We start from the raw sequence: 71,620 nt of genomic DNA, 5'->3' as shown, positions 1-71,620 counted from the left end.
CAGCGGCTGAGCCCGGCACGAGCCCCACCTTCGGCGGACCCTCAAGGGACAGGAAGCCGAGCAGCCGGCGCAGGTAAGGCGTTCTGGGATACCCCGCCCCACTCCCTAGAAGGGCACCCTGCGAGCGCGCCTGGCCAGGATCGGGCTCGCGCCAAGAAGGGGCTGGGGGGGGGGGGGAGGCATCCGCTTCTCTTCCAGGCATGGGGGGGGGGGCGTGTGCGTGCTCAGGGGTGTGCTTCTTTTTCTTCAGTGACACTGTCGATCCCAAGCAAGCGTTCCTTCTGCCCCTCTCCATTCCGTCTGGGTGCGGGCATTAAAGGGTTAAAATGATCTCTGGCAGTGGGATCAAAATGCCAGGTTGTCATTCTCCCCCACCCCACCCCACGCGACCCTTCTCCCCCTCTCCATTCCGTCTGGGTGCGGGCATTAAAAGGGTTAAAATGATCTCCGGCAGTGGGATCAAAATGCCAGGTTGCCATTCTCCCCACCACCACCACCACCCACCACGCACCCCCACCCCACCCCCATCCCCGGAGTAGCTGCAAGAGGTGAGAAAGATGCAGAGCTCTCTGGTGGAGGTGTAGACCCCGCACCGGAATCCTTCCTTGTCTTCTCAGGCAGAATGGAAGGATCAGACCCCGAGAATGAAATCTACACGCAATGAGCACAGGGTCCTTCCTTCCTTCCTCCTTCCTTCCCTCAAATTAGCGGATGGTGACTCATAAAAAGCATCCAAAGCGTTAAATCCCTCTGGCATAAGTGGTGCCGTTGTTATCACTGGTGTCGATTTCGTTTTCAGTCCCATTCTTTTCCAAACCCCTGCATTTGGGACTGAAAGAGAATTTCACCCCTCTCCCTTCTTCACTCTGCTTGTGTGCATTTGTGATCACACAATCTCTGAGTAGTAACCCTTGCATGGAATCCAGATTGCCTTGTGTGTTGATAAAAAAAAGGGGGGCAGGTGTTGTTTTTTATGTTCAAAGGTGACATATCTATTTCTGGAGATCTCTCTCTCTCTCTCTCTCTCACACACACACGCACGCACACACACACACACACACACACACAGCTACAATAATAAGTGGCCTCCCACCTCCAATTTTTTCATTTCACCCAAGTAGCAGATTTTCCCTATTATGGGTTGCAGAGATATTAATCCACAATCACTGTGTTAGCATTGATTAAGTTGAGACAGTCAGACAGAGAGAGAGAGAGAGAGAGAGAGAGAGATCTGGGCTGAATCGTATGGTTCAGTTATTCAATACAAAACTCTCTTTTTTAAAAAAAGAAGAAGCTTACTTGTGAATGAAAGATGTGTGATTATGATAAAGCGACAAGGCCGGCATTGTGGATGCATTGGATTGAGACCAGCAAGCTGTAGCAAGTGTTAACTCGTGTATTTATATTGCTAACTGGAGGGTTTGAGGGCTACCTTGAAATGTGAAATGAACCAGGCAAGAGAGCCAAAGGTGGGGTGTCCAGATATTCACACACACTCCCCCCCCCCTCGCCCCTCGCGCGCTTTCACACCACATTATTTGATTTCATTAAAACCTGCTGTCTGGCATGTTTACATTCTGCTGTGTATTTATGAAAGAAAGAACCGATTTTTCCAAAGGAAATTTGCTTTGTAAAAGAAAAAGGAAATCACCTTCTAGTAAAGCTCGCTGTTTTGGTTTTAGGAGACACCATGCTCATATTCTTCCAGAAACTGCTAGTTTTACTATGCCGTTTATGTAATGCTAGGTGCTGTAAAGTATACAAAAGGGACAGGGTCCTAGTGGCTTACAGTTAACCATGTGCAAAACCCTGCTGGTGGAATTCCTTTGGGCAGTTTCCTTGCCCGATCCAGAGGAGTAGATTTCTGTGGCAAACTCAGCTGCCGGTTCAAATTTCAGAGGATTTGCTTATGAATCCAGTCAACGTTGTCTGAAAGTGTCTACAACAGGGGTGGGCAGAAAGTAGATCTCCAGATGTTTTGGAATTAGCTCCCAGCATCCCAAAGTCAAAAACATCTGCAGAGCTACCATCTGCCCACTCCTGGTCTACAATATTCACACTTTTTTCCCATCGCACTTGCACTGCACCATGGAGTTTATACTTTCGAGACTTCGTTAACACTCTTTCTTGGACAGGTGTATTTTCAGTCATTGATGTGAATGTCACTTGGCTCAAAAGCATTAACAAACGGGAGGTGTCAGGCACTACAGTATTTGCATACATGCATTTTTGCTCACTCCAAAGGCAACGATTTGGTGCAAAAAGGAATTAAGTATTGCAAGGATTCATTTCATGGGAATGCAAGAATGAAGTTGTTGAATGTTGTTCATTCATGTAAACATGACCTTTAAGAAGATTTGTTGAATAGCTACTGGTATTTAGACTAGAGTCTAGAAAGTAATGGAATTAGGACCTTTTTTAAAAAAAAAACACCACACGGTAAATGTTAAATTATTATTATTGCTCCATTATACATGGTAAGTTGTTACTGTGCCCATTTTGCAGATACAGAACTGAGGCTGACAGACAGTGATTTATCCAAAGCTGCCTATTCAGTCAGTAGCTGAACCAGAGTTTCCACAAGCGGCTTTGGGTTGTCTGCCATGTTGGTTCTACTTAGAGTAGACCCATTGAAATGAATGGGGCTTAAGTTAGACAAATAAATTGTGTTTTGTGTATAATTGTGCGTTTTAAAAAGTGTATGGGTTGGATCCAGGCTTAGAGCCCTACTGGAAGGAGACTCATTGAAATCAATGGGACTTAAGTATGCGATAAGGAAGACAACATTGTCTCCTTTTTTTGCAAATGCATATAATGAATCTCTTAAAATGTGGAAGCTGGAGAGGATATAGGAATGTGGAACATTTTGAAATGAACTTCAAGTTAAAGCTTTGAAATTTGGATATTGACTTTAAAACGTGGTACACAATCCTATCAAACGTTGATGCATGCCCGGCAACCTCTCGGCTAAATAAATGATGGAAGTCAACAATTTAGGTAGCTGCTTCCTGACGGGTTTCCGAATCTCACCACCCTGTTTTGTCTATCGAAGGCTGCGATCCCATTCAAAAAAGTGCTTGAGAATAAGTCCTATGGAACACAGTGGGGCTTATTTCTGAGTAGACATACATAGGATTGCACCATAAAAGAGGCTGTAAGACCTCTGGAGAGGAACCATTTGGCCATGCTGTTTGGGGATGATGGAAGTTGCAGTCCAACACATCTAGAGGACTGCGGATTGGAGAGGTCTGATCTATTGTATTTTGCTGTCTGCTCTCACGAAGAGGAAGCAGGTATACGTGTTTGTCCTTCCTCTTTGCCATCACATTCATGACAAGCTGCATATAGTCCCTGACAACTTAAGAAGTAACTTTCTCACACTTTCCTAATATTTCGCACCTCCGATCAGAAGGTGCCTTGCCTCAAATTCTTCCCCATCACACCAGCTGCACGTTTGCACTTTAAAAAGAAGAATTTTCGCACATTGTGAAATTACAACTTGTAATATTAACCTTTTCAGCGCAGAATGACATTCGGGGAGAGCCTATCCTAGTTTTGCACATTTGACTACGATGAGGCACCTTGCGAATGGAGTAGGTCAGTGGGTCGTTCTAATTTGCTGCATTTCTTTTCCCCACTAAGCTAGACGTTTTGAGCAGAAGGCGGTTGGGGGCTGGGAATGGTCCTTGCATGGGACACCCTGAAAGAACAGCATCCTAAGATGTAGAGCAGATGTTTAGTGTAACTGCTGCCAGTCCAAATGTAAAGCGAGTGCTTTCCCTCTTCCCTTATAGCACAATTCTAGACAGGTCTTCTCAGGAAGAAGCCCTATAGTTTTCAATGGGACTTACTCCCAGGTAAGCGTGTATAGGATTGCACCTTAGACCCTTTCCTGGGAGCAAATCCCACTGAATACAATGAGGCTTACTTCTGAGTAGCATGCATAGAGTTGTGCTGTGGGTGTCTCATCTTCCATCTCTGTTTTTCTAGGGTGACCATATGAAAAGGGTGGATTCCTGCATTGAGCAGGGGGTTGGACTCGATGGCCTTGTAGGCCCCTTTCAACTCTGCTATTCTATAATTCTATGAAAAGGAGGACAGGGCTCCTGTATCTTTAACAGTTGCATAGAAAAGGGAATTTCAGCAGGTATCATTTGTATATATGGTGAACCTGGTGAAATCCCCTCTTCATCACAGTAGTTAAAGCTGCAGCAGTTATACTAGAGTGACCAGATTTTAAAGATGGCAGGGCACCTGCAGCATTAACTGTTGTGATGAAGAGGACATTTCACCAGGTGAAGCAGCAGTTTCTGCAGCCGAAACTCTCCCCACGGCCTGAGTTCAATCCCAGCGGAAGCTGGTTTCAGGCAGCTGGCTCAGGTCGACTCAGCCCTCCATCCTCCCGAGATCAGTAAAATGAGTACCCAGTTAGCTGGGGGAAAGGTAATAATGGCCGGGGAAGGCAACGGCAAACCACCCCGCTATAAGGCCTGCCAAGAAAACGTCAGCGAAAGCTGGTGTCCCTCCAAGAGTCAGCAATGACTCAGTGCTTGCTTGAGAGGTTCCTTTCCTTTCCTTTCCTTCCCCAAATATACAAATGACACCTGCTGAAATTTCCTTTTCAATACAACTGTTAAAGATACAGGAACCCTGTCCTCCTTTTCATACGGTCACCCTAGTTTTTCTGATGTTTCCATTTCTTACATTCCTGATGAGCTTTGGTGTGGGGTGAATCTAGCTAGCTGACAGTCGGGAGGGGTTGTTTTCCTACTGAGTAGCACCAGATTCATTGTTCAAGTAAAGCAAACGTAAAATGAATGTCTGTCGGGGATGCATGAAAGTGTATTTACTCTGCGTATTGGGAAAGGAAGAATGGGAATCTTTCAACGTATCCATTTACAGTATGAGAAAGACTGTAAAGCAGAAATGTTTAAATACTTGCTCTCTGGGAACCACTACTATGGAAAAAAAGACTGAGTTCCTGTATCTTTAACAGTTGCATAGAAAAGGGAATTTCAGCCGGTGTCATTGGTATGCATGCACCACCTGGGGTGTTGGACTCGATGGCCTTATAGGCCCCTTCCAACTCTACTATTCTATGATTCTATGAAATTCCCTCTTCATCACAGCAGTTAAAGCTGCAGGAGCCCTGCCTTCTTGAGCAGATACAAAAGAGGTTAGGGCTCCTGCAGCTTTAACTGCTGTGATGAAGAGGGAATTTCACCAGGTTCTGCATGCATAACAATGATACCGGCTGAAATTCCTTTCTCTATGCAACTGTTAAAGATACAGGAGCCCTGTCCTCCTTTCCATAGGGTCACCCTACTGATACCCAAAAATAAGGTATCAAATACTGATAAGGCAACCAAAGTAGGGCATCCCCATGGCAGCTAAGCACAGACAACTATTTAGAAAGCTTCCTTATACCAGCCTGTGTGGTATAGTGGCTAGAGCCTTGGATTGGGACTCCAGAGATCCGGGTTCTAGTCCCCACTCGGCCATGGAAACCCACTGGGTGACTTTGGGCCAGTCACTGACTCTCAGCCTAAACTCTACCTCACAGGGTTGTTGTGAGAGTAAAATGTCGAGGGCAGGGGGTGACCACGTAAACCGCCTTGGGTTCCTTAGGAGAGGTAAAAAGACAGAATATTAAGGTAATAATGAATAAAGAAATATTAAGTGAGACTACATGTTCATCTCCCTTAGTATTGTCAGTTCTAACTGGCAGTGGCTTTTCTCAAGGCAAGAAGGGTCTTTTCTATCAGTCCTTTTAACTGGAGATGCCGGATGGAAACTGGGAACTCCCACATGCAACTCGTGGGGTTCTGCCGCTAAACTGGGCTTCCACATCATTTACGCTCCATTGCTTTCAATGGGAATGAGCACGGCATCTGCTTAACTCCCATCGCAATCCATGGCACTGACAGCCAAGCTAGGTCTTCTACCCAGGTGTGCATATCATTGCCCCCATATTCCTCTGTAATAGGGTGACCCTATGAAAAGGAGGACAGGGCTCCTGTGTCTTTAACAGTTGCCTAGAAAAGGGAATTTCTGCAGGTGTTATTGGTATGCATGCAGCACCTGGTGAAATTCCCTCTACATCACAACAGTTAAAGCTGCAGGAGCTATAGTAGAGTGACCAGATTTAAAAGAGGGCAGGGCAGCTGCAGCTTTAACTGGTGTGATGAAGAGGGAATTTCACCAGGTTCTCCATATATACAAATGACACCTTCTGAAATTCCCTTTTCAATGCAACTGTTAAAGATACAGGAGCCCTGCCCTCCTTTCCATATGGCCACCCTACTCTGTAAACTGGAAGCCGTGCGACCAGCGAGGCGACTGGGACTGCAAGCAGTAGAGGTCCCAAGCCAGTTCGATCCCCAGTCAAAAGAATGCGTTGGCCCAGGGGTGCAGAACCTGAATTCTCAGGGGCTGCATTCCAGTGGTGGGTGGAGCTAAAGGCAAAATGGGGCGGGGCCAAAATGCCCATAAATGCCAACATATTACATCTTAAATCTCTTCTTGCCGGTAACCAAGCCTTAGGGGAGGCATGTCAACCTTTGAGGATAGGAGGATAAAAGCATGCAAAAACTAGGAAACCAAACTATTGGCGGTCAGAGGAAAGGGGTGGAGCCAGGTAGAAGGGGTGGAGCTATCTGGGGAACTCAGGCAGGCTGGCTTTGGACACCAGGTGAGACAGATTTAGCCCACGGGCCTCTGGTTCTACAGCCCTGGACTAGACAGACCAGCGGTCTGACTCAATGGAAGACAGGGTTGTGTGTCCTTCTATATGTCCATCGGAGACGTAGTGATGGATACTTAACCCTTTCCTTGCTGGCTGTGTCCTTGCGGGCTGGGGCAATGTGCTTCTGTGCAGAGAGCTCATAGAGTAGGGTGACCATATGAAAAGGAGGACAGGGCTCCTGTATCTTTAACAATTGCATAGAAAAAGGGAATTTCAGCAGGTGTCATTTGTATATAAGGAGAACATGGTGGAATTTCCTCTTCATCACAACAGTTAAAGCTGCAGCAGCTATACTAGAGTGACCAGATACAAAAGAGGACAGGGCTCCTGCAGCTTTAACTGTTGTGATGAGCAGGGAATTTCACCAGGTGCTGCATGTATCCAAATGGCACCTGCTGAAATTCCATTTTCCATACAGCTGTTAAAGATACAGGAGCCCTGTCCTCCTTTTCATATGGTCACCCTAACATAGAAGAACTTTGCACACAGACTCACACATACCTAGGTCTCTGCAAGGTACAGGTCCTCATGCCATGCACGCACACACACACACACACACACACACACACACACACTCACATCTGCCAGAATGATGTGTGTAGATAGTGAACCAACGGGCAGGTGCATGTTTCCTTGTGACAACATAGGAAAGGATTTCTCTAGGTCAGCTTCCCCCAACTCGGTGGCTCCCAAGGGTGTTGAACTACAACTCCCATCATCCCCAGCAAGCCTTGCATACTGCTGCTCTCCATGACTCACCTTCCACTTTCTGCCTCTGCCTGCTGCTGCTCAATACAATTTCCATGACAACCTCTTTTACCTGCTGTTTTCTGCCAGTCAGAAAAAAAATATCTAGCCCTTCTGCAAACCCAGGAGCAAGAGTAACCATAGCACCTGCTTTGCAAGCAAAAGGTTCATTCCCCAGCGCCTCGAAGCAGAGCTGGATAAGACCCCCTCCTTGAAGCCCTGGAGAGCCTCTGTCAGTCGACGCAGACCGTGCGTTGCTGGCTGGGCTGAGGGTCTGCCTTGCCGTAATGTAGCAGCTTCAGCAAACGCCCCCCATCCCCATGCAGCCTGCCAATTGCTTCCAAAGATGAACCTCTGGTTCCTGTCACCTCTGGCTCTTCTGTATGACCATGGACAGGGTGACCCTATGGAAAGGAGGACAGGGCTCCTGTACCTTTAACAGTTGTACTGAAAAGGGAATTTCAGCCGGTGTCATTTTCAGGCACGCAGCACGTGGTGAAACTCCCTCTTCGTCACAACAGTTGTTCTCCTTTTCATATGATCACCCTAGCATGGAGGGCTGCATGGAGCGTGCAGCAGATGGATGAGAGCCTTCAGGCTGGTGCACCAAGTGTGGCTGAAATCCACCTTTGGGGCAAGAGGGTCTGCGTGAAATTAGCATCTGAAGCAGTAAACAGAGCCTGGCCTGAATGTAATTCTCAGTGCAGGCATTCATGTTTTTTCCCCCAAAATCTGAAGCTGGGGATGGTTCTGGAAAGGATGCTGTAACAATTTGGCTTTCTAGCTGGGTCTCCCAAGAGATTTGCCTTCTCTGAGCATGTATATCTTACAACAGTCATGGGCAACACGTAGGGCACACGAGGCCCTCGTTCATCCACCTTGCGGCCTGCAGACCCTAGGGTGACCATACAGAAAGGAGGACTGGGCTCCTGTATCTTTAACAGTTGTATAGAAAGGGGAATTTCAACAGGTGTCCTTTGTATGTATGCAGCAGCACCTGGTGAAATTCCTTCTTTATCACAACCGTTAAAGCTGTAGGTGCCCTGCCCTCTTTTGTATCTGGTCACTCTAGTATAGGTCTGCAGCTTTAACTGTTGTGATGAAGAGGGAACTTCACCAGGTGCTGCATGTATACAAAGGACACCTGCTGAAATTCCCTTTTCTATACCACTGTTAAAGACGGAGGAGCCCAGTCCTCCTTTTCATAGGGTCATCCTAGCAGAGCCTCCATGGTGCCCCACCCACCTTTACTCACCATCTAGCTGATTAACCATCAACTGGGGCCTGGGAACAGATCACTTCCAGCGTCACCCTGTGATGAGCCCTAAGAAAAGTGAACCTGACCAGAATTAGGGAGGGAGGGTGTGTAGGGTGACCATATGAAAAGGAGGACAGGGCTCCTGTATCTTTAACAGTTGCATAGAAAGGGGAATTTCAGCAGGTGTCATTTGTATATATGGAGAACCTGGTGAAATTTACTCTTCATCACAACAGTTAAAGCTGCAGCTGCCCTGCCCTCTTTTAAATCTGGTCACTCTAGTATAGCTCCTGCACCTTTAACTCTTGTGATGAAGAAGGAATTTCACCAGGTTCTCAATATATACCAATGACGCCTGCTGAAATTCCCTTTTCTGTGCAACTGTTAAAGAGACAGGAGCCCTGTCCTCCTTTTCATAGGGTCACCCTAGATTAGTCTACCTGCCAGTCAAAAAGCAGCTCTTTTGCAACACCTGAAGGAGGATGCAGGTGTGTTTTTCATAGTGGATAGGCAGACTGAGCAGTCAATATGCACCGGGGTCCACCACCGATGTACCTATGATGGAAAGTGTGTTTGCACTGCCCTTTGTATCTCCCCAAGGATATATTCTGAAATGTCGCTGATACACAATGGATATAGCAGGGCTGTCATAATTACTCTCCATATATTTTTATTTTTACTTGTATACGACTTAATAAAGTAGAATCTGTAAATGATTTACATACAAACCATGTCACTCCATGCACCAAATGTTTCATAATGATCCCTTGTAGAATTCCCTCCTAGACAGCCTTCTACCATCCGATATCCTCCAGCTGTTTTGGACTGCAATTTCCATCATCCCCGATCATTGTCCTTGTTAGCTGGGGCTGATTGGAGGTGTAATCCAAAACACCAGAGGGCAGCCGGTTGGGGAAGGCGGCAAGAGAAGCCCACCCGGCCATTGCAGAAGGCCTTTAGGGTTATAGTGAGGGGGCTGGGATGGTTTGCGCTGTGCTTCATGTTACGAATCACCTTTTGCTGAATTTGGGCTGTTTTATTCCTTTTTGGATTGTGTTAAAACTTTAGGCAGCAAAATGTCTCAGAACAACACTGCAGGAATACTTCTTCAAATACTTAAAAGGTTGTCACACAGGGGAGGGCCAGGATCTCTTCTCGATCCTCCCAGAGTCCAGGACACGGAATAACGGGCTCAAATTAAAGGAAGCCAGATTCCAGCTGGACATCAGGAAAAACTTCTTGACTGTTAGAGCTGTATGACAATGGAATCAGTTACCTAGGGAGGTTGTGGGCTCTCCCACACTAGAGGCATTCAAGAGGCAGCTGGACAACCATCTGTCAGGGATGCTTTAGGGTGGATTCCTGCATTGAGCAGGAGGTTGGACTTGATGGCTTTGTAGGCCCCTTCCAACTCTGCTATTCTATGATTCTATGATCTAAGAGCCAGCCTGAAGCCTTGGTTTTGGGAGGAGCACATTGGAAAACCTAATGGCAGTTGTGAATATGAATGTAGGGTGACTGTATGAAAAGGACGACAGGGCTCCTGTATCTTTAACAGTTGCATAGAAAAAGGAATTTCAGCAGGTGTCATTGGTATGCATGCAGCACCTGGTGAAATTCCCTCTTCATCACAACAGTTAAAGCTGCAGGAGTTCTGCCCCTTTTGTATCCGGTCAAGAGGGCATGAAGAGTAGGGCTGTGCATGGCCCCCCCTCTTGTATAGCTCCTGCAGCTTTAACGGTTGTGATGAAGAGGGAATTTCACCAGGTGCTGCATGCATACAAATGACACCTGCTGAAATTTCATTTTCTATGCAACTGTTAAAGATACAGGAGCCCTGTCCTCTTTTCTATAGGGTCACCCTAGTATATGGGATATTGTGGAGGATGCAAAATGGGGAACAGGCTGCCAACACAATTGATGTTGTTGCCACTTGGTAGTGCAACACACGCAACCCAAAACCCTTATAAAAAAGAAAAAAAGAAAGAAGCTGTTCTACAATCCTTGCAAATGGTGATGCCTGCTGGTGAGAAATTGTTGGAGAATTTCTCCTGCCCCAGGAGAAATTCGGTGAAAATGTCCCTCCAATTCCTCTACCTGCAAACAGGGTGTAGAATTTTGAGAGGCCATTTGTGCACAGCTCTAATTTAAAGTGCTTCGTTTCTTTGTCATTATCTACAGTGTGATTAGTAATAACATGGAAAAATAGGGCCTGTAGCCATGTTATGTCTGCTTGCTCACCAATGCATCAGGAATCAAGGATGCTTATTCACAACAATAAAAGCAGAGAGTTCACACATCACTACCTATTAGTATGCTGATGGTAACCAAGGAGTTCGGAGACGGAGAAGTGACTTCTTCCCTTAGTACGGTCTGGCAGACCAGCTGCTAACTACAAGCCTTTAGCTTTCGGGATTCAATTCAATTCAATGTGATGGCTTCAACCTACAAAGCACAAAGAGAGAAATGTCTGAGAGTCTGTAAGGAGCTGAAAATGTGAAATTGTTGATTTTCTGACAAAAATATGCAACTTGGCACGCAAACCTTCCTACCAGAAAATTGGAAGGTAGCCAACATAATGCCGATTTTTAAAAAGGGATCTAGAATGTAGAAAGGAATTACAGACCCATTAGCCTAACATCTGACCTGGAGAGAAATCGAAAGCATTAAAGTAAGAAATATGAAATATATAGAAGAACAGGCCTTGCTGAGGAAGAATCAGCATGGCTTCAACAAGGGGGGGGGGGGCGGGCGTGGCTAGTGAACATGGTTCTGCTCCCCCATCATACATTTATGGAATACATGGGGATGGCTTATTTTCATAGGACTAACATTTTGTATGAAAGGCTCCTGAGTAAATTTAGCTGTTATGGAACAAAAAGACAATGCAACTGGTTAAGCAAAAGAAGCTGAGAGCAAGAGTCAATGGATAGTTCTTACAATGCAGGTAAGGAAGTCATGGGATACCACAAGGACCTGTATTGAGACCAGTGCTCTTTCATTGATTATGAAATGACCCAGAGTTAGGGCCAAGTGATGTTGCTAAGTTTGAAGAGGAGGGCACCAAATGATTCAAGGCGGTGAAAAACCTAAGCCAAGAGAACCAAATGGGACCTTAGCTAGACCTAAGGTTTATCCTGGGGTTGTCCCTGCCTGCTCCCGGGATATCCTAGTGTGTCAATTACTTGAAGAGGGATGACCCTCTTCATCCCTGATAGCTGATTCCAGTGGAATCAGCTACCTAGGGAGGTTGTGGGCTCTCCCACACTAGAGGCATTCAAGAGGCAGCTGGACAACCATCTGTCAGGGATGCTTTAGGGTGGATTCCTGTATTGAGCAGGGGGTTGGACTCGATGGCCTTGTAGGCCCCTTCCAACTCTGCTATTCTATGTTTCTATGATTCTATGACCCCAGGAAGATCCCGGGATAAACATTAGGTCTAGCTAAGGCCTGGGTCTCTCCAAATTGTGTAAATGGAATGTGAATCAATGTGTGATGCAATGTCTGTAGAAGCGAAAATATTCTAATGTCATACACAGCATTAGACAATATTCTAATGTCATACACAGCATTGATAGAAACTGAACTAGTTGTGACTATCCAGTAACAAGAGTCATAGCTCAGGGCCAAAGAAAATGTGATGATAAATGCATTCACTGAAAGCTGTCACTATAGTTTGTTTGTTTACTCTACCCAGTGGGATTAGGGCTAGATCTGCAACAGAGCTTTATAGTGCACTGATAGCAGTTGGGGCACATTACACATTCCATATACCGCCAGGATGATGGCAACCAGGATGATCAGGGGTCTGGAAACAAAGCCCTATGAAGAGGGGCTGAAAGAACTGGGCATGTTTAGCCTGGAGAAGAGAAGATGGAGGGGAGACATGATAGCACTCTTCAAATACTAGAAAGGTTGTCACACAGAGGAGGGCCAGGATCTCTTCTCGATCCTCCCAGAGTGCAGGACACGGAATAACGGGCTCAAGTGACAGGAAGCCAGATTCCAGCTGGACATCAGGAAAAACTTCCTGACTGTTAGAGCGGTATGACAATGGAACCCATGACGTAGGGAGGTGGTGGGCTCTCCCACTCTGGAGGCATTCAAGAGGCAGCTGGACAACCCTCTGTCAAGGATGCTTTAGGGTGGATTCCTGCATTGAGCAGGGGGTTGGACTCGATGGCCTTGTAGGCCCCTTCCAACCATGCTATTCTATGATTCTATTTTCTTCTGTTGCCCCTGGATTGTGGAATGGCCTGCCGGATGAGATTTGTAAATTAATTCTCTGTGTGATTTTAATGCAGCTTTGAAGACTAGCCTTTTCCAGCAGGCCTACCCAGACAATGTAAAATCAAGAGTTTTTTAAGTTGTGTTGATTCCTGTACTAATGTTGTTCCCTGCCTTGATCCAAAGGGAGAGGCGGGTAAGAAATTATTATTATTATTATTATTATTATTATTATTATTATTATTATTTGATTCCTAGTGTTATTTCCTGCTTTTATTCCACATTATCCAAAATACTGCAACAAGTGTCATTGTGTGTCCTACGAGGTATAAATCCGCAAGAGAATGTAGCGTTACAATGATGGGATTGTAATGATTTGACACAATGCATTGATGATATTATTATTATTATTATTATTATTATTATTATTATTATTATTATTATTATTATTATTTGCATTTATATCCCGCCTCTTTTCCTGCAAGGAACCCAAGGCAGCGTACATAATCCTCCTCTCCACTTTATCCTCACAACAACAACCCTGTGAGGCGGGTTGGGTTGAGAGTCTGAGACTGGCCCAAAGTCACCCAGTGGGTTTCCATGGCCGAGCAGGGATTCGAACTCAGATCTCCTGACTCCCAGTCCGACACTCTAGCCACTAAGCCACACTGGCCCAGGACTGTGGCAAGTAGCGTTGAACCATTTCCCCCTGTCCCATGAAGCCAATAAAAATCCCCAGCAACCTTCTCTTTGGTTTAAGAGGGATGCTTCCATTGGCTAAACTGAAAGCTTCCTCCCACAGCAAAGACCACTTTAGGGGCAGGAGAGATTTTCATCAGGGTTGTGGGGGAGGGAGGGTGAACCCCAGGGCCACCCCAAGGCTTTTTGCTGCCAGAGGCAAAGGAGAAGATGGCGGCCACTTCCATTCCATGGACTGGCAGTTGAATCTTACTTCTGCACTGACAGTGGGACCACACATCTCCCACTGTACCTGAAGGCAACAGGCTAGCTTAGGGGGGCCCAGGCCAGGCTGCATGTCACACAGGTCTCTCCTCTAGGACCTTGCTGCCATCTCCCCTACATCTGCCACTTGAAGCAGCCATCTCAGTCTGCCTAATGGTAGGACTGGCTCTGGTTGACCCTTCTTCCCACAACATGCTGCATTCTGGATTATGAAAAGCGCAACTTAAATGATGAAGGGGCTGGAGCATCTCCCCTATGAGGGAAGGTTACAACAGCTGGGATTGTTTAGCTTGGAGAAGAGGAGGCTAAGGGAAGACATGATGGAGGTGTCTGAAATTATGCATGGTGTAGAGAATGTGGATAGGGAGACATTTTTCTCCCTTTCCCATACTACTAGAACCCAGGATCATCCCGTGAAGATGATTGGTGGGAGATCCAGAACAAATGAAAAGAAGTACTTCTTCACACAGGGCAGAGTTAAATGATGGGATTCACTGCCACAAGATGTCGTGATGGCCACCAATTTGGATGGCTTTCAAAGGGGGTTGGATAAATTCCTGGAGGAGAAGGCTGTCCATGGCTACTAGCCCTGATGGTTGTGTGGTACCTCCAGTATCCGAGGCAGTAAGCCTGTGTGCCCCAGTTGCTGGGGAACATGGATAGGAGGGTGCTGTTGCACCATGTCCTGCTTGTTCATCCCTGGCCGATGGCTGGTGGGCCACTGTGTGAACAGAGCGCTGGACTAGATGGACCCTTGGTCTGATCCAGCAGGGCTCTTCTGAGGTTCTTATGATCACCCCCTCCCTCCAGTGGCTGTATAGATGGGAGAGGGAGGGAGAAAGAGCTGCCAGAACGCATTTAGCATCACATCTAGTTTGACCCTCAGTGAAAATGTCAACCCATTGTGAAATTGCAATAAAAAGCCAAATGCCACATTTTTACGAAAAGGACTGAAAATCAAAGAGTGGGTATTGCACCCTTTTAAATATTTGTATTCGGTTTTATATTTTGAACGGCTTCTATGGCATTTTAGTCTTCTGTCTGTTTGCAATCCTGCCATAGTTTTATTGGGCGAGTTAGGAATGTAACTAATAAATAATATATGATAAAGGCCTTGTCGAAAATAAAAACAAGGTCAAGCACAATGCAGTTTGTTACCCTGACCAAAATAGATCACATCCAGAACACTCAGAGTTAGGCGGAACCTGTGAAGATGGAGGGATGGATACCGTTGAGATATACAAGGGATGTAGAAATCCTCGCCCAGGGGCTGAACTTCTGAGGATCCTAATTGAGCCCTCCGGGGATCCCAGAGGCCACGTTTCATTCCCCTGGGCCCATCCCCTTTCTCCCAATATGATCCCTCGGAGATCTTCTGACTTCTGTACAGTTTCCCCCCCCCCCTTTCTAACTGGTTGAAATACCCTACTAAAGCTAGGGTGACCCTATGGAAAGGAGGACAGGGCTCCTGTATCTTTAACAGTTGTATAGAAAAGAGAATTTCAGCTGGTGTCATTTGTATGCATGTAGCACCTGGTGAAATCCCCTCTTCATGAATCATTGAATCATAGAATAGTAGAGTTGGAAGGGGCCTATAAGGCCATTGAGTCCAACCCCCTGCTCAATGCAGGAATCCACCCTAAAGCATACCTGACAGAGGGTTGTCCAGCTGTCTCTGGAAGGCCTCTAGTGTGAGAGAGCCCACCACCTCCCTAGGTAACTGGTTCCATTGTCGTACTGCTCTAACAGTCAGGAAGTTTTTCCTGGTGTTCAGCTGGAATCTGGCTTCCTGTAACTTGAGACCTTTATTCCATGTCCTGCACTCTGGGTGGTTCGAGAAGAGTGGCAACAGTTAAAGCTGAAGGAGGATGGCTAGCATGACCAGATACAAGAGAAGACAGGGCTCCTGCAGCTTTAACTATTGATGATGAGGGGATTTCATCAGGTGCTGCATGCATACCAATGACCATAAGTGTGCAGGGTGTGCCGGGCACCCCCTTATGTATGGTGACCATATGAAAAGGAGGACAGGGCTCCTGTATCTTTAACTGATGAACAGAAAAGGGAATTTCAGCAGGTGTCATTTGTATGCATATCGCACATGGTGAAATGTCCACTTCATCACAACAGTTAAAGCTGCAGGAGCTATACTGCAGCTATACTGTGAACAGATTTAAAATAGGGCAGGGCTCCTGCAGCTTTAACTGTTGCGATGAAGAGGGAATTTCACCAGGTTCACCATATATAGAAATGACACCTGCTGAAATTCCCTTTTCAATACAACTGTTAAAGATACAGGAGCCCTGTCCTCCTTTTCATAGGGTCACCCTAATTAATGTCTACAGCGTTTAATAAATAAATGAATAAAAATAATGTTCTTTATGACTGAATATTCAATTAATGTTTGCCTTTAAAGAAAAAAATCCCTGAGTGCACACCCTAGTGAAATGTGCTGTGCACACCTATGCAAATGACACCTGCTGAAATTCCCTTTTCTATACAACTGTTAAAGATACAGAAGAGCCTTGTGTGGTGCAGAGCGGTAAAGCAGCAGTTTCTGCAGCTGAAACTCTCCCCACGGCCTGAGTTCGATCCCAGCGGAAACTGGTTTCAGGCAGCCAGCTCGGGTCGACTCAGCCTTCCATTGTCCCAAGTTCGGTAAAATGAATACCCAGTTAGCTGGGGGAAAGGTAATCACGGCCGGGGAAGGCAACGGCAAACCACCCCGCTATAAGGCCTGCCAAGAAAACGTCAGTGAAAGCTGGTGTCCCTCCAAGGGTCAGTAATGACTCAGTGCTTGCACGAGAGGTTCCTTTCCTTTTCCTAAAGATACAGGAGCCCATATGGTCACTCCAGCTAAAGCTTAATTAGTGATACTCAGAGCTTTAAGCTGAAATAAGCTGGTATTTTTAGTCCCACCCTTTTGGCCCCGCACACCTCTGGAATACATCTCAAGCGAGTTTCTCCTGAAATGGCATTCAGGTTCCAGCCCTCTAGGAAGCTGCCCAATATCGGGTCAGACCATTTGTCCACCCAGCTCAGTCTCGTCGGCTCAGTCTGGCAGCATTGCTCCAGGGTCTGGGGCAGCAGAGGGGAGGGGGAGGTAAGGCTTTCCCGGCCCCACAAAATATTTTCAGAGTCACAGGTTTTCTGGAAAGCCCGACAGACACCCAGGCTGCCCACACCCTTGAGGTGGCCTGTTATTTTCTGGGGTTTTCAAAAGACCGTCAAACAAGCAGGAAGAAGGATGGATGAAAGAGGAGCACAAGGTGTGCACGTGGCATGTTTACGTGGCGGGGACTATACCGCCTCTGCTCTGCAAGGCCGGGAAAAGCAAGGCGTGGCACCTTTCCATCCATCTCCTTCCCCGGTGCCTCAGGGTACCTCTTTGCCATTCCGGTCAGGTCCCACGGCTCACAGGTCCGTGTTGATGCACTATGTCTTCCTCCGGTTTGACATGAATCGGGAGAGGACTCTGGCTCAACACCCCACACTGTTGAGCTTTCTATTTACTTAGGGTGACCCTATGAAAAGGAGGACAGGGCTCCTGTATCTTTAACAGTTGTATTGAAAAGGGAATTTCAGCAGGTGTCATTTGCATGCATACAGCACCTGGTGAAATTCCCTCTTCATCGCAACCGTTAAAGCTCCAGGTGCCCTGCCCTCTTTTAAATCTGGTCACTCTAGTATAGCTCCTTCAGCTTTAACTGTTGTGATGAATAGGAAATTTCATCAGGTTCCCCATATATACAAATGACACCTGCTGAAATTCCCTTTTCAATGCAGCTGTTAAAGATACAGGAGCCCTGTCCTCCTTTTCATAGGGTCACCCTAATTTACTCCTTTGGCCTCTCATAACTGCCTTGCAATTTAAAGTAGGAGGAGGTGTGCAAGATAAAAACAAGACAAAATGATGCAAAAACAAATAGGGGGAAAAACATCCCCAAACAACAAAACTTGCAGCCCAACAGATTATGTTAAGGCCAATGAAAACAGGTGGGTCCTCAGAGCCTTCCAGGAGAGCAGCAAAGAAGGGGCCGGATGAAGCCCTAAAACAGCCTTCCTCAACCTGGGGCGCTCCAGATGTGTTGGACTACACCTCCCAGAATGCCCCAGCCAGCTGGCTGGGGCATTCTGGGAGGTGCAGTCCAACACATCTGGAGCGCCCCAGGTTGAGGAAGGCTACCCTAAAGGGAGCTGATGCCAAAAGTGTGGGGCCACCACTGACTAGCCCTTGTACTCGCCAGGACGACCCCGCCTTGGTGACAGGCAGGTGAGAAGGGCCTCCGTTGATGACCTTAGCCTGCAGGCAAGCAGGTACAGAAGAAGGCAGTCCTTCAAGTAAGCTGGACCCAAACCATTTACAATCATTTAGGGTGCAATCCTGAGCACGTTTGGACAGGAAAAAAGTCCTACAACTCTCAGTATGCCCCAGCCAGCATAGGATTGTGCCCTTAAGGATTTAAAGGTTTGGGGGGTGTTTAAAGAATGGGGGGATTTAAAGGATGGGGGGTGTTCTACCGGTTCTGGATGGGGTTGCACTCACCCTGAAGGAGCAGGTTCGTAGCTTGGGGTTTCTTTTAGATCCATCATGGTCACTTGAGGCTCAGGTGACCTCAGTGGCACGGAGTGCCTTCTACAAACTCCAGTTGGTGGCCCAGCTGCGCCCCTATCTGGACAGGGATAACCTGGCTTCAGTTGTCCATGCTCTGGTAACCTCCAAGTTAGATTACTGTAATGCACTCTATGTAGGGCTGCCTTTGAAGACGGTTCGGAAGCTGCAGCTCGTGCAAAATGCAGCGGCCAGATTGATTCCGGGAACCAGAAGATTCGACCATATGACACCTGCTCTGGTCCGCTTGCACTGGCTGCCTGTATGTTTCCGAGCCCAATTCAAGTTGCTGGTTTTGACCTATAAAGCCTTACATGGCTTGGGACCACAATACCTGACGGAACGCCTCTCCCGACGTGAATATACCCGGTCACTACATTCAACATCTAAGGCCCTCCTCCGGGTGCCTAGTCCGAGAGAGGCTCGGAGTGTGGCAACGAGGGACAAGGCCTTTTCGGTGGTGGCCCCCAGACTATGGAACGATCTCCCTGACGAGGCTCGCCTGGCACCAACGCTGCTATCTTTCCGGCGCCAGGTTAAGACTTTCCTCTTTGCCCAGGCATATGGTGGCACATCTTAATCACCCACATGTTTATTTTAACGGTTCTTAATGCTTTATGTGTGTATGCTCTGTGTTTTAGAATTTTAAATTTTGTATACTCGTTTTTATCTCAATTTTAGAATTTCTGTAAACCGCCCAGAGATCTCTGGCTATGGGGGCGGTATATAAATGTAATCAATCAATCAATCAATAAAGGTTTCAATGGGGTTAAAATCCACCATAGAGGTGCTTTTAGCAAGAAGGCTAGAGGGGCCAAGGTTTAGGGAAACGGTGATCCCAGAAGAAATGGGAAAGATGAGGAGAGGGCAAAAGTTGCCAAGGAAATGCTGACCCGCTTCTCTCTTGCAGTGCCACCGACTCTGCCCGATGCTGACCAGGCCTCCTGCAGTCTCTCCAGGTTGGCGGCTGGGATTTGCCACCTCCACACCTTTGCCGGCCAGCCCCTAACCAGCAATGAGCTTGTGGAACTGGTCTCCTACCCCACGGTGCCCCTTCCCCCCCTTCTCCTCCACCGGTCCCGCTCCATCAACCGCCCACGCGCCTGCACCATGACAGGGGCCCGGCAGCCGGTTTCCTGCGGAGGAGGAGGGCTGCACGGCAGGCGGTGTGGCTCCGGCTGAGGGATGGCCTCTCTGGACCTGCCGTACCGCTGTCCGCGCTGCGGGGAACACAAGCGTTTCCGGAGCCTGTCTTCGCTGCGGGCCCATCTGGAGTACAACCACACGTACGAGACTCTCTATGTCCTCTCCAAGACCAACAGCATCTGCGATGCCACCGTCTTCCCCCTGGCACCGGACGCCACCCTCCTGACGCCAGCCACCCGCCGGGACGTCTTCGAGAGCACTTCCTTCCAGGGCAAGGAGCAGCGCTACACCTGTGACCTCATCGCCACGGACGAGCTGGAGCCGTCTTCCTCCACAGTGTCGTCCCGCTACGTCCACGAGATCGAGATCCCGCTGACCGAGATCTTCACCCGGAAGGCCATGACTTCGGCCACCACACCTCCCGCGGCCGCGGCCGCCGCGGTGGCCGCCGTAGACGCAGCTTATGAGGAAGGCCTCACCCGTCTCAAGATCCGGGCTTTTGAGAAGCTAGAGGTGGACAAGCGCCTGGAGAAACTGACAGAAGAAGTCGAACAGAAGATCGCCTCCCAAGTCGGCCGGCTCCAAGTGGAGTTAGACCGGAAGAGCTCGGAGCTGGAGAAGGCCAAGCAAGAGAGCCTCCGGCTCAGCCGGGAGAAGCAAGAGCTGGAGGACCGGGCGGTGGAACTCTCCCGCCAGGTGGACGTGAGCGTAGAGATGTTGGCTTCCCTCAAGCAAGACCTGGTGCAGAAAGAGCAGGAGCTGACACGGAAGCAGCAGTGAGTCCCGATTTCTCTGGTCTCGGGGTCACGGAAGCATGCCTTGGGCGGGGGAGGGGGTGGATTCGGCTAGGCTGTGGATTTCGTTTCAGTTCATTTTTTTAATATGAGAATTTACCAACGTTCTCAAAATTCTCCAGGATCAGGACCAAAAGAACTTGAGGTTTAAGAAATTCAAATGGGAGAGAAATCTAAACTGACAGATACTTCCAACAAATCCCAGAGAGTTGAGGGCGTATCTCTTAAAAGTCTGGCGTTAAATTTAGGGTGACCCTATGAAAAGGAGGACAGGGCTGCTGTATCTTTAACAGTTGTACTGAAAAGGGAATTTCAGCAGGTGTCATTTGTATATATGAAGAACCTGGTGAAATTTCCTCTTCATCACCACAGTTAAAGCTGCAGGTGCCCTGCCCTCTTTTAAATCTGGTCACTCCAGTATAGCTGCAGTATAGCTCCTGCAGCTTTAACTGGTGATGAAGAAGGAATTTCACCAGGTGCGACATGCATACAGATGACACCTGCTGAAATTCCCTTTTCTATGCAACTGTTAAAAACACAGGAGCCCTGTCCTCCTTTTCATATGGTCACCCTAGTTAAATCCCTGTGGATTCAGCCATGTTTGTGGTACTGAATTAGGGTTGCCACCTCTTTTTTAGAACAGGCTCCTCACTTTGAACAAGTATATAGCACTGCAGGCAGGTACAACATTGTCCTCTCCAGGTGCCTTTATTGAATTTGGCCACTGCAGATGGATGAGAATGTCCATTTGATTCCTTTTTTAGAAGAAGGTATTTATTTATTTATTTTCTTACATTTCTTACCCGCTGGCAGGTTACAAACAGTTACAAAATTAAAATGCCATGGAACAGTTAATAATATGACATATAATACAAACATTTAGAAGAATAAAATACAACAGAATACAAAATAATAAACACCATGGGAATCATTAAAACAGCCATAGAAGTCTGGAAGTAGGTCTCCCGGCCTGGAGAAAAGAATGTCTGGCAATGAAAAGAATGACAGTGCCAGGCAAAACTCTTTGGGGGGGGGGTTCATTCCATACACGTGGTGCCACAGCTGAGAAGGCCCTTTCTCTTGAAGCCACCTGTCTAGCTTCCTTCATTGGGGGACACCCAGAGGAGGGGCTCCAAAGATGACCTAAGGGTCTGAGCAAGGACATGTAGGAGGAGACGTTCCATTAGGTAATTGGGTCCTAACCTGTTTAGGGCTTTAAAGGTCAATATGAACTTCATATCTGGTCAAGAGGGCAGGGCTCCTGCAGCTTTAACTGTTGTGATGAAGAGAGCATTTCACCAGGTGCTGCATGCATACAAATGACACCCGCTGAACTTCCCTTTTTGATTCAACTGTTAAAGATACAAGAGCACTGTCCTTCCTTCCATAAGGTCAGCCTAATTTAGAGGTTCCCGGAGAGCAAGCATTTAAGCATCTCTGCTTTACAGTCTTTCTCATACACACCATTTTATTATTATTATTATTATTATTATTTATTTATTTATTCATATAGCACCATCAATGTACATGGTGCTGTACAGAGTAAAACAGTGAATAGCAAGACTCTGCCGCATAGGCTTACAATCTAATAAAACCATAATAAAACAATAAGGAGGGGAAGAGAATGCAAACAGGCACTGGGTAGGGTAATGAAGGGGATTATCCATGAAGGGGATCCATGTACAGCATCCTGTTCATAAAATAATTAAATTGTACACCTATTTATTCTGTTTCAATTCTGTATTCAGAAATCACACACATTTTAAAGAATTCATACAAAATAAATTAACACAAATCAAAAAAATATATAAATCTTGTAAAAAGTATCTAGTCTGAAAAAGACAAGTTTCGTAGTTACATATTTAAAACTCAAAGTGATATATTAATATTTAAAACTTCTTATGTACTTCATCCACATTCTATGGACTTCCTTGAGTATTTCCTCTTTTCCTTGGTTAAGGATACCAAGGATCCTTGGTATCCTTAATTTGGGCCTAAGCCTTCCTTTACCCTTTCAGGTTCTTCCACCTTCTTCTTTTGTCTTCACATTGACTCTCCGTTCAGTATCATCTGTGGATTTCAGCCATCTGACATCTGCACCCTTTTCTGCATTGCTTGAAAAGCAGACATTAAATAAGACCCGACGTAACATCCCTGTTCTCCCCCCCACCCCTAATTTTATCGTTCTACCACCATCCCCCACTAAATACATCCCAGCCTCTTTGTTTATGGTCTGTCGGCGCATTTCTTGCCCAGGCAACAGCATGTGCATCCCCAGAGGCTTAAACTAATTTTTCAAGTTGGATTTCATGTGCCATTTTCCTGAAAATCAAAAAAGATTACATTGACTGTCTCCAACCGCCCCCCCCTCCATCGCCTGGATGCCAATTTCCATCTCTTTGGAGCCCCTTCCTCCTAAATAGCACATCATTTTCAGGGCCGACTGCCACTTAAGCAATTAAATAATTAGGTTTACCCATAAGCAACGGCAAAATCCATCGTGCTGTTCGCATGCAAAATATGAAGGAAAATACGAAGTTATCCCAGGCGTCACAAGTCGCAGATAGTTATCAGTAGCCGTTGGGGGACTGTGTAAGAATGCTAACCAGTGAAAGAACTTATTAAAAGTATTATAATAATGTTCTGTCTGAAAAGGCGGGGCCTGAAAATACGGGGGAAACAAAATTATGGAGCTGTGTGGGGAAAATATGGCAATCTTTGTTCCCGATGCATTTTAGGATGTCCTCTTTTTCTAGGGATGTGAACTTCATCACGGCCAAAGAACCGGGTTGTTTGTTCTGCCCCACCTCCGCCCCACTCTCTGATCAGCCATCTCTTGTCTCAGCTCCCTGTCTCATTTACTCTTCTCCGCAAGCCTTTTTCATAGAATCATAGAATAGCAGAGTTGGAAGGGGCCTACAAGGCCATCGAGTCCAACCCCCTATTCAATGCAGGAATCCCCCCTAAAGCATCCCTGACAGATGGTTGTCCAGCTGCCTCTTGAAGGCCTCTAGTGTGGGAGAGCCCACCACCTCACCAGGCATCTGATTCCATTGTCGTACTGCTCTAACAGTCAGGAAGTTTTTCCTGATGTCTAGCCGGAATCTGGCTTCCTTTAACTTGAGCCCGTTATTCCGTGTCCTGCACTCTGGGAGGATCGAGAAGAGATCCTGGCCCTCCTCTGTGTGACAACCTTTTAAGTATTTGAAGAGTGCTCTCATGTCTCCCCTCAATCTTCTCTTCTCCAGGCTAAACATGTCCAGTTCTTTCAGTCTCTCTTCATAGGGCTTTGTTTCCAGACCCCTGATCATCCTGGTTGCCCTCCTCTGAACACGCTCCAGCTTTTCTGTGTCCTTCTTGAATTGTGGAGCCCAGAACTGGACGCAATACTCTAGATGAGGCCCAACCATCACTAACCCTTCCCTATTCTCATTCCATTGTCTATTCCTCATCCTTCTTTCAGCCACCGTGTGATCACCTGCCAAGGTTTGCTTTCCAGTGTTCAGCGAGGCCCTCAATGCTACAGCCCCCTATGTTCCTTCTGAGCTATCAGTCTCAGCCAAAGTGACCATTTCTTCTTCCCTCGCAGAAACTGGGCTGCAATCATTCCAGTTCCATTGTTCACTGAGCGTTTGGAATGTTCATGAACATTCCGTGTGCCATCACAACAGCTCAGCCTCTCGATGGCAGACATTTCACTGCTGCAAGCATAGTACAATATATAGATGTGGCTGATTTATCTGATTACCCACTCGGTAAATAAGGAACAGGAGATTTCTTTGATAAGTATTCTCAGTTCAGCTATGCCATTTATGTCCTGGCCATCCAGTGACACAAATCTCCAGCCATGTTTTGATTTATTCCCTCTCCCTATACACATAGAAACAGACACAGAAAGAGAGAAAGAGAGAGAGAGAAACACAGAGTCACAAAGAGCCACAGGCTAGATCTACATACTGCTTTATAGTGGTATTGAAGTGCACTGATAACTGTTGGGGCACAGGACACATTCCATATACTTCTTTCATAGTGTTACATCCTGCTTTTTATTTCACATTCATAATGATTTGAAACAAAGGCCTAATCTACACCAGGCAGGATATTGCACTATGAAAGCGGTATATAAAAGGCAAGAGCCACACTACTGCTTTATAGCGGTATTGAAGTGAACTGACAACTGTTGGGGCCCATTGACACATACCATAGACCGCTTTCATAGCGCTATATCCTGCTTGGTGTAGATTAGGCCATAGAGACACTCACGGAAAGAAACACACACACACACACACACACACACATCTGGGTGAATTCTGTATGGGTGGGGTTGCTGAAGAAGCATAGTGTCTGGAGTCACCTGCAGAATTTGGCGTGCAGAGGTGCCTAGGCCACTGCAACAGATGCCTGTCCTGTGTCACCGCCCAGGTGGCCTGTTCCGGATGGGCTCCTTCCCACAACAGCAGTGCTCCTGCCTCTCCAACTCCCCCCCGCCGCCGCCCCGGCCATTGCTTTTCTGAGAAGGTTTAGACAACTTCATGGAAGACAGGGCTATGGAGAGATATTAGCCATGACAAAGCCCCCATGACCAGAGGCAGTGTCCCTCGGGATGCTGGGAGGAAGCAACAGGGCCTGGCTGTGACCTCGTAAGTCATGCCTGTCAGCCACCCAAAGGATCTGGCTGACCACTGTTGGAGACAGTATGGCGGACTAGACGGACGTTTGATTTAATACCACATCAGACCAAAGCTGAACCCATCGCAGCCAGAAGGCCTCATCACCACCACACCTGGCCTTGCCCTGCAGCAAGCAGTGTGTTTCTTGCATCATCCTGGTGGGTGGGACGGGAAGGCAGCATTCGAACTGGCTCCCAGGCAACCGGCAAGGTTCTTCTTGTGTTCTAATGCAGGGGTGGGAAAGCTTATGCTTGCAAGGAGGGGCAAATTTGGCCCTCCTAGGTTCACCAGGCGTCCACGCCCTACCCCTGGCTCCAACCCTTTCTCCCAACCTCCCACGGCTGTGTGGTTTCTCAGCTCCTGTGCAGTTTCCCCCCTCTTCTCAAAAGTGGAAATACCGTTAGGATCTAATGTGAGACACAGCCACAGGCAATGGCTCCTCCCACATGTTCTGTGGGCTCCCGGGGACACATAGAATCATAGAATCGTAGAATTGTTGAGCTGGAAGGGGCCTATAAGGCCATCTAGTCCAACCCCCCGCTCAGTGCAGGAATCCGCATTAAAGCATGCCACAAAGGTGACATTCAAAACTTCCCCGTTTGCACAAAAGTACAGCTTGACTCACTGCCTTGAGTCATCTGGAGGTGATTCAGTGGCCCTCTTGGTTTACCGCTGCCTTCTGTGTGCGATTCAAAGAATTCCGGATTACGCCTGTTATGCCCTCTTGACTTGGGGATAGCGGAGGTGCTTTTAAAATGGCTTAGATCAGCCTTCCTCAACCTGGGGCGCGCCAAATGTGTTGGACTGCTCAGGTTGAGGAAGGCTGGCTTAGATAGATTCATGGGGGAGACTGATAGGTTTATCAAGGTCTGTCAGCCATATTAGCTAATTGCAACCTGAGTTCAGGGACAGCATATGACAGGAGGACAAACAGAGGCAGGGGCAAAGTGGATTTGTAGCTCCGGGACTATTCTCAGAGTAGGAGCAATGACACTATCTTTTGCAGTAATTGACAAACCACCCTTGAGCCAGCACGTTAATGAGGTGATAACAAGGCTTTCAAGTTTGAGTATTGTTTGTGACATAAAGAAGTCAGAAAGCGAGGGAAGTAATGATTGCAGGGCTGGATACTTCTTTTCTTTTCTTTGATGGAGTTCCTCCTTCATGCTAGCAGTTTAAATAATAACACTTCTTTGGGAGATAGTTTCCCTTTCTAATTAAAAGCTAACGGCCGGCCAAAGGTCTTCTGTTAAAAGCTCCAGGGTGCTTTTTACAAGTTGAGGCGGTGCAGTCAGGAATGAGCGCCACTGAGTTCAACTGAGCTGACGCCCAGATAATTATGCAAAGGATGGCAGCCAAGCTCCATAAACTTAATTGTGAGATTTCATTAGTGATTTGTTCATTAGTTTGCTTTGGACGTCTGCGTTTTATGACGGCGTTTTTTAAGCAGAGCGCTCACTCCTTTGGGTATAAATAATAGGAAAACACAGTAGGCGTTATGGGGGTGCGGCTATAGGTTCTCCGTTGCTGAGGTTGCCATGATGGGCTCCATCCCTTCTGACATTACCACTCCCCCAGTGACAGTGGGGGTGGGGGTCTCTTGCCTTCATGCCATCTTGGGGTGCTTCCCAGAAACACCCGGCTGGCCTTGGTGGAAAAACAATGTTTATTTATTTATTTATTTATTTATTACATTTTTATACCGCCCAATAGCCGAAGCTCTCTGGGCGGTTCACAAAAATTAAAATCATCATAAAACAACCAACAAGTTAAAAATACAAATACAAAATACAATATAAAAAGCACAACCAGGATAAAACCACGCAGCAAAATTGATATAAGGTTAAAATACAGAGTTAAAACAGTATAATTTAAATTTAAGTTAAAATTAAGTGTTAAAATACTGAGTGAATAAAAAGGTCTTCAGCTGGCGACGAAAGGAGTACAGTGTAGGCGCCAGGCGGACCTCTCTGGGGAGCTCATTCCACAACCGGGGTGCCACAGCGGAGAAAGCCCTCCTCCTAGTAGCCACCTGCCTCACTTCCTTTGGCAGGGGCTCACGGAGAAGGGCCCCTGTAGATGATCTTAAGGTCCGGGTAGGTACATATGGGAGGAGGCGTTCCTTCAAATAACCTGGCCCCAAACCGTTTAGGGCTTTAAATGTCAATACCAGCACTTTGAATCGGGCCCGGACCTGGACTGGCAGCCAATGAAGTTGTAAAAGGACTGGCGTAATGTGATCTCGCCAGCCAGTCCCTGTTAGTAAACGGGCTGCCCTGTTTTGTACCAGCTGAAGCTTCCGGACCGTTTTCAAAGGCAGCCCCATGTATAACGCATTGCAGTAATCCAAACGAGAGGTTATCAGAGCATGGATAACTGTAGCTAGGCTATCACTGTCCAGATAAGGGCGCAGTTGGTATATCAGCCTAAGCTGATAAAAGGTGCTCTTTGCCACTGAGTTCACCTGTGCCTCAAGTGACAGTTCTGGATCGAAGAGCACCCCCAAACTACGGACCCGATCCTTTAGAGAGAGTGCAACCCCGTCCAGGACAGGGCAAACATCACCTCGCCGGACAAATGAACCACCCGCTAACAGTACCTCCGTCTTGTCTGGATTGAGTCTCAGTTTGTTAGCCCTCATCCAGTCCATTACCGTGCCCGTGTTGAGTCTTTGCCCTGATTCATGCCCCTTTCAGTCCTGCAATCTCTCTCCCCCACCCCCACCCCCAATGAATATTCATTTGCTGTTCATTTTTGGAATGTCAAAGCTCAGGATATACTAACATCAAAGCAAAAAAAGCTGACATTCTACCAGTGGAGGCTGGTGCATCCACTGTCAGTGGGGTGCTGAATCTGCTCTGGGAACTCTAAAGGAGCTGTCCATGGCACCTCCACTGCATTCTACCTTCTGAAATATCAGTGGGGAATCTTTACCCTGCAGGTCCTAATCTGTCCCAACGAGGTTCCCCATTCAGCCCCCCAAAGTCAATCCCTGCTCCCTGGCCTCGGGACTACCAGGAGCTTGGGGAAGAGGTGGAAAGAGGAATTCCCTTGTTATCTCCAATCACAAATTGGAGATAACAAGAGCATTGCCATTCTTCGCTCACCACTCCTCTTCCCAACTGGGAGGGCGAGTAGCATGGAGGGAAATTACCTTACAGGGGGGACACCCCCACCCCCTGCAGTTTGGATGGGGAAGAGTGCACTAAGTGTTTCACTCACTTTGTATCCTTCCTAATGGGGGAAAAGTTTGGGGTAGACAAAGCTGGTCCCCGAGTGAAGCGGGTCCTAACCAGAAAACTGTGGTCTCCATGCTACTGCTCAGCGTGAGACTTATTACTATTGCATTTATTACATTTATATCCCACCTTTTTTCCTCCAAGGAACCCAAGGCGGCATACATAATCTTCCTCCTCCTCCTCCTCTCCATTTTATCCTCACAACAACAACCCTGTGAGGTGGGTTGGGCTGAGAGTCTGTGACTGGCCCAAATTCACCTAGTGAGTTTCCATGGCCGAGCGGGGACTAGAACCCAGATCTCCCGACTCCCAGTCCAACACTTTAGCCACTATACCACACTGGGTCTCTACCTCTCTTGCATGTATCAGACTGTCTAGTTTCCTCCTCTCAAGTAGGATTGAGTGAAACGTCCAAAGTATTTCCTTGGATACATCTACCTTTCCAAACAACAGTGTTGCATGCTAGAAACACTGGATGTTGTCATCTTCCAAAAGCCTATATGCACATTTCCCCAAGGGTATTTTCATCATTTCCAAAGCATGGCTGTGCATTAGGTGTGCAGTTGGCTCTGGCTGTTGGCGGTAGAGAAACATAATTAAAAAATAGCGCACTGTCACCCCTCTTGAAAATGACACTCTCCCAACCGATCGCGTGCAGATCTGGGTCACTGTCCTGCAGTTGACTTAATTGTGCATGATGTTCCCCATTGGGAAACAGAGGTTTCTGAGCAGTACGATGAAAACCGGAGGCTGCAAACCGATACATACACTTACCTGGGAGCAAGTCCCATTGAGCTTAGTGAGATTTGCTTCTGAGTAGGCGTGATGGAGGGCTACGCTGGGAATCATCCTTCTGCACTGCACATGCAATTGGTGGGACTGTGCAACAGCTTTGAGAGTTAGGACCCTAACAACATCAGGAACGTTCACAACTCCACTGACCCTATTCCGCCACAGCGAAGACGTGGTTTTCCCACCAAGAGAAATCCTAGTTGTCCGTGGCATCTTTATCCACAAGAGACGGCTTTTTCTTCTCCCACTCTCACCTGCAGCTCTTGTGCTGCAACGGCTGCAAAGGAACCTGACCATATACTGTGTTGGCAGCAGACTGGGAAGGAGCGAGCCTCAAGGGAAGGCAAGCGGAATATTAAAGAGCATGGCGGCGGCTTGAGAGCGTTATTCCTTTTTAGAAACAGCTCCCTCTGGTAGCTCCCACCTCCCTGATCTTTATTTAAAACGGGCATTTGCATGGAGATGGAATCTGCACCTCGTTTTCAATTACATTCACGCTACAGAACCAGGCAGTTTCCCACACAGGTGTCACGGGGATGTCATGGCTAGGACTGCAACAAATATTCACCCATGGAAATATTTATTTATTTATTATATACTGCTCCCCATTGAAAATGTCAGAGCGGTGTACAAGATAAAATGAAAATAAAAACAGAATAAAACACTTAAAACAGATCTTAAAAGAAGCAAATACGGAGACTCCTGGCTGGACATTAAGGAAAGGCTTCCTGGAATAAAGATGTTTTCAGGAGGTGCCGAAAGGAGTACAAAGTTGGCGCCTGCCTGACCTCCAGAGGCAGGGAATTCCACAGGAGGGGGGCCACCACGCTGAAGGCTCTTCCCCTGGTGGACTCCAATCGGAGGATGGATCTAGGTGGAACCACCAAAAGCAGACCCTCAGATGACCTCAGCGACCGGGCAGGTTGGTAGGGGAGACGGCACTCTTTCAGGTACCCTGGTCCCAAGTTGTTTAGGGCTTTGTACACAAGTACCAGAACCTTAAACCTGGCCCGGTAGCGAATAGGCAGCCAGTGCAGTTCCCTCAGCAGAGGAGTCACATGCTGGAAAGGGGCAGCTCCAGACAATAGCCGAGCTGCAGCATTCTCTTCAAAATGTTCAGGCTGAAATGGGTGCTTGGAGGGGGGAGGGCTTTCTCATAGAATCATATAATAGCAGAGTTGGAAGGGGCCTACAAGGCCATCTAGTCCAACCCCCTGCTCAATGCAGGAATCCACCCTAAAGCATCCCTGACAGATGCTTGTCCAGCTGCCTCTTGAAGGCCTCTAGTGTGGGAGAAAAGGCCACTCTGGTGGCCTTTTCATTTTCTTTCACTGTGTGCAGTACTTGTTTCTCCTTTCTGCTGCTGCTTCTCTACCATTTCCCCCCACACACACACTTGGCTCTCCTCCTCCACCTCCTCCCTGAATGATCCTAGCCAATCAGGGATCACACGCTAAATGGGTTGCCATCACAGTGCCACCTAGACAATCGGATTTGGCAATGTGGTAACTTTATGAAGCCAGTTCTGACCGAGGGCAGGAGGCTTCGCCTTCACTCTGAATGACTCTCAGAATGTGAGCCATGGCGTGAAGGTTTTTTTGCACGTTGAATTTTTTTAAAAGCAAAGCAAAACAACAACAACAAAACCACAAAGTCAAAGGGATGCATTTTGCAAGGGATACAAATGTTCATGGAATGTGCCCCATCTGTTTGGGACCAGCACTTATTGCGCTATGAGAATTTCACCCCATATAATCTTTTGCTCTTGCTCGGTGGTTTGATCACCTTCTCTATCACCCTCTGAACTGGTAGAACTCTATCACCCATTAGGCCAATGGACAACTGGCTAGTAGACAACTCAGTAGAAAATGATTTATCCCTTATTGACAGTGGATGGAAATAAACAGTGAGGATTTGGTCTCCATGGTTTTCACATGAACTTGAACTGGCAATCTCAGTTCTCTCTCTCTCTCTCTCTCTCTCTCTCACACACACACACACACACACACAGAGTAGTGGTGGGAACTGCATGTTCTCATTGACAGAAATTTATATGGAGTTTAATTTCAACAAGGACAAAGCTTTTTTCCAGTGCAAAAGCTAACGCCTGGAACATGTGCAAAGCAAAACCTTTGACCCTTTCACACAACCACGGGTCACAACTGGGACAGAAACGTAGAGGAAGTGGAATTAACAGGATCGTTAACTAGGGGTGGTGGTGTCTACACCCTATAGAGTAATTCCAAACTCTGTGTATCTGCATTGGGACCCCCTTGACATTTCTGCCTGTAGATCCTGGCATTAGATAATGATATTATTGTTGAACCACAGCCTTGGAGGCTGAGACTTTGCTGCTGCTTTTACACCATGAACAGGCCCCCAATACACACACACACACACACACACAGAGAGAGAGAGAGAGAGAGAGAGAGAGAGAGAGAGAGAGAACTTGCATTGACAAATTCTACCTTAAATGTGTTTGTTTTCATCCATCATTTTCTGTCCTGAGTTTTGAGGATTGTCCACACTACAAAGCTAATGAACACTTCCTGTTAAATAGGGAGGTAAGGCTGTGCAATGTGGATGTATTGCCCTGGGTTAGCCAGACCCAGATTTTGTTTGGCACACCAAGCAAAAGGTTCAAAGGTTTGCCCAGCACTGCTCAGCAGTTATCGGGATTCATAGGACCAGATCTAGACAGCCAAGGAGGCGTTGGGTATTTCAGCACCAAGGAGAGTTCCCAGACAAGACAGGAAGACATGAGCACGGGTGTTGCTGGACAGCCTCCTACGGGCGTCTCTTCTTCTGAGAGAGCAAGGGACCACAAGTGGTGGAGCTGTAGATTTGGGTTCTCCTCTCGAGGAGCCCAGTCTTCTTGGATAAAGGGAAAGAGTCATGCACAGCTGTGCTCTTGTCGCAAATGGCCTCCAGTCTCTGCTTTCCCTCTGACCAAGCATTGGGTCTGCAGGATTCCTGCATTCAACTCACATGAATATATAGGAACAGTGCAGGTCTTTCTGTGCCCTCCAAAAGTTTTGAACGATGTTTCTCAGCATTCCAGCACCCTGGCCATGCTGGCTGGGGGTGTTGGTTCAAAACATCTGGAGGGCACCAGGTTGGGGAAAGCTGATAGAGCATCCAATTCATTTGCACTCCCTGAAGCTTTTCTTCTTATTTTGCTACTGTAAGGGAGAATCTAATTTTCATAGAAATCTCTCATTCTGTAAAACTCCCTTTGCTTCCATTTTGCATATTGCTCTTGTGGATCTGTGGAAGGAAATTTTGGGTGCAAGAAGAACGGAGGCAATGGGGATATTTCCAGAATTACTCCTCCCACACACACTTTTTAAAAGTCGCATATAAAAGGGGGGTCGTTTACCCATTTCAAATCTCTTTTATTTTTCCCTCCAAATGTAATTTCTTCACTAAATAATGTAATTTGCACATTCACTGCCCCACTGGCATTGGAGCCACCAGGCTCCACTGTATCGAGCCTTAGCTATAAATAGCTACATGATACATGGCACAGATTACCTTTTGGGATCACCAACCCACCCCTTTCCTTTAAATTCTGCCTTGTGGGCTACCTGTTGCTCAATTTCCCACCACTCTTGGTGACTCTCCAAGCCTGGCTACCAAGAACCTCAGAAGATGCTGGATCAGACCAAGGGTCCACCCAGGCCAGCATTCTGTTCACATAGTGGCCAACCAGCTGCCTTTAGGGAACTCACAAGCAGGACATGAGTGCAAGAGCACCTTGCTCATCTTCCCTGGAAACGTATTCAGAAGCATACGATGTGTTCTTTCTAAAATCCACGTGTCTCCCAAATTTGCAACCACACTAAGCCAATATGCCTATTTCAGAATCTGAGAGGTCCTAGATTTGCCTTCAGTTCCAACTTCTTCTGCTTAACTGGAGATTGTGCATTGGGCTACTTGGAGACTAAAATGTTCTTGGTGTGCGCAAAGGGATGGGATGGACAGGTAGAAATTAAGGAGGAGGGAAAGATCTCCACCAACCTCAAAGGCTGCTGTTCTTTTTCGATAGTACTGAATCCAATTATGCGGAACAAAACCACTGATCACTACAGAAACGCCCTGAACGTCTTCTTGCGTGAATCCAGCTGCCATTCCAGAATGTCATCTCCCCAATATGCCCTGGTTTCTTGTTGACCTGGCTTCAATCCCGCAATGCATCTGACCCAGATTCCATGCCAAAGATACCATGACCTTTTCAGAAAAGCCCTGCAGGTTTCTAGCAACTGCTTCGAATCCCTGGGAAGAAGGGGGAGGGGGGGTTGAGAGAGGGAGGGGCAATGAGGGAAGGGAGAAACAGGAATGAGGGGCCAATTCGCATAGCCAAATGGGAGAAAGAGAAGTCTGTCTTCCTCCTGGCAGAACTTGGCACATGTTGGGACTGTTGTGAGATTGCTCTGCAGTGTCCAGCTCAAATCACAGAACCTCAGTTTGGGAAGGGAGTTTGGCCCCTACCTAGTCCAGGCCCAGGCTCACTGTTAATTATTACCATATATTCTTTTGTTAGCTTATAATTTCCATTGCTTTGTAAGTGTAGATCCTTCTCCTCCCAGGTTTCTTTTAATAAATCTTATTTGAAAAAGAAAAGAGAGAAATTGTTTGTGTGCATGGTTTGGGTTTATTGTATATTTTTTAAAAATATATATACTAAAATGTATGTGCCATCTTTTCAGCCAAAATTCCCACTCAGAAGTGTGTGTGTGTGTGTGTGTGTGTGTGTGTGTGTGTGTGCGCAAACAAATATATGCACAGAAATGAGGACATCTTACTCCATGCGAGGTTTGCATGCTGATGTTATCTCATGTCAAGCAATGCATTCATTTCAGCTTCAGGCCCGTTCCATCCCTGAGCTTTATTGAAATGAATATTCAACGAAATCAGACTGAGGCTGCAATGGTATAACCACTTACCTGGGAATAAGCCCAATGAAGCACAATAGGTCTTACATCAATAAGGCCAGGATCTCTTCTCGATCCTGCCAGAGTGCAGGAGATGGAATAACGGGCTCAAGTTACAGGAAGCCAGATTCCAGCTGGACATCAGGAAAAAACTTCCTGACTGTTAGAGCAGTACGACAATGGAATCAGTTACCTAGGGAGGTGGTGGGCTCTCCCACACTAGAGGCATTCAAGAGGCAGCTGGACAGCCATCTGTTAGGGATGCTTTAGGGTGGATTCCTGCCTTGAGCAGGGGGTTGGACTTGATGGCCTTAGAGGCCCCTTCCAGCTCTGCTATTCCATGATTCTGTGATCTGGGTAGACAAGTATAGGTTTGCATTGTAAAGCACCAAATGCTAATATTCCATCCCTTTAATCATCTTTGGATCAGGGTACATTCTATGCCACATGACCCTGATTGGCAACCATGATTATCAAAGGCTGTTCTTGGGATCCTCTCATCTTCAGAAATGAGATGGGTTTTAGTATGAAGAAAAGGCCTGTGCTTAGAATCCCCTCCGGAGGGAAAGGCAATAAAGAGTTTTGAGATGGCCTAAACAGATCCATCATGACCTAAGCTAGTTGGCCCCAACACAATGCCCTGTATATGTTTTCAACTACAGCTCTCATCATCCCCAATGAGGAGAGCTGATTATCAGTGGCGATGTGAGTTGTCGTCCAAAGCATCTGGAGGGCACCAGGTTGGGGAAGGCTGTCGTGGGCTGGAGTCCATCACTTACACAAACTGTTATCCTGACTTGGCAGCTACAGGGGCACATGGGTGCAGAGAATAAACTGTAAGCAATGAGATCAGAGGGAAATAAAGCACAGAACATTGCAGACTGTGGCAATTACATAAATGTTTCAATGTATGTCAACTAAGCACAGTGAACCCTAGGGAGGCATACTTGTCGCTTTTACTATTAGTATTTAAGCATCAGGCTACATCCATTCTTTTCACCTGGGCTTTTAATTAACATCAGAGGTTTTATCTCGCTGTTGCTGGTTTTCCCCCCTGCATGACTGATTTTATAACATTGCAGCAACCGCTTTATTTCAGTTGGGTTGTTCGCAAGTTTCCATTATTGCGATTTTTCGCTTGTGTTGCAAAGCTCCATGGAGACTTTTTATGGTCATTCATTTACAGTGCCATCCTTTGCATGCCCGCTCAGAAGTAAAGTGCCATTGTGTTCCATGGGGTTTACTCATAGTTTAGTGTGCCACGGATTGCAAGAGTCACTCAGCTTTGATTGTTTCCACCGTGACTCACAACAGAAATAAAAGAATTATCATTACAACAAAATCAAATACTCGCAATACTAATAAGACATCCAGATCCGTTATTATACTGCTGAGAAAATAGAAAACTGCTGGGCATTTTGGAAGCTGCCCAGAGGAAAGCCAGAGCTTTCCCCAAAAAGCCAGCAGAAACCTTTTATAGTACAGAGAAAGAGAGAGTGAAAGTTGCTCTTTGCTTTTTTTCAGTCATTCACTCCTTCATCAAAACTCAGGCCTGGCCGTTGAAAGCCAAGCCATTTACGAAAACGCCTTGCGATGCTTTTGAAAACTTCACCATTATTTATTTCCATTTGCATTTATTTCCATTTCCTAGGGTGACCATAGGAAAAGGAGGACAGGGCTCCTGTATCTTTAACAGTTGCATAGAAAAGGGAATTTCTGCCGGTGTCCTTTGTATAGATGGAGAACCTGGTGAAACTCCCTCTTCATCACCACTGTTAAAGCTGCAGGAGCTATACTAGAGTGACCAGATTTAAAAGAGGGCAGGGCTCCTGCAGCTTTAACTGGTGTGATGAAGAGGGAATTTCACCAGGTTCCCCATATATAGAAATGACACCTGCTGAAACTTCCTTTTCAATACAACTGTTAAAGATGCAGGAGCCCTGTCCTCCTTTTCCTATGGTCACCCTACATTTCCATTCTCATCTGCCCATGGGTGAGAGAAATTAGGTGGGTGCCTACACAGGAGAGGGCCTTCTCAGCAGTGTCCCCATATCTGTGGAACGAACTTCCACCAGCGGTCCGCCATGCAGCATCCTTGCAGGCTTTTAAGAAGGCCTTTAAAAGATTTTATTTTGCCGTGGCCTTCTCATAAATGAGTAGTGTTTTGCTGCTATTGGCCTTGTTGTTCTTGATCAGCCTTCCTCAACCTGGGGCGCTCCAGATGTGTTGGACTGCATCTCCCAGAATGCCCCAGCCAGCGCTGGCTGGGGCATTCTGGGAGTTGTAGTCCAACACATCTGGAGCGCCCCAGGTTGAAGAAGGCTGTTCTTGATGATCTTATTGTTAGTTTTTACTGTTAGCTTTTATCGTTTTTAACTGTGTTTTTTTTTTACTGCGTATGTTTTTATCGCTTTTAATGTTTATACTGTTTTTATGCATGGCTGTAAGCCGCCGTGGGAGGGCTTCTGCCCTGAAAGGTGGCCAAGAAATGTTTTAGGTAAATAAAAATTGCAACTTGCCATGCGATAGGTCCAATTCTCATCTGCTAGTCCAATTTTCGTCTGCTCCCGCAGGGAGGTGATCCAGATCGACCAGTTCCTGAAGGAGACGGCTGCCCGCGAAGCCAACGCCAAAATGCGGCTCCAGCAGTTCATCGAGGAACTTCTGGACCGAGCAGACCGAGCAGAGAAGCAGCTGCAAATCATCAGCAGCAGTTGCGGGACCACGCCGAACTGCAGCCTTGGGAGGTGCAGCGTACCAGGAACCAAAAGCAGCGGCAGACCGGTACCCAGTGATGCCATTCCCCCAACCCAGGCGTGCAGAAACTCAGGCCCCGTGGCCATATCCAGCCTGCCTGAGCTTCCGGTCTGGCTAGGGTGACCCTGTGGAAAAGAGGACCAGCCTCCTGTATCTTTAACAGCTGGTCTTCGCCAGCTGAAGACCTTTTTATTTTCTCAGTATTTCAACACCTAATTTAACTTAAATTTAAACTTTGCTGTTTTAATTCTGTATTTTAACCTATATCCATTTCTGCTGTGTGGTTTTATCCTGGTCGTGCTTTTTATATTGTATTTTGTATATGTGTTTGTTTTTGTTGTTGTTGTGCTTTTCGTGGTTTTAATTTTTGCGAAACGCCCAGAGAGCTTCAGCTATTGGGCGGTATAAAAATGTAATAAATAAATAAATAAATTCCAGCAGGCGTCATTTGTATGCATGCAGCCCCTGATGAAATTCCCCCTTCATCGCAACCATTAAAGCTGCAGGAGCCCTGCCCTCTTTTGTATCTGGTCAAGAGGGCAGGGCTCCTGCAACTTGAACTGTTGCCATGAGGAGGGAATTTCACCAGGGGCTGCATGCATACAAATGATGCCTGCTGGAATTCCCTTTTCTATGCAACTGTTAAAGATACAGGAGCCCTGTCCTCCTTTCCATAGGGTCAACCTAAGTCTGGCTGTTTAGGGTGCCCTAGATGGGCCCACCCTCTTTCCTCGAGGTGGCCCAAAACTTCAGAGCCAATTGGCTTCGGCTGCGGGCCGCCTCGGCCTTAGCCCAAACCGCCTTGCATCCGGTTTGGAAGGGTCCGAATCACCCTGTTCCACTTCAGATTCGGGGTTCGGATCTGAGACAGTGCACAGCCCTATTGCAAATCAGTGGTCAGGCTGGGGTGATTTGCAGGGAAGTGGCAGTATGATTTTCAAGGGCGTCTTGCAGGGAGATTTGCAGGGAAGATTTGCAGGAACTTATTCAACTATTTCCTTTGTCCACTCTGCAGCATCCCTTTTCCCATGATAGCTTTCCTGGGGATCCCTATCTGGGAGCAAAGCAAGTAATGGGGGTGGGATTGCAGAGGAAAGTGGAGAATGGGAGAAGGATCGTCGTCCCCACTCTCTGCTGCCACTTCCCCACTGCAAAGTAATGTCAAAGCAGGCCTCTATTCCATCTGTTCTGAGTCCAAAAGACCGAACCAAGCTTGGTCTTGTGTAGACATTTTAAATTTCTAATTTCTCTCCCCAAAACATTAAACTGAAAGGAAGAAAGATCCGTATCTCTAATTTCTTCAGAAAATCGATCTTATTATGGCCCAACTCGATGAGACGGCAGGGATCTGTAATTGGATCTCCTGTCCTTTGACATTTTAGCAAATAGGGTGGAATTTGGATCAGGACCACAGTGATGAGAGGGAGGCCCATTTTTCCCAGTGCCCTTTTCCTGGTGAAAACCATTTCCCTGGGGCTCTCTGCCCCTTTGGGGGGAAATTACCTGTACACCGGCTGTATACATGATAAGTTCCTCCTAAAAGAGTAATTAGCAGCTAGAGGTGGGGTGGGAAAATGTTCCTCAAGAAAATATCACTGGGGGTGGGGGGGAAATAACGGCCCCTTCCCAATAGTCCTCATCCTGAATGGAGAAATTCTATGTTTATTATTGATCCAATATAACATTGATGTCTGCATCATACTGGATATATCGTTTTAATTTGCAACAAGATGCAACAGAATAGTAATTTAAAAACTGCTGCTATTTGCTAATGCTTCAAAAGGTAGGAGATTGAGTCATGGATCTCCTCCACTGACTCATCTATTGAGGCCCGTAGTCACATGGGTTTCTAAGTCGGAGGAAATTGTTTAGCTCAAGTGTTGTGGCATATCCAATGGGTACGAAGGAGTCTTCTGATCCCCAGTCCTTTGTCTCCGCAGAGAGACAGGCACTCAGTCCCTGGAGCAACGGCACACAATTCCTATGCTGTTTCCAACCAAAGGTCATCTTCCAGCACTGGGTAAGGAACCGCCTTACGCGTTCTCCTTACATTTCTAGCTGGTTCCTTAGGAATGCACAAAGATACACACAGACCTGATGAGCTCTCAGAAGGTACAGGGGTGTGTGGGTGTGGGTGGGTGTGGGTGTGTTTTCAGGATTTCTAGTGCCAGGGAATGTGATTTCAGATGATGATGATGATGATGATGATGATGATAGAATCATAGAATAGCAGAGTAGGAAGGGGCCTACAAGGCCATCGAGTCCAACCCCCTGCTCAATGCAGGAATCCACCCTAAAGCATCCCCGACAGATGCTTGTCCAGCTGCCTCTTGAAGGCCTCCAGGGTGGGAGAGCCCACAACCTCCCTAGGTAACTGATTCCATTGTCAAACTGCTCTAACAGTCAGGAAGTTTTTCCTGATGTTCAGCTGGAATCTGGCTTCCTTTAACTTGAGTCCATTATTCTGTGTCCTGCACTCTGGGATGATCAAGAAGAGATCCTGGCCCTCATCATCCATCATGATGATAATGATGATAATATTTCTTACCCGCCTCTCCATTTTGATCGAGGCGGGGAACAACAGTAAACAGTAAAATACATAAAACTGAATTAAAACATAATATACGTCGTTGAAACATCCTAAAAAACATCCTAAAAGCATTCTAAAAACATCTTCAAGTTCCACTGGATCGTCCTGCCAGAAGAGATCAGTCTTTGCAGCTTTCTTAAATGCTAAAAGTCTGTCAAGCTGACGAGTCTCCTCCGGCAGGCCATTCCACAGTCTGGGAGCAGCGGAAGAGAAGGTCCTCTGGGTAATGGTTGTCAGCCTTGTTTTCGTTGAGTGGAGTAAATTCTTCCCAGAGGACCTGAGTGTGCGGGGTGGATTGTATGGGAGAAGGCGATCCCGCAGGTAGCCTGGACCCAAACCATGTAGGGCTTTAAAGGTGATAACCAACACTTTATACTTCGCCCCGAAACTAATTAGCAGCCAGTGAAGAGATTTTAAAACTGTGTTGAATATCTCTTTGCCATGCACAATTACTCATGGAATAACTTGTGCAACCAATGTGTTTACCACATGAAACACAAGACTGCTGCTTTGCGCTTCAGGGCAAAATGGGAGGTGGGGCGTGGGGCACAGCTTCTCCAGTCTTGTGGCGAGGGGACAGACTACATGGCCTTTGGGTGCCTGCCTCTTCCAGCTCTTTGCTTCCGTGATTCCAGGGCCTCTAGCCGTGCCAAAGCAGTCTCCCAGAGCTCAGGCTGCTATGACAGCGACAGCCCTGAACTCTACCACGGGGACGAGAACGCGGACGGACAGCCCTACCAGGGCGGGCAGAACCGAGGCTCGGACAGTGGTGCGGAGAGGTCTGGAGGGGCCCGGGGCCCAGGCCTGCGAAGGCAGGCGATCCAGAACTGGCACCGCAGGCCATATCGCAACAGCACTGAAGGAGAAGAAGGAGACATCTCCGACGTCGGCTCCAGAACCACTGAGTCGGAAGCCGAGATGTGGGAGACAGAGCCCAGGGTCTCCTCTGAGGTCCAGCAGGCAAACTTCTCCAGACCTGGAAACAGCTCCCGGCTGCCAGGTGAGTCTCCTCCCTGAGAAGAGCAGGGAGAGGGAATTCTGGGATGTATTTCGAGAGAGAGGCTCCCTCCAGACCAGGGTCTATCATAGCCTCCGCTCCCTGTTAAGTCCCTCTCCTTGTCCGTAGGGAGTTTGCCAAGGCTGGCGCCCAGCGTGGGCTCAGTTGGACATGTCCCGAGGGCTCTCACCCCTGCGGGGGCCCTGATAACCCCCCACTGGAATTGCTTCCCCTGTTCACCATTGCAATCTGCTTGTGCGTTTCCCGTGGCCAGCTGGCTGGCCACTGCGTGAACAGAGTGCTGGACTAGATGGGCCCTTGGTGTGGTCCAGCATCAGGGCTCTTCTGATGCTCTTATCTTCACCTGTCTCTCACTCTGGTGGTGATGAGGAGGAGATTCCACGGCCTACTTGCTCGCCGGCTCCCTGCATGTCAAGCAAACAAGTGAGAGCAATTCTGAGAAAGAATTGCAGGAGGAGCTGGTGACCCTGGCGGTGAGAGGGTAGACTCACTGAGGGAGGCCCCCCACTGAGGATGTCTTGCAGGTGCTGGCGTTGACATCTCCTGCCTGTTGATGGGGCAGAGATGCTTCCCCCATCAGAGGGAAATGAAAGGGATCATGGAGACTGCCTGCCTGGGCAGGTCAGCTTAGGAGAGGTCTTTTGCAGGCAGGGAGAACCTTTGGGGAGGGGGGAAATCTCCACTCCTGCTTTAAAGCACTTTAAAGCATTTTGAAAACATTTTGAAAACTGTCTATGGAGTGTGTCCTGGGCCCCAACAGTTGTCAAAACTGTTATAAAGCGCTTTAAGCTAGGGTGACCATACGAAAAGGAGGACAGGGCTCCCGTATCTTCAACAGTTGTATTGAAAAGGGAATTTCAGCAGACACCACTTTGATGGCTGAAAGCGAGGAGGAGCTGAGGAGCCTTATGACAAAGGTGAAAGAAGAAAGTGCAAAAGCTGGGTTGCAGTTAAACCTAAAAAAAAACCAAGATTACGGCAACCAGCTTGATTGATAACTGGCAAATAGAGGGAGAAAACGTGGAGGCAGTGACAGACTTTGTATTTCTTGGTGAAAAGATTACTGCAGACGCTGACTGCAGCCAGGAAATCAGAAGACGTTGACTTCTTGGGAGGAGAGCAATGACAAATCTTGAGAAAATAGTTAAGAGCAGAGACACCACACTGACAACAAAGGTCCGCATAGTTAAAGCAATGGTATTCCCCGTAGTAACCTATGGCTGCGAGAGCTGGACCATAAGGAAAGCTGAGCGAAGGAAGATAGATGCTTTTGAACTGTGGTGTTGGAGGAGAATTCTGAGAGTGCCGTGGACTGCAAGAAGATCAAACCAGTCCCTACTCCAGGAAATAAAGCCAGACTGCTCACTTGAGGGAATGGTATTAAAGGCAAAACTGAAGTACTTTGGCCACATAATGAGAAGACAGGACACCGTGGAGAAGAGGCTGATGCTAGGGAAAGTGGAAAGCAAAAGGAAGAGGGGCCGACCAAGGGCAAGATGGATGGATGATATTCTGGAGGTGACAGACTTGACCTTGGGAGAGCTAGGGGTGGCGACAGCCAACAGAAAGCTCTGGCGTGGGCTGGTCCATGAAGTCACGAAGAGTTGGAAGCGACTGAACGAATAAACAACAACAATATTTGTATATATGGGGAACCTGGTGAAATTCCCTCTTCATCACAACAGTTAAAACTGCAGGTGCCCTCTTTTGTATCTAGCGGTGGAAGAAAGAGATACAAACTCTGGTGCCATGTATAGATAAACAATGAACTTTTTATTTTTGTAACGATGTGAAAATGCTCGAAGTTTCGGATTCAGAGGAATCCTTCCTGAGGAGCTGTAATAAGAAAAAAGGACGGACAAGCTGCAGAACTGCAAACACAGTTCGCTTGATTAAGAAGCCTCAGCGTTTGTTGTGTGTCCTGCTATCAGAACTCACAAATTTTCTGGGTTGTGTGAGCTGATAGCAGGACACACAACAAGGCTTCTTAATCAAGCGAACTGTGTTTGCAGTTTTGCAGCTTGTCCGTCCTTTTCTCTTATTACAGCTCCTGAGGAAGGATTCTTCTGAATCCGAAACGTCGAGCGTTTTACATCGTTACAAAAATAAAGCGTTCATTGTTCGTTTACACACAGCACCAGAGTTTATCTCTCTTTCTTCCACCTCCTTAGCAGTGCCAATTCCCTTCACCTTCCAGTCACTCTAGTATAGCTCCTGCACCTTTAACCGCTGTGATGAAGAGGGAGTTTCACCAGGTGCTGCATGCATACAAATGACACCTGATGAAATTCCCTTTTCTACGCAATTGTTAAAGATACAGGAGCTCTGTCCTCCTTTTCATAGGGTCACCCTATTTAAGCGCTTTAAAGCAGTAGTGTAGATCCTACCAAAATAGGGTCACTGGATTTCAGTCCCTTAACAATCTCCAACAAAACTCTGGGCCTTGAACCCAGAGCTTTCTGGCCTGTGTCTCAAGCCTTGGGAGGCATTGCTTCAGCCACACCTTCCAATTGTATTTCCCCCCAAATGATTTGTGGCTTTTATTTGACCTCTTTAAATTTGACCCTCTTAAAAATTTGCTTTCTTCTTAACAAGCCTCTTCTCTACCAAGCAAAGGCTTTTCGCAGGCTGTTCCTATGCCTGTTTACTTAGAAGCAAATCCCATTGCTCTTCATGGGGCTTACTCCCAGGTAAGTATGCATATGCTTGCAGCCTGAGGCTGCAGTTCTAGACTCCCCTTACCTGGGAGTAAGCCCCGTGGAACTCAGTGGGACTTGCTTCTGAGTAGACATGTGTATAGGATCGCACTGTTCAATCTCCCAAGTGTGCAAGTTTCTGATCCGTTCAGTGCTGAGAGGCTATGGAAAGGAATACCCCATGTTGGTTGTTTATGTCACAGCCAGGTCTGATGGAGGGAAGGCCGGCAGGCCGGAGAGGGGCAGCCCGTCCCGCTCCAACGAGGTCATCAGCCCCGAGATCCTCAAGATGCGTGCCGCGCTCTTCTGCATCTTCACATACCTCGACACCAAGACCTTGCTAAGGGCGGCCGAGGTTTGCAAGGACTGGAAATTCGTGGCCAGGCACCCTGCCGTCTGGACCCGGGTGCTGCTGGAAAACGCCAGGGTCTCCTCAAAGGTAACAACAGACCCCCAAGCATGCAAGGTCCTGTGTATGTGTGTGGTGGATTTTCATAAATGGACCTCTGGAACAGCCATTATTATTATTATTATTTATTGCATTTTGATACCGCCCAATAGCTGAAGCTCCCTGGGCGGCACTAAGTGTGCAATCCCATGCATGTGTAGACAGAAAAAGTCCTACGACTGCCAACATGGCTAGCCGGTGCACGTTGGGAGTCACCGCCCTTATTTCTGTCAAAACATGCATCGGATTGCACCTTCAAGCTGGAATTTGTTGGCGTTTGGGGTATTTATTTATTTATTGGTCCCTTTTGCTTTCAGCCCTACCCATCCATGGGGAATTGGGTCCCCAAGCGCTTTTCCAAAACTGAATCTGGCCTTTGGGCTGGAAACGACTCAACACCACCACCCTTGGTGAGGGCAGAGAGCAAGACAAAAATTCCTCTCTGTTCACTGCCGAGCAGAAGTCTTCCTGTTTCCTAAAGGCTGATCTCCCGTTTCCTTCCGCAGTTCCTGGTCATGCTGTCGCAGTGGTGCACCCAAACGCACTCCCTCACCCTCCAGAATCTCAAGCCCCGGCAACGGGGGAAGAAAGAGACCAAGGAGGATTATATGAAAAGCACACGGTGAGTAAGCGCCGCCGACCTGCACCGAGAGTCCCAATCCATCCCTCCGGCATGCCTTTCCTCACTCCAAAGAGAAGCTGACTAGAGCAATGTCTAGCTCAGCCGTCTCCAACCAGGCCCCCTTTGGGTGTGTTGGAGTACAACTCCCATCATCCCCAACCAGCATTCTGGAAGGCTGCATTCAAACCATCACTTAAGGCTATGTGAGTGAGCATTCAGTTGGTGTGTTTCCCGGCTCCTTCTTCCAGGGCAGCCACAAGGGGGAGTTTGCAAGCAACCACTTCCTGCTTTCAACTAACCACAGTTTGTTGTCTTGTATTTTAACCATGGTTTGCTCAAACAAGCCAGGATCATCAGCTGCAGTTGCAGATCTGGATGTGTTGGACTACAACTCCCATCATTCCAGCCAGCCTGTCAGTGGTTCGCTAAAAGTGATGAGAGTTGTAGTCACGCACATTTGGAGGATGTCAGAGGAGCGGGGAGGTGAGGAATTTAGTATCAGGTCTGTTTCAACTGTCCTGGCCTCTTCTCAACCAAAGAATCCTGGAAAACACTTCTTCCGAAAAGGGAATGACAAAGAATTCTCCAGGCTTCCACAAACAACCTCATTTTCTGGTGGAAGCCAGTCAGTAAAAGCTGTTTTCAAACTGGATGAAACCCGTGACCTAGAAGAGACACTTAATTTCAAACTGTTATATCTGTTTGAACAGAAATCCTCAGTTCAATGTTCGCAGAGTCTCTGGGTGGGCTTTAGGCACTGCTGCCTCAGCCTCCACAATAGTAATTCTGTCCCACCTTACAGGGCTGTTGTAAAGGGTTAAGGAGATAACATGCGTGAAGCATTCTGCATGCAGTTCAAGGAATAGAAACAACCAAAGTGGTTCTTTCCCGTCACCTCCTACTTCTTTTTAACTGGAGATGACACAGATCAGACCTGGATCCTTCTGTGTGCAAAGCCTGGGCCCAGCCAACGAAATATAGCCAGGCACTGTGAATATGTCGGGAGAAAGCTCCTTGCTGCCTGTTGTACCAGCAAGGCTTAGAATACTGTGTACAGTTCTGGTCACCGCACCTAAAAAAGGATATTATAGAGCTGGGAAAAGTGCAGAAAAAAGCAACTGAAATGATCAAGGGGCTGTGGAGCATCTCCCTTGTGAGGGAAGGTTACAGCAGCTGGGATTGTTTCGCTTGGGAAAAAGGAGGCTAAGGGGAGACCTGATAGAGGTGTACAAAATTGTGTTTGGTGTGGAGAATGTGGATAGGGAGACATTTTTCTCCCTCTCTCAAAATACTAGAACCCAGGGTCGTAGAATCATAGAATCATAGAATAGCAGAGTTGGAAGGTGCCTACAAGGCCATCAAGTCCAACCCCCTGCTCAATGCAGGAATCCACCCTAAAGCATCCTTGACAGATGGTTGTCCAGCTGCCTCTTGAATGACTCCAGTGTGGGAGAGCCCACACCCTCCCTAGTTAACTGGTTCCATTGTCGTACTGCTCTAACAGTCAGGAAGTTTTTCCTGACGTCCAGCTGGAATCTGGCTTCCTGTAACTTCAGCCCGTTATTCCGTGTCCTGCACTCTGGGAGGATTAAGAAGAGATCCTGGCCCTCCTCTGTGTGACAACCTTTCAAGTATTTGAAGAGTGCTATCATGTCTCCCCTCAATCTTCTCTTCTCCGGGCTAAACATGCCCAGTTCTTTCAGTCTCTCTTCATAGGGCTTTGTTTCCAGACCCCTGATCATCCTGGTTGCCCTCCTCTGAACACGCTCCCATGAAAGTCATCCCATGAAGCTGATGGGTGGGAGATCCAGGACAAATAAAAGGAAGGACTTCGTCACACAGCGCAGAGTTGAATTATGGAACTCACTACCACAAGATGTAGTGATGGCCACCAATCTGTATGGCTTCAAAAGGGGGTTAGATAAATTCCTGGAGGCGAAGGCTGTCCATTGCTACTAGCCCTGATGGTTGTGTGTTATCTCCAGTATCAGAGGCAGGAAGCCTGTGTGCACCAGTTGCTGGGGAACATGGGTGGGAGGGTGCTGTTGCACCATGTCCTGCTTGTTCATCCCTGGCCGATGGCTGGTTGGCCACTGTGTGAACAGAGTGCTGGACGAGATGGACCCTTGGTCTGATGCAGCATCAGGGCACTTCTGATGTTCGTAAGGCTGGGAGTTGTGCAGTAAGGCAAAGGGCAGGTGTTGAAGGTGTGCTGCTGAGACTGTAGGACGTCTGTCCAGCCTCAGAGTCAGGACAGAGCACAAGGAGCTGGGCAGAGGAGGAGGATGCACTCTTGGACAGGCAGGGACTGAGAGTTAGACATCTGGTCCTGCTTCCCCCATTCCTTTGTAGAGCATCAGCAGGGCCCTGGTCCAGAGTATGTGTCAGTTCTTGCCCCCTCCTCTGAAGTGGGGCTCCGAGATGGATGGCCTCGTGCTGCTAGCCCTGTTCTATGCCTTCAGCTGAGGTTCATCACCGTCTCTGGTCCTGTGGGGATGGGAACATCTGCAATTGGGATGGCTGCCCAAATGGGGTGATCAGCTTCCCTGGCCATAGGTGTTTGGGGATGTCCGCCATCAAGACATTTTGACCGTTCTTGCTGTCAGTACTTGCTGCAACCAATGTGCCTTCCTCTTCTGAGGAGGCCTTCTCCAGTTCTGGACACAGGTTGGTCCTGACGTGGTTGGAGAGGTTGATGGGGCAGCGAGAAATGCTTCCAGGGCTTGCTCCTATCAATAGCATGGCTATGCCCATGTGTAACTTTCCCCCAGGTGGATGAAAGCCTCCAGAACAGAGTGTCTTGTCCAGTTCGGCTCAAGGTTCCTAGGGTAACCAGTCTGAAGCAGTTACATTTACTGCACTTACTTGCAGCGTCATGCAGCAAGAGCTTTCAGGACCCTGGACAGATCTATGCTGGGTGGATCTCAATCAGGCAGTTGTCTCAGCAACCTGCAGAGGCCTTCTGCAGCCTCATGAAGGCTGGCAGATCTCGACCTGCTGTTAACTCCACCTGCTCTGAGGAGTTGTCTGCTGCTTAAGAGTTTCTGCAGCCATTGGCCCCAGTAGCATGGAGGAGGTGATGGCTGCATCCGGGTGCATCGTCCGAATCTGGTAAAGCCATGTCCTCTGGCCTGAAGGCACAGGAGTAGCAGATGATGGGCTATTGGATGATGGCTCCTCCCCCTGTGAGTTCTCCTCCGGGCCAGAGGAAGGAACTGAGGCCATGGAACAGGACACAGAATGGATGGGCCAGGAAGCAAGACATCCTTATTCCTACTTCTTCCCAAGGGATCCCTTATGTTGTTGTTTTTCTCCTCCTGGTTCCTCAGACATTGCAAAAGTCAAAACATGTCCTTTAGGGCTGTAATTCTGAAGAACAAACATGAAATTTGGATAGCATCTTTCCTGAAAGCCTGAAGATTTTACCTAAATGGTAAAAATGCAATTAATCCCAGCCCCAGGGCCCCAGAGTCGAAGCAATCCGAGCATGCGTCAGAAACTTGTCTCCACCCTCTTCTGAACTCAGAAAAACCGAAACGAAATATGCTCTTTGCATTTATTTGCTTTTATTCCATTTAAATGGTATGTGTGTATGTGACAGAGGGGAAAGAGGCCAGAGTGAAAGGGCAAGAGGAGACCTCCACAGTCTTCTAATGAATCATGATGGCTAGTAATTTCCCTTTTTTAAAAAGAAAGCTGAGTTTCTTAGAGCATTTGCAAGCCTGCAGGCGTAAGTATAAATGCCACTATGCGAGATGAATGCTGCAGATTCAAACTGGTTAGATACAGCCATTCCCTCTCCCTGCAGGAACCTCTGAGCTGTTGTATGGGGTGATGGAAGGCAAGAGGTTTAACCGAGAATTCTCCGTCCCCTCACTGAGTTTTTCTCCAAAGGAAGCCGTGCGTGGCAGTTAAAGAGGTCTAAATCCTGACAGGTTCGTGACGTGAATGTGTCTTGACGTTCCTTTCTTTCGCAGGGGCTGCCTCGAGGCCGGACTTGAGTCCTTATTAAAGGCCACCGGGAGTAACCTCTTGATTCTCCGAATTTCTCACTGCCCCAACATCTTGACGGATCGTTCCCTCTGGCTGGCCAGCTGCTACTGCCGAGCGCTCCAAGCTGTCACCTACCGGTAAGCGGACGGGGCGGGGCCTCCCCCAACACCGTTTTAGGTTAGCAGTACCGAACCCACGAAAGCACAGTCTGTCAAAGACCCCCTCCGGGTGGGAGGCTCCTCAATAAGTATCTGGGCAAAAATGACTGCATTCCTGCAATTTGTGCAAGCGGTTTGTAGGCTTCCGTTTTCCCTAGGCACAAATTGTCCTTGCCTCGGTGCAGAACTCTGCACTGAAAAGCATAGGCAACGTTCAAAAAGCTACCCCTGGTACAGGCAGCAATGCCACCTTCAATAGCCGCTGGAAACATAGTACATAAACAGATAGATGCTTTTCCTAGCATGGAGAGAAGGGGCATAGCAGGGAGCACCCATTTCTCCCCAGAATGATGCAACACCTGAGGCGCTCTGGAGGAGGAGGGATGGAGTCTGACAATGTGAGCTGCATTGCCACAGTTGGAGAAGGGTTGGAGACAGTGTGGTGTAGTGGCTAGAGTGTTGGGCTGGGAGTCGGGAGATCTGGGTTCTAGTCCCCACTCAACCATGGAAGCTCACTGGGTAACTTTGGGCCGGTCAAAGACTCTCAGCCCAGCCTACACTGCAGGGTGGTTGTTGTGAGGATAGAAATGGAGAGGTGTAGAGTTATGTAGATCACCTTGAGTTCCTTGGAGGAAAGAAGGCAGGATAGAAATGCAATCAATCAGTCAATCCATCATCATGAATGGTACAAAAGAGTACCGAAGAGGTATAAATGTGAGTAATGAATAACATACCCATTTGTTACTCTGTGGTCTAATATACACCATCTTGTAACTGTGCATTCAATGAAACATTGCACTTAATGGGGCCCGTTTGGTTCAGTCTGCCTCTGTTCGGACACAGAGGCACAGGCCTCATCTATACCAAATAGGATATTGCACTATGAAAGCTGTATGAAAGTGATATATAAAAGGTAGGAGCCACACCAAGCAGGATATAGCAGGATATGCCCTGTGTCAATGGGCCCCAACAGTTGTCATTGCACTTCAATACTGCTATAAAGCAGTAGTGTGGCTCCTGCCTTTTATATACCGCTTTCATAGTGCAATATCCTGCTTGGTGTAGATGAGGCCTGTGCCTTTGTGTCAGAACAGAGGCAGACTGAACCAAACGGGCCCCAATAAGTGCAATGTTTCATTGAATGCACAGTTAAAAGATGGGGGATACTTATTTTATTTATTTATTTATTTATTTATTTATTACATTTCTATACCGCCCAATAACTGGAGCTCTCTGGGCGGTTCACAAAAAACTTGGCTCAGCAATACTACAAACGAGAAGGATCTTGGAACTGTTGTAGATCGCAAGCTGAATAGGAGCCAACAGTGCGATATGGCTGCAAGAAAGGCAAATGCTATTTTGGGCTGCATTAATAGAAGTATAACTTCCAAATCACGTGAGGTACTGGTTCCTCTCTATTCGGCCCTAGTTAGGCCTCATCTAGAGTATTGCGTCCAGTTCTGGGCTCCACAATTCAAGAAGGACGCAGACAAGCTGGAGCGTGTTCAGAGGGCAACCAGGATGATCAGGGGTCTGGAAACAAAGCCCTATGAAGAGAGACTGAAAGAACTGGGCATGTGTAGCCTGGAGAAGAGAAGATTGAGGGGAGACATGAGAGCACTCTTCAAATACTTAAAAGGTTGTCACACAGAGGAGGGCCAGGATCTCTTCTCGGTCCTCCCAGAGTGCAGGACACGGAATAACGGGCTCAAGTTAAAGGAAGCCAGATTCCAGCTCAACATCAGGAAAAACTTCCTGACTGTTAGAGCAGCACAACAATGGAACCAGTTACGTAGGGGGGTTGTGGGCTCTCCCACCCTAGAGGCCTTCAAGAGGCAGCTGGACAACCATCTGTCAGGGATGCTTTAGGGTGGATTCCTGCATTGAGCAGGGGGTTGGACTCGATGGCCTTGTAGGCCCCTTCCAAGTCTGCTATTCTATGATTCTATCATTCTACTGCTTTATAGAGGTATTGAAGTGCACTGACAACCATTGGGGCCCATTGACGCCTATCGTATACTGCTTTCATACCGCTATATCCTGCTTAGTGTGGCTCCTGACTTTTATATACCACTTTCATACAGCTTTCATACTGCAATATCCTGCTTGGTGTAGATGAGGCCTGTGCCTTTGTGTCAGAACAGAGGCAGACTGAACCAAACGGGCCCCATTAAGTGCAATGTTTCATTTGTTTCAAAACCAACCATACAGCACTTGTTTGAAGTGTCCCGACCCAGGGCGAGTGTCCCGGGCAGAACGAGGCCTCTGTGCTGCATTGAGACTGTCAGCCGAGACCTTTGCCGGTGCCACAGCCTGTCTGGCCCACGCCGTCCGTGGCGTGGCAAGGCAAAGGCAGCGGAGGTGTACGCCTCATAATGACCATTGTCTTCTCTTCAAGTCTGGCAAAGTGACAGGGGAACAAAAGGAATGTCTTTTTCCGCCTGTGAGCACCATCTCCGGGCTTTATTTTTGGCATGATTGCCAGAGCCGAGCCGCTTTCCACGCCGACGGGGGCGTGGGGAATTGTCCCCGTGTCAGGACTGCAGTGAGAAACCTTGTAATTAGCCCAGCTTGAATCAGCTGGTGCGATTGTCTTAGGTTCAGGGGCTGGGCTGGCGGAGGAGCCATCTGGGACCACACGAGACGCCGTGGGTTGCTCTTTGCAAAACAAGCGAGGAATTTGCGGCCCTGCTGCAAAGTGCCTGCACATTTTGGCCGTGTCCTGATTTGCAGGAAGGCCCACCACACACCCACTATAATCGAAATGGGCTGGACCTACGCATGTGGTAACATGAAGTGGTAAAAGCCTGAAGTGATAGAGCTGTAGGTACCAGTGGAGACTGAAAGGAAAGGGTGTCCTTTTTTTAATGCGTCTCTCGTGCAAGTAAAAACTCCCACTTATTAGTATACATTAGTATTATTTATCATCTATTATTATTTAACTACAACACTTCAGGGGAAAAGGTTCCTTACAGCGCTAGCTTTTAATCTGATACAAGTGTACAAAATTATGCATGGTGTGAACAGAACCCCGGGGGAGGTCATCAAGTTGAATGGCGATAAATTGACATTCAAACGCAATTCCGAAGTTTCACATTCAGAATCCAAGTAGGGAAATTAGCCATTTTGCTAAGCCATTTTGAATATTTGTGGATACTTGTATCTGCTGTCCTTTATATATTCCATGCTTCAACCATTCACATGAATTCTATTGCTGTGTGTTAAGGCCTCCTGCTAGAGAGGTAAAGTCAATTGCTACTACTCATGGAACCTCCATGTTCAGGGGCAGTGCACTGGAGGAGCAACAGTAGAAGAGTTGTGTTCGTAGCCTGCTTGTGAGCTTCTCCAAAGCATCTGATTGACTAATGTACGGAACTGGGCCAAAGAAGACTTCAGCTATTGGGCAGTATAGAAATGTAATTTAAAAATAAGAAATAAAATAATAAAGGCTGATCCAACAGGGCAGGGGCAAAGAACCCTCGGTCTAGCAGCCTAATCCAGCTGCCAGGCTCCCCAATCTGGCCTATGGATCTATGGGTTCCACCACCAACCCCCGCTCCCTGGAGGAATACCCCACTGTTATCTCCAATCTCATATCGGAGATAACAGTGGGGATTCCCCATCTACTGGTGAGGCAGGGCAAGGAGCAGGTTCCCAGGGGCGGAGGAGCTGTCCAGCCAGTCAGCCAGCAAAGATAAAGAGTGGTCAGAAGAGAACACAAGCTGAATATGAGCCAATAGTGCGATATGGCTGCAAGAAAGGCAAATGCTATTTTGGGCTGCATTAATAGAAGTATAGCTTCCAAATCGCATGAGGAACTGGTTCCCCTCTATTTAGCACTGGTTAGGCCTCATCTACAGTATTGCGTCCAGTTCTGGGCTCCACAATTCAAGAAGGACGAAGACAAGTTATTATTATTATTATTATTATTTATTTATATAGCACCATCAATGTACATGGTGCTGTACAGAGTAAAAGAGTAAATAGCAAGGCCCTGCCGCATAGGCTTACAATCTAGTGTGTTCAGAGGAGGACAACCAGGATGATCCGGGGTCTGGAAACAAAACCCTATGAAGAGAGACTGAAAGAACTGGGCATGTTTAGCCTGGAGAAGAGAAGATTGAGGGGAGACATGATAGCACTCTTCAAATACTTAAAAAGTTGTCACACAGAGGAGGGCCAGGAGCTCTTCTTGATCCTCCCAGAGTGCAGGACACGGAATAACGGGCTCAAGTTAAAGGAAGCCAGATTCCGGCTGGACATCAGGAAAAACTTCCTGACTGTTAGAGCAGTATGACAATGGAATCAGTTGCCTGGTGAGGTTGTGGACTCTTCCACCCTAGAGGCCTTCAAGAGGCAGCTGGACAGCCATCTGTCAGGGATGCTTTCGGGTGGATTCCTGCATTGAGCAGGGGGTTGGACTCGATGGCCTTTTAGGCCCCTTCCAACCCTGCTATTCTATGATTCTATGAGATGTTTCACCAGGAACATCCAGGCAGCACATGAGTTGATAGCACACCCTATTGGCCCTGAGCCAGAAGTGACTTGGATTCATATTTCCTTCTCCCAAGCAGATTTCAGAAACAGAAGGCCTTGTGATACCAAGTAGGCACTGAGCTATGATGGGTGGTGGTGGTCTGGACCTGGGGTGTGTGACCAGTTAGGGTGTATCAGGTCTCCTGATTCTGCAGCCTCTCTGAGCATGATTTCTCCTAGTTCTAGTATACCAGAGTCCCTACCAGAAGGTGTCAACGCTTCCTGGCCCCTTCAGTTACTGGGGGACTCCAGTGAGGTCTTCCTCCACCCTTAGGACTTTGGGAGTCACACAGGACTGCAAGGTCCCCAGTGACTCATCCTCTGCACCAGAGGATGCTGCTTCTGGGTCAGGATCTGCTTAGCGGGCAGGGATGCCCCCTCCCCGGCCATTTCAAGGAGGCCTGGATGAGCTTCCCATGGGGATATCCCTCCAGATGTGCTATGAGAAGGTGGATTGCATGAGCTGATTTCATAGAATCATATAATAGCAGAGTTGGAAGGGGCCTACAAGGCCATCGAGTCCAACCCCCTGCTCAATGCAGGAATCCACCCTAAAGCATCCCTGACAGAGGGTTGTCCAGCTGCCTCTTGAATGCCTCTAGTGTGGGAGAGCCCACAACCTCCCTAGGTAACTGGTTCCACTGTCGTTGTTCAGTCTGCCTCTGTTGGTTGTTCAGTCTGCCTCTGTTCTGACACAAAGGCACAGGCCTCATCTACACCAAGCAGGATATTGCAGTATGAAAGCTGTATGAAAGTGGTATATAAAAGTCAGGAGCCACACTAAGCAGGATATAGCGGTATGAAAGCAGTATACGATAGGCGTCAATGGGCCCCAATGGTTGTCAGTGCACTTCAATACCTCTATAAAGCAGTAGAATGATAGAATCATAGAATAGCAGACTTGGAAGGGGCCTACAAGGCCATCGAGTCCAACCCCCTGCTCAATGCAGGAATCCACCCTAAAGCATCCCCGACAGATGGTTGTCCAGCTGCCTCTTGAAGGCCTCTAGGGTGGGAGAGCCCACAACCCCCCTACATAACTGGTTCCATTGTTGTGCTGCTCTAACAGTCAGGAAGTTTTTCCTGATGTTGAGCTGGAATCTGGCTTCCTTTAACTTGAGCCCGTTATTCCGTGTCCTGCGCTCTGGGAGGATCGAGAAGAGATCCTGGCCCTCCTCTGAGTGACAACCTTTTAAGTATTTGAAGAGTGCTCTCATGTGCTATCATTTCCCCTGCTGCATCGCTCTTGCAAGAACACACCGTTCCGTGGTTATAACAGGGTTTAGTCCATGGTCTGAATTCATTCAATTCGTGGGCAGAGCCAAAGAAGCAGGTGTCAAAATACCAGCCTATTTTAGCTTAGGGCTCTTGGTGCCTTTTAGAAGGGGGGGAGAATGGGACCCTACACCACAGCCCGCCAAACAATCGCTAAGTGGTTGGGGAAAGAGGGGTGTGGCCATCTGGGGAACCCCGGATTGGGACCCCAGGTGGGCCAGATCTGGCAGGCGAGGCGGAGTTTCAACAGCCCTGGGGGAGAGCAGCTGTTTTGCGTGCAGCAAATCCTGCGTACAGGTTTTGCCATCTTCACGTGAAGGGAGCAAGCCTGGGAAATGCCTCTCTCAGCCTGGAAATTTGGGAGCGAGGCTGCCAATCAGAAAAGGCAGTCCCAGGCTGGATGGACCAAGGTCTGACTCTGATAAAGCAGCTGCTTGTCTTTGCCTATCCCCAGGACACGATCTCTCTCTCTCTCTCTCTCTCTCCACTTCTCCCCATCCACACTGAATAATCAGGCTCACCTGAGCTTGTTGGCAGCTCTCTAACCTGTCACGGTGACTCATATGTTTTAATTAAGGCCAAGCCAAACCCACCCGCGAGTTTTGGCAGGCGGCTTCCTCGGAGATATATGAGCGTTCCAGATAATACGATTTTTTGCTTATTTTTAGGCTCATTTGAAGCGTAGAAGTGGGTCACTTGAAAATGAGGAGAACACAAGCTTCCTTCTCAGGAGAGGGAGGGGCCGCTAGGCAGGGCAGGATCGTTCCCAATGGGCGTCCTTGCACTGCGCTCTCCTCCAGCCCCTGAAACAGGACTAGAATAGCAGAGTTGGAAGGGGCCTACAAGGCCATCCAGTCCAACCCCCTGCTCAAGGCAGGAATCCACCCTAAAGCATCCCTGACAGATGGTTGTCCAGCTGCCTCTTGAAGGCCTCCAGTGTGGGAGAGCCCACAACCTCCCTAGGTAACTGATTCCATTGTCGCACTACTCTAACAGTCAGGAAGTTTTTCCTGATGTCCAGCCGGAATCTGGCTTCCTGTAAGTTGAGCCCATGATTCCGTGTCCTGCACTCTAGGATGATCAAGAAGAGATCCTGGCCTTCCTCTGTGTGGCAACCTTTCAAGTATTTTTTTTTTTTATTTATTTATTTATTTATTTATTTATTTATTTATTTATTTATTTATTTATTGCGTTTCTATACCACCCAATAGCTGAAGCTCTCTGGGCGGTTTACAAGTATTTGAAGTAGTACTTGTACATGATAGTATTTGAAGAGTGCTCTCATGTCTCCCCTCAATCTTCTCTTCTCCAGGCTAAACAAGTCCAGTTCTTTCAACCCCTCGTCAAAGGGCTTTGTTTCCAGACCCCTGATCTTTTCATCAGGCACCACTGCTGCCTCTACGCATAAAAGCCAAATCATGGATTCTGTGCACTTTCTCTCCCACGGTTCCCCCTGCCCAAAGTACATTCTGAAAGCACATAACAACAATAGCATATGGAAAAGAACTCACTGAAAATACAAAACCCAGGCAGTCTGCGTCACACTGTTTGTCTGGGATCCTTTAGAATAGGGTTGCAGGAATTTGGTCCCAGGGCCAAACCAACTGTGGTTCCACCACTTCCTCTGACTCCACCCACCCCGTTTCCCCAAAATTTGATTGTTTGGTGGCGGCTTTTCTGCAATTTCTTCCTCATTCTAAACAGTAAAATTGCCTCTTCTAGGGCTTCAGTTATTAGCAGTAAGAAGAACATAAGAATATAAGAAGCGTCGTGATGCTGGATCAGACCAAGGGTCTATCTCGTCCAGCACTCTGTTCACACGGTGGCCAACCAGCCATCAGCCAGGGACCAACAAGGCAGGACATGGTTCCCCAGCAACTGGGGGCTTAATGGCTTCTCTAAATGAGCCATTTATTGCACGTTCGTGATTGGCCACTCACAGAAGTTTGCAGGTCTTCTAAATGACATCATGAATGACCAGGACATCTCCATTGGAAATTCCATCATGAAACATCTGAAAAAAGTGCTGTCTCAATGGAAGTGAATAGAGCATGATTAGAGGGGAAGTATTTAATTCAAACTAGGGCTGTGCACCGCCTCGGATCCGAACCCCAAATCCGAACAGGGTGGTTCGGACCCTTCCGAACCGGATCCGAAAGGTTTAGGGCGAAGGCCGAGGCAGTCCGAAGCTGAAGCCAATTGGCTCCGAAGCCTCATATGTTATTCGTATGTTATTCTTCTGTTTGCAATCCACCCAGAGAATGATTGTTAGTGGGTAGATTAAAAATATAATAAATAAATTCTGCTCCATTCCCTCCCACCCCCTTCCCCAATCAGCATTCTCAGTCCTGACTGGACTGTTTTGGGGGACTCCTCACACACACACACACACACACACAACTTGCTTAGGGATAGACTTCTACAAACCTCCCTTTTGTTTGTGGCTGATGCCATTTCATCTCCGTAAGCCATGGCACTCCCCACTTGAACACTGGAAACAGAGGAAAATGTGCCGTTGCCAAAGTCAACTTCCAAATCCAGGGGCAGTCTACCTCTAAATAGCAGCTGTTGGGGAGAAACCAAGAGGAGGTGTTCACTTTCATGCCTTGCTTGGGTGTGTCCTGGGAGACACTGCTAGAAACTGGATACTGGCTGACGTAGACCTACCTAGGCCTGACCCAACAATGCATATTTAAAGCCGGACTCTTGATGTCCTGTCCAATCTTTAAAAGTTCGGAAGTGGCATTCTGGTTAACAACGCGGCGCTTTATTTCAGCTGGAGAAGGAGTTTTGCAACACCCGGATATACAGTCTCCCATTCCTATGGCTCACCTGTCCTTTTCCCCTGCTTCTCGTTGCAGGAGCTCTACCGATCCTGTGGGCCATGAGGTCATCTGGGCATTGGGCGCAGGCTGCCGAGACATCATCTCCCTACAGGTGGCGCCACTGCACCCTTGGTAAGAATGGCAGAGTGGGCGTTCGCGCGGGTACCTGTATTTCACGCACACAAAAATAGGGGCGCCGGTGGGGTGGTTTTCATTGGGGGAAATTGCATGGGGAGGGAAGGGTTAAATTAGTCCCCCTCCTCCCAAGGATGCTGTCCAACTGAATCCACGCACAGGCAGAGAGTGGCTGCTTAACCCTTTCTCCTTCTGACTTCTTTTTCCCCACTCAAGACCACCCTCCCCAAAGAGATTTTTCACCCACTGGAAGAATGATGATACAGGGGTGGGGGGGTATTTTTCCCTAGGGTGGGTGAACAAACTGCTCGGTTAGAGTGCTTTTGAGCTGGAAAGAGATCTGAGTGGAAAGCATTTGGCAGCCTAGTTTGGTTTAAAATATGGAGGAAAGAAACACAGCAGTCCCTGTAGCCAGTCGTTGGAACCTGAATCGGTGAATTGACGGCACTGTTGCTTTGAGGTGCCACAGAAGCCCTGTTTAACGATGCCTGATTGGGGCAGCATTTAAATCAGCCTTCCTCAACCTGGGGCGCTCCAGATGCGTTGGACTGCATCTCCCAGAATGCCCCAGCCTGGCTGGGGCATTCTGGGAGTTGTAGTCCAACACATCTGGAGCGCCCCAGGTTGAGGAAGGCTGATTTAAATGGATGCTGAACAGACAAGATCAAATCCTTGGAGTTTGAAATGCATGAAGGCGAATGGTGGAAATGGGATTCCAGCACCAAGGCTTGGATTCAACATGCTGAGGGTTTGTTTCACATATTGAGGGAAGCAGAGGTGTGTGTGTATGTGTGTGTGTATATATAAGTGTGTCGATATAATCACACTTTGGTGACCATGAAGAAGATTTCATCCATCTACCAAAAGGTTTCAAAAATGTGAAAATGCAAAGTTCAGACTAAAAGACATTGAATTTAACACAACCGTCCAGACTTTCCCAAACTGCCCTTCAGAAGTGTTGGATTACAACACCCATCATTCCTGGGAAGGTTGGTGTGGATGAAGCAGTAGCTCATTGGTACAGCAGCTCCTTTGCATGCAGCAGGTTGCAAGTTCTATCTCCGCTTAGAGGGAACAGGTAGCAGGGTTGTAAATGACCTTTCCCCAAGGATTTTGAAGGCTGCTGTGAGTCAGAGTTGGCAGTGCTGGGCCAGCTGGTTCAATGGTCTCAGCGTAAGGTAGGTGGAAGCGTTGACCTTTTCTATATGAGGCTTTTATTGTGTGCTCGTGATTGCTCCTTCACGGTAGTTGGCGGGTCCCTTACATGACGTCATCGTTCTCCAGGCCCTCTCCCGTGCTTTGCAACCATGATGACTTTTTTTTCCTAATGAGGAAAGTGTGGTATTATTTAGAAAGGGCAGGATGAGAGTCTCGTGAAATTGCACCATTCTGCTATACCACAGCATCATTTAGTGGTTGTATAATGAAACATATACAAAGGCGGAGGAAGAATACCCCACCCCCCCAGAAAAAAGCACATGTGAAGGAGCCAAGCTTAATCCCACAAATGATCTGGAAGCAGAAGCCTTGGTAAAAGGGGCAGGATAAAAGCCTCGTGTAGAAATGCCTCTTGACACCAACAACTGCAAGAAGAGCAAACTGCCCCACATCGTAGCATAAAGAAAAGGGAGGCGGCATTCGAATGATACACACGGAGAAAAAAGAAAAGGGTGGCAAACTCCAAATTGGTGCCAGTTTGGAATTGATTATTATAAAATGAAAACATCCGACATAATTTGTAAAATATGTTTATATATACACACACACACACACACACACACACACACACACACACTGCCCACCTTCCTCCAACCGAATAAGTGTGATGAAACAGTCCTCTGGAAAAACCTACCGCCATTCATTACCCCAAAAAAATAAAACTGAAGTTAAATTACATCTATTTTCACTGCTCCAGTCAAGCTGTGCTGAACTCCTGTAAGCCAGGACAGATGACACATTCTTTTTCCTAATTTGTGCCTGCTAACGACATTATGTAAATCAGGATGCTTTGATCAGCTTCTCGTCTGCTTTCTCTCTCCCCCCCCCAAATAATTCTTTTCCAGCCAGCAACCAACCCGCTTCAGCAACCGCTGTCTGCAAATGATTGGCCGGTGCTGGCCGCATTTAAGAGCGCTGGGCGTCGGTGGGGCAGGCTGTGGCATGCAGGGACTGGCTTCATTAGGTAAATCTGGTTTTATGACCTCTGTGAACCAAAGAAAAAAAAGCAGAGGAGAGTGGAAATGGGGAATGTGTAGGGAGGGTCATTAAAAACCTCCCTGAAGCAGGGCTCTGCTGGTACCTCTGAGCTGAGGAGACAGTAATGCAGTATTGAAGAGCAAAAGGGCTGGTTGGTCTTTTTTAATTATGTCATGCATATGTTCACTGTGACCTGGTTCACATATAACGCTAACCCACAGTTTATTTAACCCATGGGTTGTTGAATTCTGGGTTGTTGTGATATGTGAACCAAACTGTGCTAACAAAACATGGTTTCTTAACCACAAACAACCCAGAAAGAGAACCCATAGTTTGTTGTCGGGTTGTGAACTCTGGGTTGTTTGAACTCTGGGTTGTCATAATATGTGCAACCAGAACCATGGGTTGTTTTGCCAGGCTGTAGAGGAAGCGAACCGCCCAGAGAGCTTCGGCTATTGGGCGGTATAAAAATGTAATAAATAAATAAATAAATAAAATAAGTGTCCAAGAAAGGTAAAAAGAACATAAGAGTATAAGAAGAGCCCTGCTGGATTGGCCTGTTGACCAGGGACCCACAAGCATGACACTGGTGCAACAGCATCTCCCACCCATGTTCCCCAGCAACTGGAGTACATAGACTTACTCTCTCTAATGCTGGTGATCACACACAGCCATCAGAACTAGTAGCCTGCCAAACTACATGACAGTACTACAGTGTTACAAAGACATTTGGGATACAGGGAGGGAGTGTAGGAGGAGGGAAACAAACAACCCGGGGACTGAGAAAACAAACCATGGTTTGTTTGAGCCACTGCCAGGGAAACCGGAAGTAGGGCAACAAACCATGGGTTAAATAAACCATTGGTTAGCATTGTGTGCAAACCCGGTCAGTGTCAGTGAGAATGCATGTGTCCAATGCTGCCACATGAGGCTATTGCTGGAGCCAAACGTGAATCCTAACCCCAGAGTCCTATGCTGGACCTGAAACCAGAGTGGGGAACGCAGCTGCCTGCCTATTAAAGAGGTGGATGCCATGCTCCGTCGACCGGGCATGGACAGAAGTGCCGGGACCAGAAGTCCCAGCAGCCTCTGGGAGTGTCACTCCATCATAATGTAGCATTAGTCTTCTGGGGGCTTCTGAGACAAAATTGTAACCTCAGTGCAGAAGCTTTCATGAATTCAAGCCCTCCCTAAAACAAAAACAAAAAAACAACAGAAAAAAAAATCAGCTGAAAGAGAGCGGGGGCAGTGAATTGGGCCACAAAAGTGAAGGTCATTTTTGCTCTCTCAGCCCTTATCCTGACTAGCCCAAAAGTGAACCTGTCAAAGGAACCCTAATTTAGTTATTTACTTATTTATTTTATTTGTTACATTTATATACCGCCCCATAGCTGAACCTCTCTGGGCGGTTTACAGAAGTTAAACACAGTAAACATTTTTTTAAAAAGTATACAAAATTTAAAAACATAAAAACAACAGTATCCATTTAAAAACAACAGTTCTGAGGTCCGTTAAAAAACAAACTTAGCGTTGTTAAGTGGTGTTAAATGCTTGGGAGAAGAGAAAAGTCTTGACCTGGCGCCAAAAAGATAACAATGTTGGCGCCAGGCGAGCCTCATCGGGGAGATCATTCCACAGTTGGGGGGCCACCACCGAAAAGGCCCTCTCCCTTGTTGCCATCCTCCGAGCTTCCCTCGGAGTAGGCACTCGGAGAAGGACCTTAGATGTTGAGCGCAGTGTATGGGTAGGTTCATGTCGGGAGAGGCGTTCCATCAGGTATTGCGGTCCCAAGCCATGTAGGGCTTTATAGGTTAAAACCAGCACCTTGAATTGGGCTCAGAAACGTATAGGCAGCCAATGCAAGCGGGCCAGAATCGGTGTTATATGCTCAAACCTCCCTGTTCCAGCTTCTGCAACATCTTCAAAGGCTGCCCCATGTAGAGGGCATTGCAGTAATCTAATTTGGAGGTTACCAGAGCATGGACAACTGAAGCCAGGGTATCCTTGTCCAGATAGGGGTGTAGCTGGGCCACCAACCAGAGTTGGTAGAAAGCATGTCATGGTAGCATCTCAGGTACCTCTTTCATGTTACAAAACCCAGTTCTGTGTAGCTGACTGATTCCCAAGAATGTTTCTTTATGGAATAAACTCCCCCCAAAAGGTTCGCCTGGTACCTACATTGTTGTCTTTTCAGATCCAGGGTGGGGGAAAAAAGCTTTTCTCCCAGAGAAAAGACTAATTCTGGGTTATTATGGCCGTCTTAGCGATTCCTGGGCCGTTTACTGTTTTGCATTATATTATAGTCTTTTAAATATTTGTATTGTAGTTTATATTTTTAATGGTTCTATGGCATTTTGGTGTGGGTGGGTGTGTTTTAACTGTTTGCAATCCACCCAGAGATCATTGGGTGGATTAGAGCTGTAATGAAATAAATAAATGCATTTCTCGTTAGCCCGGAACTGCATGCGTTTGCAAGTGCTGGAGCTGGATCACGTGACAGAGGTGAACCAGGAAGTGGCGGCCGAGGTGTGCCGCGAAGGCCTGAAGGGCTTAGAGATGTTGGTCCTGACCTCCACACCGGTCACCCCAAAAGCCTTGCTCCATTTCAACAGTGAGTGGAAACGCCAAACGGGCCATGGGGCAGGAGGGACGTGGAGGTAGGGCTGTGCACAACTCGCCCCCTGGCTCATCTCAGAGGCTGTTTGGGAGCCTTCAGAACGGCCATGATTCGGCACGGGGTGCTTCAGGGCAGGGCTGCCTTGCTTCGGACCCAAATCCGAAGCGGGTCAGCTCTCGTGGGTTTCCTGGGCACCCAATGAAGCCAGGTGCAAGGTGAGTTTGTGGTTTTAGATAAGACATTGAAATGTTCTTCTCATATAAGTTGCAATGAATTGCAACTTATATGACTGGGAGTTGGGAGATCCGGGTTCTACTCATAGAATCATAGAATCATAGAATAGCAGAGTTGGAAGGGACCTACAAGGCCATCGAGTCCAACCCCCTGCTCAAGGCAGGAATTCATGCTAAAGCATCCCTGACAGATGGTTGTCCAGCTGCCTCTTGAAGGCCTCTAGTGTGGGAGAGCCCACAACTTCCCTAGGTAACGGGTTCCATTGTCGTACTGCTCTAACAGTCAGGAAGTTTTTCCTGATGTCCAGCCGGAATCTGGCTTCCTTTAACTTGAGCCCGTTATTCCGTGTCCTGCACTCTGGGAGGATCGAGAAGAGCTCCTGGCCCTCCTCTGTGTGACAACCTTTTAAGTAGGTTCCCCACTCATCCATGGAGCCAGTGTGGGGTAGTGGCTAGAGTGTCGGACTGGGAGTCGGGAGATCCGGGTTCTAGTCCCCACATCTCCATGGAAACCCACTGGGTGACTTTGGGCCAATCACAGACTCTCAGCCCAGCCTACCTCACAGGGTTGTTGTTGTTGTGAGGATAAAAATGGAGAGGAGGAGGAAGATTACGTGCGCCGCCCTGGGTTCCTTGGAGGAAAAAAGGTGGGATATAAATGCAATAAATAAATAAATGTTCACTTTTGGTCACCGAGATGTTGCATCTGGAGGTCCAGCAAGACAAGGCGCCATTCACACAATTAGCAACTGCATGAATATCTTTTTAAAAATAAATGACATGAGTGGTGCGTGGGGCAATCTGGATTGGAACTCTGGTGTGGGAGGAGGCTTAAACTCTTTGCTCAACTGTAGTCCCAATCCAGATTGGGGGAGGGGCGCACCTGCTACATGAATTGGGCAAAACGTCCCATTTGTACCAATGGAAGCTTTTCTTCCAAGGCAAACTACAGGCACAGAGATCCCAGTCTGGACTGGGACCGTAGCAGGGGGGAAGGGTCCCCTTATTTCCCCTCCTCCGGGGTCCCAATCCAGCTCAGACCCTCCACAGCTGCAATTTACTTTTTAAAATCCATTCACGCAATTGCTAAGTGCATGCATGGTGTTTCATCTAGTTTGCCCCTAGCATGCAACGTTAGAAAGCCGTTACAGGGGTCTACTTAGGAGCTTATTACAATTACAGGTCTAGATCCAGACCTGCAGAAAAGAAGTCAAAGTGCTCCTATTTCCACCCCCTCCCCCATCAAGAGGTACAAAGCTTTAGAGATGCTTTACGGCTTTCTTTTCAGAGAGGACATGATGGTGAAAGCTTGACTTGGGCAAAGGAGTAGAGCATTTCTAGAGAATTTCACTGTTAAAAATAGCAGAAGCCAGCTTTATGCCCTGGCTGCTCCAGGCTGCACATTATAAATATCCAAGATGCAATCCTATTACCATACATGTCTACTCAGAAGCAAGGCCATTGTTTTCAATAGGACTTACTCCAAGGCAAGGCTGCATAGCATTGCAGCCTTATTGTTATTTACACGAATAATCAATTAGTAGTGCTGTTCACTGATTAATGCATTTTAGCTGAATTATCTGCCTGAGTTAATGAAGTAAATTAAAACTGAATGGGAAAGTTGCCAAAACTTCAATAAAGGTGCCTTTTTTAAAGATAAGGGCGAGATGTTTCCTATCATGGTTACCAGGAATTGTTCCCTTTAAGATTATTTTCTATCTCATTCCCTATTGCAGTAATGCTCCAGAGCCAAAGTAGCACAAAATAGCCTTAGCTCTCATCCCTGCTGATTAGATCGACTAATTCATGTATCTATTAATTGATCTGCTTTGCCAATTAATCTACTCATTAAAAGCCAGCAGCCCCAATAATTAAATAAAAGGGGGGCAGGAAGCAGTTTCTTTTCAAAGTTTTGTGTGATCTAAGCAAACTTCATTTTGCCCAGCTAAACCAGCAACTTCCAGTAGCAACTTGCGAAAACAGGGATTACAATACTACAAACGAGAAGGATCTTGGAACTGTTGCAGATCACAAGCTGAATAGGAGCCAACAGTGCGATATGGCTGCAAGAAAGGCAAATGCTATTTTGGGCTGCATTAATAGAAGTATAGCTTCCAAATCACGTGAGGTACTGGTTCCTCTCTATTCGGCCCTGGTTAGGCCTCATCTAGAGTATTGCATCCAGTTCTGGGCTCCACAATTCAAGAAGGACGCAGACAAGCTGGAGCGTGTTCAGAGGAGGGCAACCAGGATGATCAGGGGTCTGGAAACAAAGCCCTATGAAGAGAGTCTGAAAGAACTGGGCATGTTTAGCCTGGAGAAGAGAAGATTGAGGGGAGACATGATAGCACTCTTCAAATACTTGAAAGGTTGTCACACAGAGGAGGGCCAGGATCTCTTCTCGATCCTCCCAGAGTGCAGGACAGGGAATAACGGGCTCAAGTTAAAGGAAGCCAGATTCCAGCTGGACATCAGGAAAAACTTCCTGACTGTTAGAGCAGTACGACAATGGAATCAGTTACCTAGGGAGGTGGTGGGCTCTCCCACCCTAGAGGCCTTCAAGAGGCAGCTGGACAACCATCTGTCAGGGATGATTTAGGGTGGATTCCTGCCTTGAGCAGGGGGTTGGCCTTAAAGAATCGTAGAATCATAGAATAGCAGAGTTGGAAGGGGCCTACAAGGGGCCATCGAGTCCAACCCCCTGCTCAGTGCAGGAACCCATCCAAAACATACCCGACAGATGGTTGTATAGCTGCCTCTTGAAGGCCTCTAGTGTGGGAGAGCCCACAACCTCCCTAGGTCACTGGTTCCATTGTCGTACTGCTCTAACAGTCAGGAAGTTTTTCCTGATGTCCAGCTGGAATCTGGCTTCCTTTAACTTGAGCCCATTATTCCATGTCCTGCACTCTGGGAGGATCGAGAAAAGATCCTGGCCCTCCTCTGTGTGACAACCTTGTAGGCTCCTTCCAACTCTACTATTCTACGATTCTAATTATCTGAAATCCTTGGACATCTAAAAGATGAAATAGGACTAAGAGACCCCATACTTCAAATTAAAAGCATTTTTCTGTCCTTACAGGCGTTTGTCGGAACCTGAAGTCCATTGTGGTGCAAGTCGGAATTGCTGACTACTTTAAGGAACCGAACAGTTCCGAAGCCAGGAAGATGTTTGAGGAAATGGTTAACAAACTCCAGGTAATGGGATTGCAGTATCCTGCCACTATAAGCCCTGTCCTGCTACACAGCCTGGTTGCTGGATGCCTTTTTAATGATGGGGTCATCCTATAGGGGGCAGAACTAAAGGGAAGCTAGAAGAGAGGGTGGCAGGGACTAGGAGCATGACCAGTTTGAGTGATGAAGGGCCTACACAAGCCCTGAGGGCCTCTTTCAGTTGGGTGCCATATAAATGTAGTAAATAAACCAAGGGAAAGTTCACAGCAACTGTGTGCGTGGCAGTGGGGACTGGTCATGATCCGGATAGTGCCAGTGGGCGAGAGTTAACACATTCCCCAGTTCCGTTTGCCACTTTAAAGGCACAATCCTAGGCAGGCTGAGGCAGAAAACAGTCCTATAACTCCCAGCGTGCTGTCCAGGGAACGCTGGGGGGTTGTAGGATTGCGCCCTAATCTGTTATTTTCCCTGGTAATAAAAAATACACCAGGCCTTGTCTGTGTTTTCATTGCTGGGGTTAATAACAGCTTGGGAGCAGGGCGATTTTTCTTTGGGAAAACCCGCATGGCACGTGGGGGGGGTGTTAACCCCTGAACCGTGATCCCACCGTGTGAATGTTTTAAGGAGACGGCGATGCATTCACACACCACCACCACCACCACGTCTTGGTTTGCCCTGAGCCACCTGTCCGAGAAAGCTGCCAGCCAGACCAGCTAATTAGACAGAGATACAGATGTGGGCAGCATGCCCAGACAAACCTCAAGAATTTGGCCACAAACTCAGCAAACAAACAGTGAAGTTCGTCTTTATCTGTGCTGTGAAATAACACAGTTAACTCTTTAATGTCAGAGTACAAGACGTTTAAACATAAGGCAAAGTCCAGTTCCGTTCCAAAAGTCAAGGGCTTACAAGAGGTAGCGAGAGTCCACGAAACAGTCCAGAAGTTCAGGGATAGGAGCAGGTCACGAATTCCAAGCCAGTCCAAAGTTCAACCGGGATACAGGGTCACCACGATCCGAAACAGGAACCAAGAGCTTTCGCCAGGATGCTCAGATAATCTCCGGCAAAGTTCCTGTTGCTTCCCAGCTCTCTAAATACCCAGCTCCCTGGCAGCTACAGGTGTTCCCTATTGAGTTGGCGTCTAGTATAAATACGCAGAGATCTGCGCTGGGCTTCCTTTTCTGCCCTATGCTGCCTAAACAACTGTGCAGGTAAGTTTGTTGCTTCTCCCGCTGTGTCTTCTGAATTGGCCAAACTCCCTGCTGGTTTAATCACCGGCTCGCTGGTACTTGGCTCTGCTTCCACTTCATTCTCTGCGTTGACCCCACTCCCAGCTGGCACCAGTTCAGCAGCAGTGACACTAGCTTCTGCCTGTAAAGGTTCTGCTTCTTCCTCCTCTGAATCCATCCCCAACAACTCTTCAGAGGGCCTAACACCACCATGGACTCATGGCGTAGTGGAACCCCACTTGCAGGGACAGTGTGAATACCCATTGGGAGGCAGGGAGCCGTGGCCGTCGTAGCATGGAAGTATTCAACTAGCCACAAATGAGAATTGGGATTGGCTCAGAGGGTAGAACCTGAGGCCCAGGGCCCCAATCCAGGCCTCCATGGTTCCCCTGATAGCCACGCCCATTTCCTCCAACTCCACCCCTTCCCCCCATGCTCTAAAACATTGAACTGCCTCTCCTGTGGTTTAGCGACTGGCAGCAGAGCTTTAAACTAGAATATGCTGGTCTTTGGGGCCCTGCCCCTTTTTGTTACTGGCTCCACCCACAGTTCCCTTTGGCCCCGCCCACCGCAGGAACGCGGGCCCCACCAGAAGCTTTTCTGAAATGGATTTCAGCCCTTGGGATGAAAGAAAGAAATTCCAGATTCTTAGACTAGATCAGCCTTCCTCAACCTGGGGCGCTTCAGATGTGTTGGACTACAACTCCCAGAATGCCCCAGCCTGCTGGGGCATTCTGGGAGATGCAGTCCAACACATCTGGAGCGCCCCAGGTTGAGGAAGGCTGGACTAGATGGACCATTGGGCTGATCCAGAAGGGTTCCTCTTACATATATATTTGAATATCCCTGTCTGTCAGGGATGCTTTAAGGTGGATTCCTGCATTGAGCAGGGGTTGGACTCGATGGCCTTAGAGGCCCCTTCCAACTCTACGATTCTATGACTATATGATTCAATGAATCTTAGGACAGCAGCTTTCTCTGCTCCAAAATGGCTGCCAGTTGGTGATGTCATCGTGCAGTACCCTGCCGGAACGAACGGAGATCCTCTCTCACCTGCCATGAGCGGCTTCATTTGTGTCACCTTATTCAAGGGTTGGAGTTTCTTTGGCCCCATGTGTGTGGAATCTGTGTTCCCTGTGCCAACCGTTTCCCGTGCATGGATACACCTGAACCTGAATGCTTTCTCCCACGTTCCTTCTCTTCCAGGCCCTGAAGAAAAGGCCCGGTTTTTCAAAGATTTTACACATAAAGGTGGAAGCAGGTTGTTAACCCTTGCAGGAGAGAAGAAAAGGAATCACAGCTTACATCTTCTGTCCGCCTGTTACTAAAGACACCCCAGAGCCAGAACCAGCAGCCTGCAAGCCTCCGTTCTCTGGACCCGTGCCTTCGAAAGCAACCGGCCGGGCGCGCACGTTTTTTTGAGCAGGCCTTCAGGACCCGAAGTGACGGAGCTCCTTTTCCGAACGGGAGGGTAAGATGTATTGTTGAGACGATGGTGCTATGAAAACCAACAAAAGAATTTCTCAAGACTGCCAGAGAGGACGGTCCCCTTGTCCTCTCCCCCTGCTCTCTCTCCCTCTCCTCCTCCTCCTCTCTCTCGCTCTCTCTTTTCTCACGGAGGCCGCTGTGAAACCTTCCACTCACAACAGCTGGATTTTTTGTTTGCAGAGCCCTCCTTTAGTGTCAAAACTCTCTTTTTTCACCCTTCCGGAAGTTCAATAACTTATCGGCCAAGGGCGATTCGTCAACGAGGGCCCCCCGCGCTCTTTCGTTAAAATGACTGATGGCTCCTTCCATCCGCAAGAGGTGTGCAAAGCTCAGGCGGCTCAGAGCTCCTTTCTATCATCTTGTGTCATTTCTTTCCCAACCGACATTTTTGGGGTGGGATTCCTAGTGTAGGGAAAAGAAAGGATGCTATTTATTCTGATTTTTTGTATTAAAGAAAGAAAAAGGCAAAGCGGAATCAGGGGCATGTCATTTCCCTTACGACCAGACGCCACGGCAGCCAAAAATTCAGAGCCGCTGATGAAGCCGATGTACTCCCATCTTGAAAAAAAAAGAGGGCAGGCAGTTTCCCTCTTTAAACCAGAAGGAAAGCCACTTCCGAATCCTTGCACAGGGAATAAAGCATTTTGCCAGCAATCCGGTGGCATCATGTTTTCATCCGTCACCACCTCTCCTGAAACGTGGAAAGGATAACAGAGTTGGAAGGGAACATGAAGGTCATCTAATCCAACCCCGCTGCTCAACGCAAGCTCTGTGGTGCAGGATGTAGTTACACCATCCCTGACAGATGGCTGCCTGCCTCTGCTTTAAGATCTCCACGGAGGGGGATCCCACCACCTCCCGCGGCAATCTGGGGAAGGTGGTTCCATCAAGGGATAAACCGTTCAGCGCTGGAGAGCACGCCTCCACTGTCAAGCACGCCTCACTAAGCTGGCTTGCCAGAAAGTGGGGAACCCTGGCTGGTAGTTTTCTCCAAGGAGTTATAGCTCTTCAGGAGCCTTTTACCGGGAGCAAGAAACCACCCATGACCCAATTTCCTGGCAAAATGGCTCTGCTCCGGTTTGATTTCCTGAGGAAGAGGCCGCTTGAAATTTGAGCACCAGCTTGTCAGTCAGAAGACAGGGAGATGGAGCTTGCAAGGAACATACCGCCATGGTGACGGGCCCACAGCGGAAGCAGGGACCTCCAGCTAGCGAGTGGAGTCACGTTTAGCACAAACCTGAGAAAAACATGTCCTCGGTACAATCTACTTTGGAGTCCCTGGAGTAGTCAAGGGCCGGCCTTCAGAGAGGGCTGGGAGAAAGCCTTTTCCAGTTTAGAGCGACAGATGCTACACTGCACCTTCATCAGCTGAAAGTCAACAGGTGCTGCTTTTCCCCTCAATGCATCTTCATTTTGTGGGAGGGGGGGGGAAACCTCATCTGTCGAATTTCTGCCTGTTGTACAGCTGATGAAGGTGCAAGAGCCCTGCCAAAACCAAGGTGGCTACCCACTCAGATCCTCCCCTTATCAAGTAATTGTAGGGCTCCCTGTTCACTAGCTACAAAGAGAGAAAGTTCGTAAGAAAAGACAAATGGTGCCAAATATGGTGTGTGTGTGTGTGTGTGTGTGTGTGTTTAAAAAGCCCTGTTATAGGGAGAGGAGTTTCTCCCAAGGAAAATCAAGCATTTTCAGAGCTTTGTGTACTCTTGGTCAAAAAAGATGAATCAATATTTTGCACCAAGAAAACCCCAACGTTTTTTGGCAAGAATAAATTAGGCAAACTACATTTGATGTTGATGCAGTTCTAAAAATAATCTGGATTCTTCGTTGAGGAAGTTAAACTGGAATAAAGGCAATGGGACTTATGTTTATAGTGTAGAGACAAGGTGAGGGACAGCAATGGTTGAGGATTATGCCAACAGTTTTCAAATATTTCTTTTTAAATCTCGAACAGAGGAAGGGGATCACTTTATCCCACCGGGCCTAGGCCAGCTCTCAAAGTTATTTATTTATTTATTTATTTATTTATTTATTTATTTATTTATTTATTTATTACATATTGATATTGCCCAACAGCCTAAGCTCTCTGGGCAGTTTACAACGAAAACCATAAAATCCAGATAAAAACTTTTAGATCACATAAAACCAGAATAAATTACAGTCCAGGGAAGGCTTGTTGAAAAAGATATGTTTTAAGGAGGCGTTCAAAAGTTATTACATTTTCCGCCTCCCGAACCACACAAGGGTTGTTTTTTTTTAAAGAAGGTGGGGGCCACTACAGAGAAGGCCCCGTCATTGAGGTTCTTCATGGCGCCATTCCCTTCGTGTTGGGGTGACGAGCAGGGCCTCCTCTGAACATCGTAAATGTTGCCTGGGTGTATATAAGGGAAGGCGGTCTGCTAGGTATCCTGGTCCCAAGTTGTTTAGGGTTTTGTAAGATAATAGCATGACCTTGTACGTGGCTCAGTAGCTAACAGGCAGCCAGTGTGGTTCTTTTAACACTGGTTTTATGTGGGCAGAGCTAGGTGTCCCAGTGAGCGCCCTATCTGCTGCATTCTGCATAACTTGTATAAAAAGTTGGGGGAATCACCTGCAATCAGGTGAGCTCCCAACTACAACCTGAGCGATAGAATTCAGACACAAGCTTACCACGTCATGAACTCTTTGTGTGTGTGTGTGTGTGTGACAGCAAGAGGCAAGGAGCCACGGAGAACACAAACACCAAAGCCCACATCACACAAATGTGCGCTGCACGCATTTCTAAGACTTTCTAGGAGCTTGGAACTTGTTTTTCTTTTTAAACGTTTTGATTGGTGGGCTGACTACGGCGTGTTCCTCTGTGGGACTGACACACATATGTGGGATTTTTGATCAGTGGAGGCTGGCGGCTCTGATTTCGGTGGCGCTGTGATTCCATCCTGGGTTTTAGTCAGAACTAGCCAGCGCTCTAAAGGTGTTATCTCAGGTGTTCAATCCCAAGTGGGTTCAGTACCTTGGATAGCTCTTTTTAGAATGTTGGTTAGTTCTGTCTGAAACCCAGAATGGAATTACAGCCCCACTGGAATCAGTGCCACCAGCCTCCACTGATCAAAAAATCCCACATTTGTGTGTCAGTCCCACAGAGGAACACGCCGTAGTCAGCCCTCAGCGTGACTGATTTTTTGGAGAGGTGGAGTGGGGAAGAAGAAAGTGGGTATAGTTCAGTATTTCTACCAGAAAAGTATTCCCTTCATCAAGGGACCTTTGTGAAATTTAGGGCTGTGCATGGACCCCCCAATCCGATCCGATCCCGATCCGCAAATTGCGGATCAGGCCCGCTCCACCCCATCTCGATCCGCCTAGGGTCCACTCCACTCCACTGCGGAGCTCCGGCTCGGAATCGGAGCTCCGCAGCAGCAGGGGGCAGCGCCAGGTAACCCCCCCTCCCTCCTTCCCCTTACCTGCGTCCATCCCAGCCTGTCGCCAGCTTCACTAGAGCCTGCGGCTCAACCAGGAACTATAGGCCC

General features: G+C 47.6%; 1 protein-coding gene across 1 annotated transcript; it reads left to right on the top strand.

The window, feature by feature from the left end:
• The first annotated feature begins 19,737 nt into the window (after nucleotides 1-19,737).
• Nucleotides 19,738-68,005, top strand: FBXO41 (F-box protein 41). Its single transcript, XM_063135697.1, has 12 exons — nucleotides 19,738-20,474; nucleotides 36,701-36,911; nucleotides 38,825-38,904; nucleotides 40,110-40,474; nucleotides 43,392-43,627; nucleotides 44,143-44,258; nucleotides 48,236-48,388; nucleotides 57,082-57,177; nucleotides 59,244-59,362; nucleotides 61,829-61,987; nucleotides 65,306-65,421; nucleotides 67,833-68,005. Exons 1-12 carry the CDS (start codon nucleotides 19,738-19,740, stop codon nucleotides 67,893-67,895), a joined length of 2,451 nt encoding a protein of 816 aa, XP_062991767.1. The 3' UTR covers nucleotides 67,896-68,005.
• The last annotated feature ends 3,615 nt before the right edge of the window (nucleotides 68,006-71,620 follow it).

The sequence above is a fragment of the Elgaria multicarinata genome, chromosome 10 (genome assembly GCF_023053635.1).
Source record: "Elgaria multicarinata webbii isolate HBS135686 ecotype San Diego chromosome 10, rElgMul1.1.pri, whole genome shotgun sequence".
Lineage (NCBI taxonomy): Eukaryota > Metazoa > Chordata > Lepidosauria > Squamata > Anguidae > Elgaria > Elgaria multicarinata.
Note: the sequence above shows the minus strand (reverse complement) of the source record. Positions and strands in the feature narration are given on the sequence as shown.

Bases quoted from the DNA above. Each gene is read 5' to 3' on its own strand.
- FBXO41 (XM_063135697.1), top strand. From the start codon at position 19,738: ATGGCCTCTCTGGACCTGCCGTACCGCTGTCCGCGCTGCGGGGAACAC. The intron at 36,912-38,824 runs GTACCCAGTGAT...TTGTCTCCGCAG, and splicing joins CCAAAAGCAGCGGCAGACCG to AGAGACAGGCACTCAGTCCC. The intron at 40,475-43,391 runs GTGAGTCTCCTC...TTTATGTCACAG, and splicing joins AAACAGCTCCCGGCTGCCAG to CCAGGTCTGATGGAGGGAAG.